The sequence below is a fragment of the Strigops habroptila genome, chromosome 1 (genome assembly GCF_004027225.2).
Source record: "Strigops habroptila isolate Jane chromosome 1, bStrHab1.2.pri, whole genome shotgun sequence".
NCBI lineage: Eukaryota > Metazoa > Chordata > Aves > Psittaciformes > Psittacidae > Strigops > Strigops habroptila.
The window spans coordinates 129,416,136-129,488,224 of record NC_044277.2 but is presented as its reverse complement, the minus strand read 5'-3'; the positions used below and the strand labels follow the sequence as shown (position 1 = coordinate 129,488,224).

The window sequence follows — 72,089 nt, the reverse complement described above, 5'->3', positions numbered from 1 at the left end:
AGGTACCCATTAATGCCTTGTAGACACAAAGCACGTCCCATTGGCTAAAATGGGTTGCAGTGCAAGACCAATATGTATTTTCTAAGGAATTGAGACTAAGTCTCCACAAGAACAATTAGAAGCTGCCATAATTAGCAGCATTAGCTCTTTTAGACCATAAATAGTCATTCATGCCTCGAGGTCCCACTGAGTCAGTGTAGCTAAGGCAGAGCAGACTGTGTAATGAGCAGATCAGCCACCTCTTATTCCTGGGCTCAAAAGGATCAGGTGGAGAGATGGCAGGTAGCCTTTTGGTATGGGTTCAGACGAGTGTGTGTCATTGACAGGCACCTTTGCTGTTCTGCCTAAAAGGTTAGTGCAGAAAAAATTAAGAAGAAGCTCCTTGGAAAATAAACTTCAGAGTAGCTAAATTTAGGGAAAAGAACTGTCGTGGTTTGAGCCCAGCCGGTAACTCAGAACCACACAGCCGCTCGCTCACTCCCCCCCCCCCCCTTCTTCCTCCCCCCGCTCCCGGAGGGATGGGGAGGAGAATGGGAAGAATGTAACTCCCACGGGTTGAGATAAGAGCAGTCCCGCAACTAAGGTATAATACAAAACCACTACTGCTACCACCAATGATAATAACGATTAGTGAAATAACAAGGGGAGAGGATACAATTGCTCACCACCCGCCGACCGATACCCAGCCCGACCTGAGCAGTGATCTGGGCCTTCCGGGTAACTCCCCCCGGTTTATATACTGGGCATGACGTGCTGTGGTATGGAATACCCCTTTGGCTAGTTTGGGTCAGGTGTCCTGTCTCTGCTTCCTCCCGGCTTCCCCTCCTCCCTGGCAAAGCATGAGACTGAGAAAGTCCTTGGTTGGAATAAACATTACTTAGCAACAACTAAAAACATCGGTGTTATCAGCGTTGTTCCCAGGCTGAAAGTTAAAAAACACAGCACTGCACCAGCTACTAAGCAGGAGAAAAATGACTGCTATAGCTGAACCCAGGACACACGGAAGTGATGAGAAGGAAGCAACTTGCTTTTTTAAATTATTACTATTTTATAACTTGGGGTTCTTTCTCAAGTCCCAGCCATTCAAATTGTTGGAGGAGATGAGGTCTCACTCTAACAACTAGTGTATGGAGCAGCAAAGTGCCCAGACTCAGAGGCTTCAATGAGACTAGAGCAACCTGTCTGCATTGCTATGATGGAGCGCAGAACCAGCCTCTGTCCTTCCTTTCCTTTTCCAAAAGATGTATCATAAGAGATAAAAACAAAACTGCAGCCATCAAGACATCTCCTGGTATCAAGTAGTCTTGTGGTGGCACCAAAAAAAAAAAGTGAAAAGTGGAATTAAAGGAACATTGTTTGTGAAAGAATCTTCCTTCCAAAGGCTTATTAAAAATAATGATTGAAAGGTAAAATTCCATCAAAATTCATAATTTTAAGTAGCTGTTACTGGATCTGTGTTTAGGAACTTTATTGCCTTTCTGTGAAGCTTTAGATCAAGGGATTCTCCACCTAAAACTTCCCCCTTGAAATAAATAAGAAGTCTCCTGTACTTTGCAGAATCAACATAAAACATTTTAAAAAAAGGAGGTGGCATGTTGGTAAATGTATGAGTCAAATGCTGCATATATTTAACTGAAGTTTTTCTTAATAAACACTTTTCTATAGAACTAAAACCTTTAGACAAAGATTAACCAGGAAGACCATGGAATAAAAATTAATCATGTAATAAATCATTTATTACAGTGAGGGAAAACCTGGCTTAAGATTTAGCAGGTCAAATCTTTACCTTGCCATTGAAAAGAATAAACAGAAAACAAGAATAACAATGCTATGTAACAGAAAGCAGAAAAAGCAGAATTTGGTCCACAGCTTCCCTGCCTGTTAACTTGTTTTCTCCATGACACATATTCTGGAGTTAAGATGACTTTATTCCAATTTTGTGACATTTTAGAATCACTTCATACTTTCTCTGAGCATGAGCTTGGTGGGTGCAAAACAGAAAAGAATGAGCTCAAAGACCTATTCTCTGCTGCCAGGCATGAGACTTTACAAGCGACACTAGACTTAAGAATGTCAGATGCCTGCCTAAATAACTGACAACTACAACGAAGTGAGGGCAAAAGTCATTCCCAACAAGACTATATTTAAAACTGCTAACCTGCACAGCCTTCATATTCTAGGAAACATGTCTGAGATTCATCTTAAAAATCCTGCTGTGTGTTTCCAAGTTCAGTTATCAGCACCAGAACATTTTTAAATGTGGTATTTGCTGAGCCAGTTACTGCGTAAAGCTAGCTATAGGGAAAGTTACATTGTACCAATGAAAACAAAATACCCTATCATAGCAAAGCTAACTTAGAAAGCATCTGCAGTCACAAATTTTCTAGCTGGACTTATGCATGGGAAAGATTTAATTTCATTTATGATCTAAGGTTGTGCTTTGCTCACAGACCTATCAATCAAGAGCTAGATTAGCTGCCGATATAATGCTAAATTCCAGTCAACACATAGGCAGAAGGAACAAGACCACTACCCAAAGGGTCTGGTGGTTATGGGCCAAACCCCTGAGCGGGTATCAAACTCAGGGGCCAAATTCTTCACTGCATGAATATGCCCTGCTCCTGCCAAAGTCAGTGGGAGCAGCATGTCAACATTGCAAGGCAGAGTGGTTGACAAAGAAACAAAGATATATTTCCACAGAGAAATCTTTTTTGTGTTCTTTACAAGTATTGTTTCAGGGTTTTTTTATAACCCTGCAAAGCTGTGGGATATTGAGAAAATAGACATTGGATGAAATCCTGGTTCCACTGGTCATTGGGAAAATTTTTATTTACTTCCCCAGGGTCAGCTTCCATCTACAGCACAGTCCCTTGTGTATTCTTTCTTGGTGACACCCAAATAAAATGTGCTCTGCTTACAAATCAAAATGTGGGGTTTTTTTAAGCTGATAGCTCTTTCAGCTCAGCATGCAAGCTGAAATACAAGCTGTGCTCTTCTCTGCATCTCCTATTGTTACCTGTCCACAATTAGGCTTTAGCTGGCAATTTCATGGCTGATACAGAAGGCAGATGAAAATCCAGATTGTTCTTCCAAATTTGTTTTAGCTGTATGCTGCCAATACAATAGCCTTTTGTGGTGGTGGTAGAATAGTAAGCAGATATGTATCTTCATCCACATTGCCAAATAGGAAGAAAAATGAAATCAGTGGGATGAACTCCCACCTAGTAGAAAATTAATATAACTCCACAATGTTACTGTCATTTAATTCTTACAGTCCTGGAGTTGGGTTTGCTGTAGCAGCTATTCCAGTGGACCTGATCTCTGTGGGAGTTTTTTCAATGACTTCAGTGACAGCAGGACCAAGCCTTTAATAGTTAACACCAGTCCCTGCAGACACATACAAGAAGAAGCTGATAGTTTAAAATATTTTTTCAAGCAAATGTTACTTTAAAGAACTCAAAGTAGAAGAGTAATATTCATATGTATGAGCATTTTTACAATAACACAGAAATCTGTTGAGAGACTTCTGTTTTACCTGCCGAGGAGAGAGAAACAGATGAGAGAGGATGGGTAGGGAAAAACATAGAGTATTCAGAGCATGAAGAGGAACTATTTTTGTTTTGTAGATTGACCAGTGAGCTGGAAATGTCTTGTACCTGACTTAGGAGTATGTCAGGCAATTTCCTTATACATGGAAAACATTAGTCTTCAAGCTATATGCAGGGCAAACTAGTTGGCCTACACCTCAATCTCTACAGCTGTTGAAGACCATCAGTATGATAACCTGTGAAGGGTGTCAGAAACCTTACATTTCCTTCTGTGAGAAATGTTTCTAACTTGATTTCTGTCCTGTTGGAACAAAGTCAAGTTAAAATGTTTTCTTTTCCCACAGAATGTCAACATCAAGTTGATAGTTATATATAGAATAATTTCACATCAATTCACAAAAAATGGAAAACAGAATAAGAGGAAATAAAGCAAATCTTTCACATTTTTTAATTAAAAATATTGTTGAAATTGAGTAATTCCTATATAATTTATATTTTCTTGAAAGAACAGTTCTCTTCAAATTGTTTGACCCTTTCTATTTAAATATATTAATTGTTCTGCTTTTCTTACTTGTTTCTTTTTGCATTACTACTCAAATATTTTCAAATTGTGATTTATGCTTATTTAGCAACACAAAGGACCGAAGCCAGCAACATCTATTAAAAGAGCCTGTTTCAGAAATTATGTTGTATTTACCTCATCCTGAGGCATTTTCCTGTGATCTCTTTGAATTAATTTAATTTGAAAAATGTTGTTCTGGAGTTAAAGTACACTGAATAATAGTCAGTTGTTTTGGAAACTGAATAACAAGAAATAACTTCAGTCCTTTTTGTCAAGATACTAATTGTTTTGTTTATTTAAATTAAGAAAACTCTATGCCTACAGACGTGTTATGAATTCTCAAGACTATACAGCATTCTTTCTGCCCAGCAGCAAAGATAAAAAAAAAATAAGATCTGTAATTACTGTTTCTTTTCACACACTTTTGTAAATGGAGAGGAAAAAAAAAAAAACCAAAACAAAATTAAACCAAAAAGCAATCATTTATTTCCAAAAATAAAAACAAAACGGAAAGGCTGGTTTAATGGCTCTTCAGTTAATTGGAGGCCTTTATCCTGCTTGAAACAAGAGTGGAAATCAGCGACATGGCCTGTCCTCAACAGCCAGGGTGGTTATCATGAACCATCTCACTAGGAAAACTTAAACAGTTGGAGACCTTCCTTTTAATAAGGATACTCGCTTGTTCACAGGCTTTCTATGAAGCATCATCGTGTCTGTCCAAAACCACAGATGTGCCTTGAGGTGGCATCACTGCAAAACCCTACTGATTCAGATCTGGAATAACAACACTTACTGCTTTCTTCTACGTGAACAAGCAGCACTGGAGTAGGCATAGTGCTGACATGTAACCAGAACCAACATCTGAGAAGGGCATGCTCTAAATCAAATCAGACAAAAAGGAAAGCACAAGGATTATTTCTATCTGCAGAAGGAAAATAAGAGCCTTGTGAGAGGACTTACATGGTCTCAATGTGCTTAAATACCTGAAGGGAGGGTGCAAAGCCAACACAGCAAGACTCTGTGGTGTATTTCCTTTTATTCTATCACTATAAATCAGGAATATGTGACTGAAACTAGTGTGCCATCAGCAGACGTGAAAAACAGCTGGTGGTGCCCAGTGGCAAGATGAGAGGCAATGGGCACAAACTGAAACACAGGACACTGCCTGAACATCAGGAAACACTTTTTTACATTGAGGGTCACTGAGCACTGGCACAAGTTGCCCAGGGAGATTGTGGACTCTCCATCCTTGGAGATATTCAAAAGCTGTTTGGACATGATCCTGGACAACTGGTTCTAGGTGTCCCTACCTGAGCAGGGAGTTTGGTCCAGATGACCCTCAGAGGTACCTTCCATCCTCAAACATCCTGTCATTTTGTGATTCTGTCTCATCAGCAAATCTAGAAACCAACCCTGCCACTGTTCACCCTCAATCCAATGGTTCAGGAAGCCACTTACTCTGCACTTCTGAGTTTCAGTTATTTGTGGAATAATTTATTCACTCATTTTTATGTTATTTTCAGGGAACAATGGGTTCTTATTTAATAGAATCCATGACTTAATGAGAAGCAAATATTCTGATTCTTATATATACTTAGATCTCTTTATGCTGCTCTGGAAATGCAGAGGTTATATATGAGCATGTGCTATAGAAATAACTGACCTTGTTGCAGAAGTGTTCCCTCTCATTTTTACATCTGCTGATGACACACTAGTTTCAGTCACATATTCTTGATTTATAGTGATATAAGGGCATACAAAGTACATCTGGATAGTTTGGGCTTTTTTTTTTAATTTAGCTTTAAATGTGACTAAGAATTTGGTTCAGTAAATTTGTGTTGTATTTCACTAGCCTTGCAGATTTTGCTCTCATGAATGTTTTCTGGTTTGGGTTTTTTTCAAGTTGTGATGCCCTGTTTTCTTCTTTATCAGTGTTATATAGATACGGCCATATACAAATAGCCTATATGTCTTTGCATGCTAGCAAGATTTCAGAATGGCTTTGTTTAGATCCTAAACAAGTAAGAATATCTTATAGTTGACATACTTAAATTATTTGAATGCTTAACAGAGGCAATCACATTTTTCCCTGTAAGTGCAAATATTCCTTCTAAATCAGTAACCAAAAGGAGGAACATTAAAAAATTTGAAGCAATGCTAAACCAGATATAATATTAAAATATGCCCTCCTGTAAACAACATGGTGGGTTGTTTTTCTTTCCTATATTCTTCAAATTCCATGTCTTGGTTTGTAACCTATACTTACAGTGAGAGGAGCCGTAAATTATGGAATGAAGAATGACAAGGAAACCTTCCAGGAGTAATATGTTTCCCTGAGGTCTGCAGCTCTGAGAAATAGCTGACTAATAAAATGGTGGAAGCAATGTGGTAGGAGCAGGCAAAGTTAAAACCCATGATTATTCTGTAGTTAAATATGGGTGCAGGAGGGTTTTATTAATATCCATTCCCACAGGGCAGATTCTGGGATGATAATTCATTGGTTCAGGTCCACCATATTTAAAATAGATTAAAACACTCAATGCTTAATTTTAAGTCTATTTAAGTCTGCAAATGACAGAAAATTGTTTGATCTATGTTAGGTTGCATTTGGCCACAGTAGCTAGGAATCAATTAAAATATGCTTTTCTCAATGGTATTTTATCTTTTCCTTCCAATTCCCAAATGTCGTGGAAGAGTAAGCAGAAATCTACACTGTTATTTCCAGAGTGCTATTACAGGAGATGAGGTACCTTGGCCAGAGGGAAAATATATTTTCTGTTTATTATATTTGTGACCCTTCTTTTTTTTCTCCAAAAAATTTTTTTCATAACAGCACTTATTTCTGAACTGTAACCATCTTTCATCTAGGCATCTTGCAGGCATGATAGAATTTACTTATATTTTTATGTCATTTTAAAAATAATTTTCAAATATTTTTTAAAAAAATATATGTACATTTAAAATTTCATTTTCAAAAGGAAAATACTGGTTTAGCGACATTTAATTTAGATTTAAAATTAATCTTTGAGAAAAAAATGCTGTGCAGCTGCATAAAAAATGATTCCTAATACACTTTGGAGAAAAGGCTTGTACCAAGTGTACTAAAAGGGAAACATCCTGAAATGGCTGTCAGGTCATAAAAACAGTTTCCTCCTTTTTGTTTTTTGTCATGGTAGTGTTAAAGCAGTCAAAAGATGTAAAATGTAATCAGTGACTTCTATGAGTATGGTTTAAACTGAGAGAGTTTGGAACAACAGTAAGGGAAATCATGTTTTCAGGAGGGACAGTCTGTTCAGGCCCAGTGAAAGAAGAAATGTAAAATGCAAATGTGCATGAAGTCTCCTAGAGATGGTTGAGATGACCTGAGGCAGTGCTCTTCCTCCCCTACCAAAGTTCTGCTGGAGGCTTTCTCTCAGAGTAGCACAGTCCCAGCTCTGAAAGAAAATGTCAGTCCCATGAAGATAACCTGCTTCATTCCATCAGAGGCTACAGTGCTTGTAGATGTTAAGGAAGGCAAGAGAGAGTAAGCGAAGGTTTTTTAAAATACATATTTCTTAGACTACTACTGTTTTATTTTAACATACTGTACGTGCACACGCAACCCCACCCCCCCCCCCACCCCCCAAAAAAAAGAATTATGCAGTAATAAGCAGCTCTAAAAGAACTTTGGTGTAATTATCATATGGAGATATAACACACAACGTCAAAAGAGCTATCAGGAACACATGTTGGGGAATGAGCTTTGAATCAGAAACCAAAACAGAGCCCCATGATCACCATTTCAACATGGAAGGTGCTAATCAGAAATGAAAATACTATTGTAATATGAGTATTGGAAATTATTACCAAATCACTCTTTCCTATTATCTAGTACGCACTGTTCTGCTAGTTGGAAAGCTATGGGGTTTTTTGGATTGCTCAACTACAGTAATTGCTGCCAGATGGATGCAATTCTAAGATCATTATTTGTAATCCTTCCTGTGCCCTCAGTATTTTATCTTGAAACAATTGTAATTAAGAAGTTCCTCAGCAGATTTTTGCTGAGATACATTCTTTTCTTGCTCACCCAGGTTAAAAAGCAACTAAATTAATCATTATACAATTTAGCTAAGGAATATAGCTTTGTTGATGTGCTGTTATTTTTAACGTTTAATTAGGAAGAATCAGAGAGCTGATTAGTAGTACAGTATGACTGCACAGATCATTAAGACCCAGATGCGTACCTAAGTACACTATCTTGTCTCACTATTTGCAGGTGGCAATTACCTGAGTAAGCAGAGCTCTCCCGACACGAAGCATGTCAGTAGCCAAGTGAGGGGAGATTTTGACAATGGGACCTGGTTCCTTTGTCAGATAAACAAAGAAGGACTCAAGGTGTGTCACTAGGGATGGCTGTTTTGGATATGCTTGCTTTTCAGAGCTGTAGGGCCAGAATTCTAATTTATTGCATCTATAGCATATATTCATATAAAGTCCAGATGTGATTTTATTAGGTGAAAGAAAGAGCCAGGGGCCTCTGGCTTCCTCCAGGTGTTAACACTGGCCATTTCTACATTAACTTCCTAATCCCATGACAGTGATATAACTGGACAACCTTCCCAGCCAGATCGCAGGTCTAGCTGCTGCTGCTAAACCATCATCAGAAAATATATACACATTATTGACCAAAAATGTCCAGGGCTTTATAGATGGATGTAGTAGGATTTTAGTCTAGCAATACACCCTCCCTGTGCTGTATTTGTAAATGCTGAGCAATGAATAGCCATTATACAAAATAGCTGTTATACAGAATAGCTATTATACAGATACCAAATTCAACTTACATTTCATTCAGCAGTCAGATTTCTATCAACTAGACAAGGAATTGGATCAGACCACAGATCTTTAACAAAATCATGTGTTACAGAAACTAACAATTTGCTGGTTATAGTCCAAGAAAAACTATGATTTCCAGGCATGTTGACAAATCACTGTTTCAACTCTGTGCCCTCTAAGCTTACCATTTTGGACTCCTTTTTCATTGTCTCCACACAGTGTGTTTCTTATAAAAATGATTATCAAAGTTTGGCAGAGAAAAGGGGTTGACAGAGGCACATATGGTTGAAGGAAAACCTCTTTGTTAACCCCTAATGTCTATTTTTACCTAACATTGAAAGAATGTGAATAATTAAAATTAAGTCCCTAAATACTTTAATTTTTATTTTGGATTTTTCTTTTTTTTCGATTTTTTTAAAAATTGTTTTGCAAAAGTATAACGCAACAAGAGAAAACCTAGTTCCAAATCTTCTCCAGTAACAGCCCAGGTACCCCAAGCTCAAGGACTTTGTTTGACACAATGCATCTTATTGGTGGAAAAATTACTCAGTGGGAGATAGATTCTGATCTAATTAAATGAGCTGGCAAAGAGGAAATGACCACGGTCCTTATTTAACTGCAAAACTATCCTAACAGGCTTCAGATTAGGGCTTTTAACAGGGTTCATCCCAGCTGTTATCTCCTTCACGACTCATCCAAAGAACACGATCAGGCAACAGCTGGAGCCTGGACTCTGCCTTTTTCTACAGTGTATTGGATGCCAAAATCGGGAGCAGATACCGATCCTGACTTTCTCTAGTGATACTTTCTGGGTTGGCACTATTCCTAGTTACTGCAGCAGCATAAATCCTTGTCATGCCTGAGTTATACAGACTGTCAGGCCACTTAACATGTGCAGGGTTTTTTTAGCCCTTGTTCAGGCCATGCTCCCATTTAGGCAAATATGAGCTTTGTGAATCTACATGGTAGATGCTGGAATGACTCTGATTCAGCAATACGCTTCAGAGCATATTTAGCTGGACATTAGGTTCATCCTCATTCAGGAGAGCATCATTCGTAAGGTGAATTTTGAACACACACTTGAGTGCTGTACTGCATGAGGGCTGATGTTACTAAGAAACCTTCTAACCTTTATTATTTGAGCTGCAGGATTCTAAAAAATTATGGTAGATCTATAATGTACTGAGGTTCTAGTTAGAAAGTCATTTCATGGCATTTTAGGTTTCAGAATGCTTTACTACAGCCTACACTGTAAGAAAATATTTTGACTGGATTCAGATTGGAAGGGTTTAATTAAATCTCAGTTTAATGTACTTGTGTGGAATATGAAACTTGCTCCACAAAGTGAAGGCCAGAGAATGAAAGATGGCAGAATGTCAGATGGTTATGTAAGTCATGAAATCCAAAGAGCACATTAATTTACTATCCTGCAGAAACTGTTTATACATTCTGTTTATATAGCAAGACAGTAATGATGTTATCTCACTTTGCTTTGTTTTGAACATCCAAGGTTAATGTATTAAAACAAAAAAAGGTGACTAAATCAGGATTTTTCCTGGGCATTGCATTGAATGAATTATTTGGAATAAAGATTTATGTTGCTTTTTTATTTTGGATCAGCATGCTTAGTGTTCGTCCCAACCAGCAGAGTAAATTGGTGGAGATTTCTTTCAAGCAACGACAACATGAATGTCACTTGAAAACTGTCCTCCTATCACAGAGGACAAGATGAAGATGAGATGTGTTCAGAAGATGTCAGTGAGATCCCTGTGCCATAGCTGGTGCTAGGAACTGTACCTGGTAATTTTTCTATGCTCATACCTAGTATGGTATTGCATTACTTAAAAGTGCAATAACTTCAAGATAGTAAGCAAGTTTCAGAAAGAGTCTGAATAAAATACTGTCTCAGTAGATTTCATTACTGAGTAGAGTAGAAGAAGGCAGTAACTTCTCCAGTGGTTCAACAGTGAGAAATTCAAAGTGCCTCTAGTTACTGTCTTACTGCAGATCATCTTCAAGGCAATCAGCTAGGCAAAGGTCTAGATAGATCTTTTCTTTCCAACTTATATCCAGAGGTGATGTAAAAATCCTCCTCTCCTGTCCCATTTTGATCAGAGCATCCTCTCCTACTAAGAAACCTTAAGAGATGCTAAGATGTGGATTGTAATATACATCAGACAGAGAGAAGCTGAAGAGTTCAACAAGGACTCCCTTCTTCAGTATAAGATCCTGTTCCTGCCTTAGGATCAGGATAACATACTTACTAGATAAAGTCATCAGGTTGCTAGGGGGAGCAGATTATTTAAACATGCCTATGTCAGATGAAATAGGGACTTAATAGATCAGCATGGATCTCTGTTCCTGCTGGTGCACAGGTTAGAACGTGCAAGGCAGTCATTGCCTTAACACTTTTTATCTCACAACCCTTTGGCATCAAAGTGGAAAGTCCTTAGCAAGGTTTTCCTGAGTTTTCTATCCTGTGCTATTTCTTCTTTTCCCTTTTTGTGGAATGAATGGCATTATGCAGCCCTTCTCTTCTCCTCACATACTCAAAATATTCATGTGTAAAGGCTTGGGTTTGTAGCAAGCCCAAGGATAAGCAAGAGACAAGAAGACCCTGCATTACTTTTCATTTACTTTCTGTTTCCTTCATGTCCCTACTGAACTGTCTTGTCTTCTCTCTCACAACCCCAGCCCACCAAAATAACCACTGATTCCTTCTAAATTCCTTTTTCCCCCATGATCACTGCTGAAAGTTTCCAGGCCTATCAGTCCTCATCAATCACTCTCTGATCTCCTCCTCACCCTTTTCCAACAAGCTATGCTGTCATCATCACAAAACTGCGTTTGCTATCCCCAAAAGCAGGTAGAAATATGTAACACTTGCCTACATTGTTAAGAAGACCAATATTGGTTTTGTTTACCTTCCTCATGGAAACAAACACAACAGGATCCGTTAAATTTTTCTCTCCCTCTGGTTATTAGCACAAAGAATGGCTTAGCTCAGAATGATAAGTTGCAGACCTCCAGTCTTCTTAGTCCCCAGCCCTCTTTGCTCCAGCCCATCAAAAGCAGATAGATGCAAGACTTCCCTCTCTATGGCAGGGAGAACTTTTTCCTTGATCTGTTTTAATCTGAGTCCAATGGAAATCCCATGTCAAGATCATTTTTCCTTACATCTAGATCTTACTCAGCTGGAAACAAGCCTAGATAGATACTACCTCCAGAAAACTTTCCCTTAACAGCTTAAATTACTTCCTCCTCCTAAACAGAGAGTTCCTTCTCAAAGGAAGGTGCTGACAGGCCACCACTGGCACAAAGCACTTTGGAAAGTGGGTATGATTGAATTTTCCTATGTGCCTAGTAAAGATCCTGTCCATCTTGTTCCATTAAATAACTTTAATATTTTAATGATTGTCTGGTAAATATAAAATTACTTTGTATACACAGCGTTTGACCATGCAGTTCAAAACAGTTCCTAGAGCAACCAGTTTTCCATTCTGCTCTAGATGGGTCTATAAAACTTATCCCTTTGGGTTACCAAATGTCAGATCTCTATGAGAGGCTATTTAGCATGGCACTACTGCACCAAGAAATGGACAGGAACTATTTTACAAGTATTGAACTCATGTCAGTAACAGAGGAGTACTTGCTTTAATTAGGCATTTCAGTGCTGTATATAACGCTCATGAACAGAGCTGCTGGTCAAACATGAGTCTGCAGATGCGTCCAAGGGTCTTCACTGGCAGGGAATTTTCTGCTGTGGAGCCAGGGAATCACAGTTCCTTGGAAAACTTAGTCTTTTCTGATGATCATCCTTTCTTACAGTTTCCACAAAAAACATATTAATGTAGAAAGAGTCTTTATTTAACAGGACACTGATGCTGGATGAAAGAGAACTTCTTGGTTCAGCTGCAGACTTTACGTACAATGTTAGGCAAGTCACTTTAAAGTTCCTGTGATTCCTATCCTTGTAAGTAACATAGGGAGAAGTTATTTCACACACACTCTCAACTGATGTTTTGATGTAGCAGGACACTTTTAGAATTTGTGAACAGATTTCTGATCTCTTCTACTGAAGGAGGATCCTTCTCCCATCTAGTCAAGCCAGTAAAAGGTATCTTGAAGGGAACAGACATTCTTACAGCTGTAGAAAAAAAGTGGGCAGTTAAGAATAAATCCAAGGAAAAGTTACTTATACCCACTTTTATCTTGGGCTATATAGAGTCCATACAATTTTCACTACCCAACCCAAAGCTGAAAACATATGAAATTTTCCATCCAGCATCAATGACTGTCACAAATCCTCCAGCTTCTCTTGAATGAAAATATGTGCCAAGTAGTTTTAGAATGTCATCAGATTTTTTGGTTAGTTATAAGCCAATACCTTAATGACTTGGTCCAAGAAAAACAATTGTGACCTAACAACCTCAACAGCCGCATAAGTGCCACAGATCCTAGCTTTGTCGGGGCTGAGCTACTCATTCAGCAGAAAGTTTGTCTGAGTATTGAATTTTAAACAGACAAAATCAATGTCAGTACCTTATCTTCTCCAATACAAGATTCCAGTGGGGTTTGCTTCCCATTTTAGAACATCAGTGCATGCTAATTTAGAGTATGGACAAACTAAGGAGTAAAATGTACTAAGACTTTGCACAAAAAAGAGGGAATGTTCCAAAGTCTGTTTTGTACACATTTCTATAGATAGGATGCAATTGATATAGCTAGTTTTAGAATTAAATCAATAGGCATCTCTTTCTAGAATCCAAGGCACTGTATCACCCCAAAAACTTGAAAGGCATTTGTTAGAGTGCTCCTCTCCATTGGTTTTGCTTCAGTCAACCTTAATTGAAAGGATTCAGGTGACAAAACAGTGTAAAGAGGTGGAATCTGCCAAATAAGGTGAAAGCAGAAGGTGCCTGCGGAAAAAGAAAAGAATTCACAAGCTGCCCTTGAGGCTGAATTTTTCTGGTTCCTAAGAAATGCCTCAGTAGAAGTCATTCAGTCTATGTAATCTATTCCAAGATAGCTCAACTGATATTCCTTGGGACTGGCTAGAGAATAAATCCATAAGGTAAAAGAGTAATCCAGCTTCCAAGATCACTCAAATTTCTGTTTATTTGCCCAAGACATTATACCTGCATATTATTAACACCAACATTTAAGTTTCTTACATCCCCTCTTGCAACTGCACTATTTCTCGTCTTCTAAGCAGCTGTAGGATGGCTGTACAGTTTCAATTTTATTCACAATTTACCTAGGCTGAATCGGATTCCGTGGCCTGAATTCTGATTTAATGCTATAGGCCCAGTTCTTATTCACAATAAAGACCTTTACAGTATTATTTAAGAGACACATGGAATTAGGGAGTAAATAAATTCAACCACTTTAACAGGATGTGTTCAGCCATGAATACATGCTTGAAAGTGTTACATAAAACTGGTCATTTCCACTGGAGAGGCTATAACTTTCTTTTTGTCTCTCCTTTTGGTCATCAGAGCCATATAAAAGGGACTTAGTATAAACAAATCTTTGCGCTCTATTTCTTCATTGCCAGTACTATGTCATCCAATTACCCTTCATCCTGCTGTGTGACTAGAATTTTTTTGTCATGAACCATTTTTAAAGTCTCCAATGATAAAAAAAAGAAAAAAAAGTTTTCCTTCAAAGAAGTCAAGAAGAATAAGATTGATGTCATTTTTTCGTGAATACAAGAGTTTAAATTTAAAAATCCACATCCCTCATGACTCTAGTTAATTGTACTTTGGAGATGGAATTTCAGTATTTAACTTTCTGCAGTCATAATGAGAACTTGCCTGCACATCATTAAATGATTTTTAGATTTTTTTTCCCTAGTATTTCATCATAATTTTTTTGTTATGGGAATCATAAATACAGGAAACATTTCAAAACCAGCCAGTTGAGACAGCAAGCAGTTAAATAACTCTGGAAAAGAGTGCCTTAATGGTGCAAAGATGTAAGCATGTGCTGAAATGTATGCATGAATAGTCCCATGTGTAAAGTTAATTGCCTAGATCAGCACATAATGATGATGCAGCACCACAGTACAAATAAATTAAAGTGATTACACGGACAAAGACTGTATCTTTTCATTTTAAAAAGATAATGATTAGAATATTACATTTCCTTCCTGCCTTTATTTGAAAGGGTGCAAAGCAGAGATAACTCATGCAGCTCCTCCTGGGCAGCCTTATTAACTCTGTCTGAGGTCTTGCTTAGCTCCTCACCTCCCTGCAGCCTGCAGATTAGAAAGCAGGCACCCAGAGCATTTCTTCTCCTACCATTGCACTCCAGTTTTATATCCCTGGTTTAATAACCACCGCATGAAGTGATCTCCATCTAGGACACCCTTTTCACAAGGTCTCTTCCCTCCCTCCCCATCTTTCTGACAGCTTATTATGACTGAAGAGGAAATGTTACATAAAACAAGCTGTTTATGGAAATCTTATTTCTGTCACATGAACTCTATCCTGATATGACAGGCACTCTATCTGGCTGCAAGTATTAAATATATTAATTATATCTGTCATTATACAATTCTCCTCTTATCACCACTGGCTTTTATAGTCCTGGTAAAATATACTCAGAGCAGTAAAATCATTGCACCTTAGCACACTTTAAAGTCTATAACAATCTGACATAATAAGGATACTGTCATCGAAGAAACACCTTCCTACACCCATGTGGGTACTTGAAAATCTGTGCTTTCTCCATCATCTTACATAAATATAGTAGCTTAGGAACTTTTATGCTGTGCCTTGATTTTTAGTGATAAGAGATGTCAGGTACCGTTTAAAACATGAGTTGAAAAGGGGACAATTCAGCTTCAACTGTAATGCAGCTTTTCCTTTCATGTAGTCACCTGTTCTGCTTCTCTGAACTGGGAAAAGTGTGAGAAAATAGGAAACAGCTAAAGTTTTAAAGTAGAAACCATTAAGATCCTATCTTGGTACCCCTTTCTCTCACTCTCGGGTACCTAAAGACCACAAAAAACTTAAGGTTTGGGTATCAGACTTTGGTGTCAGTCTCACTCCACTCACAGCAATTAGGTATGCAAGATTTCTATAAATGGGAACTAAACTCTGGCCTGTAATGGTGGGTCTAATCTTCTAAAGTGTGTATAAAACCTAAGTATAGCTTGTTCTCTTGCACTTTAGCAAGTGCTGGTGACAGTGGTTCAGTGGCTGTCTTCTCAAAACAAAAGGCACAGGTTTTGGAACCGAAAGAAAGGGGCTCAATCAGGACCTAGCTAATCTTATGCTCTTGCCTCCAGATTGTACCATTAAAATAATGGATAAGTCTAGTCTGCCCTTCTGGATTCCGACACCTGAGTGTAGGATGTACAGGTTAAGAATTCTAGATTTTCACATACAAGGAAAAATTACATGTATGTTTTGTTTAGAATTTTAAAAATACAGAAAATTAGCTAAATTCTACAGGATGCTGATGCTTTTGAATCATGATCTAGAATTTGGGGATAAAATTGTTAAAGTAGCACAATTGTGCTGTTTAGGTAAATGTCCAAAAGTCGGGGATCCATATTTAGGAGAACCAAGGTGCCAGATTGAGTGTTTACATATTACCATGTTGTGTAGCATATCTGGATTGTAAAACTGTAGTTAGAGGGGTGAAGCATTCCCTGTATCTGAGCCACAAGAGTAAAGATTGGTACCGAGCAATCCAGCATGGCTCAAGTAGCAGCTCTAGATCTTTTGTGATGTTTTGCTTTGTTGCTCATTTGCTTTAGGACTGACACAGTCCTGGCCGTTGTCAGAGTGACGAGAATGGCTACAGCAGTTATTTATTTTGGTGACAGCATTTTGGAACAGACCAGCGAGTTTTGCAGTGGCAAGGCATAACAGACTCCAGTCCCTTTACTAATCAAGGGGAAGACAGACTTCTTCCTGAATTCTGGCAGCAGGACCTAGGAGGAGGGAGGCCTGTGCACACCCCATCGACAGGCTCTCCTTTTAGGGAAGCGCTGCCTGAAGCTGTCTTTGCCACGGCTCCCCGCTTCCTGCCACGCGCCCAATGATGGGGCACAGGACAGAGGAGGTGTGCGAGCTGGGGCGCCGGGGGGAGGACCGGAGGAAGATGCCGTGCCTTGTGGCCCTGGGGCGGGGCTGCCGTACCGCCTCGCCTGTGCATTGGGTCTCGATTCATACATAAATATAGCCGGGCTGGGCTCGCCACGCTCCTCTCCCCACCAACCCCCAACCCACGAAGAGAGGGGGGGAAGAGCAATAAGACAGTGGGGGGGGGGTGTAAAAAAATCCGAATGAGGTCATTTCAATGAGAGCGCAGGAGGCGATCAGACAAGGTCGACTTTTCCGGCGGAGGCACAGCCCCTGAGAAGCGCGGTGCCACACACCGCCCGCCGCGCTGCCTGCCCGCAGCGGCTCCCTTTCCCGCCGCCCGGTCGGCACCTTGGACAGCTCCGCGGCGCCGGGGCCGCGCTCGCTGCCGGCGCGGCGCTGCGCGGAGCTGCGCGGAGCCCGGCGGCGCGGGGGCCGCCCCTCGGCCCCTCGGCAGCACCCGCCGGCCGCGGATGCGACGCTCCGCCCCGGCTGCCGGCGAAGGAAGAAAAGTTTGCGGGCGACTTAGGGCCGCAGGAGCGTCGGAGGAGGAGGATGCGCGGTTTCCCCGGCTGATCGGGAAGGAAGGATGACCAAGGGAGGATGTGCACCAGCAGCCAGATCATCGGGAGCCTCCTGGTGCTCTCCGTGCTGGAGATAGGGTTAGGGGTGTCCAGCGTGGCCGTGGGGGCGGTCAGTTTCAGCCTGGTCCTCACAGAGCATAAACCTCAGCTGGGAGACTCTTCTCCGGTATGGAGCGGGGTGTGTGTACGTTAGCCATTTCACTCTCTCTTTAACTCTTTATGGTGGTGATCAGACCGTGCGAAGGCATCCCCCTTCCTTCCCTTCCCTTTCCTCCCCTTCCCTCCCGCGTGTGCATGCTGCGCCGGGAGCCTCGCCGGGTCCATTTCCGATGTGCATGGGGTACAGTCCGCATAGTCCTGGGACGAGGGGGAAGCGCGGGGGGAGAGATGTATGTGTGTGTTGGGGGAGTGGGGAGAGAGCTCTTCTTTCTTGCTTCTTTTCATTTTTCAATTTTGCTGTGAACAGTTGAACTTTCCATGAACCCATTCTCACACCTGGGAAAGCGTGATGCCTTGAGTGAAATGTGGGCCATAGCTTACAATCTTTAAATTGACTGTGAGTTTGGCTTTCAAAAAAAAAGAACAGCCCTGTCCCTTATGATGAGACCATTGAAAGGTGTTTTAAAATAATGTCAAGAGTACATCAGCTGAATTCTGAGCTTTTGGAGGAAAAAGAGAAAGAGGAAATGGGAAGGAAAAGGCAAGACATGTTCTCATGATCTGGGCATTCTGAGCTTTTTGTAAAACGAACAAAAAAATGGAACACCAATAATGGGTTAATAGAAGCAGCATGTTCGTATCACAGAGCATTTCTCACTTCTCGAAAATGTTTCTTATTTTTTCTGTTTTAGAGATGCATATTTCTAGGAACAATGTTCCTCCAAATGGTTATTTATATTTATGAAACAGAGAGTAGGAAATATTGAATATTCAGCCTAAACATGAGTGGGCATTTTTTTAACTCCAAAGCTGGTTTTGGCCAGCTTGGATTGTACAGCAGTATTTCTAAAAGGATTGTTTGCTTTCCTTGAGATAAGATGATAAATGCAAAACACCCTTGGTTATTCATCAGCATAACCTCCTGTAATTTATAGATTCATTCTGACAAAGTGTTTCATGTAATATTCTGATTGTAAATAATTATTATTGACAACAGTCATAAATATTTTTGGCAGTATATAAACATACACATAATTCTTCACTGCAGAACAGGTAGGTGAAAAATGAGAATGAAGACCAGATAAGATAAGACAGTGGTCAACAGGTAATGGTATTATCAAAATCACTTCAAAGACGGAGGTTTCTGATTACTGCTAATGAAGAAAAAAGATTACTCAAAAACATGTGTAAATCTGAAGATTTAATGACCGAGGGCAATATCCTGGGTTTCACTGAAGTCAAAGAGTTTTGACCAATCAGTGAGATCATTATTTTAGGCAGTGATTGCATTTTGTGGCAACGCTATCACAGCTGATACCATTTCATGACGATGCACATTTCCTGCACAACTGCCTCATTCATTTTTATGAATCCTGTTACTCCAGAGCTTGTACTAGCCATAGATTAAGATCCTATCACATTAGATGTTGGCTCTGAGGACCTTAGTATCAAAGCAAGAGACAGATGTAGGGTAAAGGATGTAAGGGAGTATAAAGAAATGACAAACCAAAATTGATTGGTATAACAGGTGGTTGCATCAACACACCAGCAGCCTGGCTGATTTCAAGCTGTTTGTAGGCAGAGTTTTAGAGAGGAATATGACAGAGGAAAATGAATTGATTTTGCATATGTTCCTAGGAAATTCTTCACATATGTGAGGGCAGAGTCATGAAAGGGAACCCAAAGGGACTTGTTTGAAAATATAACAAGTGAGTGAAGGATGCTGACAACCAGAGCCAGAAAAGGCAGGCATCAGCTGCTATGAACTGAGCAAACAACTGCAGGTTGGGTAGGCAGAGAGAGGCCACAAAGAAACTATAAAGTGGAAGAAAACAGTTTATACCTCATGTAGCAGAGGACATGGGAAATTACAATAGTACGCAGAATGGGGTGACATGGTTATTGAGGCCTACTTACTTTGGCTTGAACTAAAGATCTATGGTCTAAATTCACACCATTATGGCACCTTCTTTGTACTACTCCAGCAGTTCAAATTTCCTGTTAGGTTGTGTTCTTATGACTAGGGGACTAGCAGGTGAGACAGGACAAGAAAGGGGATAGAGATCAACCATTCCAGGGATGCTTAGGGCCATGGATAACCAGGTCCAAATTAAAGGCTTGCTTGCGCAATCCTCAGAATTGTCCTGCTGCAGAAATGGCATAAGCTGCCTTTCTGTTCACTGGATCTTGCACTGAGCTCATATTGCCTTCATTAAAGAACATGTCTTGTATGAAATATGGTGGGGTTTTTTTTCCAGTTCACACTCTCGAATCAAGGTTTTCCTTTGAGAAGTGAACATTAAGGAAAAGAAAGGGACTTTAAAGGAATAAATCATACTTTGACATGTTAGGATGCAAACCACAGGATTTAAGTTGAACAGTGTTGTATCTCCTGTTGTAATTTACCTGGAAATATGCTGCAAACTTTTGACCCTGTTCTACCCTTTTATGTGGGTGTAACTCATCAGAGACCCAAGTTCATAAGGAAGTAGATGAAGACAGCATCTCCATGGAAACCTTAACCTGAATTCCTAAAATTTGGGCATCTTAAAATCATGCACATTCTATCTCCTGTATTTGCCTCCCCATGATGCTTTACATTTGATGCACATTAGGTCTCTTCTTAAAAGAGTTGTTCTTATTGTTCACCGTCTCCATTCAGCCAGATAATTTACTAATGTACCTAACTTTAAGCATGTGAATCCCACTCATAGGATTAGAGATACAAGTCAAGTTAAGCATGGGCTGAACTGCTCTGATCATTGCATGCCCTCTATTATGTATAAGCAAGCCAGGGAAAGTGGAATAGACAAGAATGAAGAAATGGAAAGCCTAGACAATGTCTACATCAAAAATGCATGGAAATGAGAAAGCAGTTTCTAAATTTGTTGTTCTCATTGGAGTTGAGATGGATCAAGACAGCAAGACTTGTTTAAAAGTAGCCAAAAGAAAACAACCGGAGATATGACTGACTTCTCAAATCACCTGGAGTCAACTATCCAATTCATTTTACACCATATCCAAGCTGTTCTTTTTAAAATAGGCCATAACTGCTAAATTAAAAACAAAAAACAAAACCCAACAAAACAACAACAACAAAAAAAAAAAAAAAAAACAAAAAAACAAATAAACCAAAAATCCAATCCCATGTAATGTAAGGTAAATGTGGCTTTGATTTCTGATTTTTCTTTCTGTTTGTTATGATTGTATTGCTGTACTCCACTCCACAGGCTGTACTCAGTGTCTCCCAGATTTCTTTTTCCCAAAAATGTAGGCATAATTCTGCAAGCCACCATTCCAATTCAGTTATATGACATAGCAAACATACATAATGGTTGCATCACTATCACTATTAGTGACTATATATTCACACATATGCATATGGCTTTAATTCTTATTTATGCTGCAGTGGTGAACAAATTATTGCTATAAATGAGATTTTCTTATAGAGAGAGAGAGAGAGAGACAAAAGCCATGTCTTTAGTCAAATATGCCATCTATCTTCATATGCAAGAGAGATACCTGATGATTCACTTATGGCTATATCCCTCAAGAATAATAGTTTCTTCCCCTATAAAGACAAATATCTATTTGAGATATTTGAGGTATTTGAGAGATCTGTGTTCTCTGGATGTTGGTCAGTCTGGCTGGCTGGCTGTAGTGGCAGAGATATTGTTTCCATGATTTGTGATTTTAGCACAGTGGAAGTCTGCCTGCCTACTAAAAATCTGCATTTATAGTTTGGCTACAGAAATTTGCTCCAAGTTGGCACTTGAAATATTTGATTTCGATGACTTTTTTTTTTTTTTACCCAGGATTTGAAGGAAAAGAAAAAGTGTCAGTCAGTACGAAACTCTCCCAGAGCAGGAACATCATTTTAGATTGTTAACTCAATGTTGGTGGCCTAAAATTTTAAAACATTAAATTTTGCATTTAGTTTTACTGCTGCCAAGTTTCCTTTGGAAAGAACAATCAAATTATTTCTTTTTCTTTTCTTTTCTTTTTTTTTTTTTCCAAAAGAACACTAAAAAATTCACTTTATTGTTTAGGATGCAGACAAATGCAGATGTGATCCTACTTTAATTTGACATATGCATTGCATTTTCATCAAACTGACCATATTTCTGGCTGGGTCCTGCTCCTGATGAAATGAATTGCAGCACTGCCAGTGAGCTCAGTGGAAGATAAGAGAGATTTCTGTACCTATAGGTGAGGGAGGATGTAACAAGCATGGAATCTTCTCGCTTTGCATGGAACCGGGACAATTCACTTCAGCTGAGTAGTCTTTCAGTAGGTTTTCTTTATCATTCAGACACTCCAGAAACATAAACCAATCTGGAAGACAGTCTGTCCAAGTGTACTTGTAATTCCTGGGTTGTATTTAGGAGGATCTGTTGAATGTAGACTGACCTAAGCATATACTTAAATGTTTTTCTCAGGTAAAACTTTAGTTCACCTGCAAGGAATAATCTTTATTACTTTTTGAGACAAAAAATGTCATACTCTAAATATTTTATAAAAAAAAAAATGAAACACCCAACCAAAAAGCATTATTTACTGGTTGTTATTCTGACAGGTCCTAAACAAGTAAATAAATATCATTATTTTGTGCTGAGAATTTTGAGTATTTTCCAGATGACCAGAGAGTTTTTGAATCACTGATTCAAAGATTTGCAGGTTCAGAGACCCACTTTAAAATTTCCTTGAGCGTTTCTAAAAATCATTTTCCATTTTTAAAGCATCTCTGCAGGCCTAGAACCAGACGAATGGAAACACTAATCACAGGGACTCGGATGGAATTTAAACTGCTTGAATATGGCTTGAATCAGTAGGAACTGTAGCACCACCTGAGCTAGTACGACCAAACAGCACACCGCCAGGTCAAGGTATTAGCTCAGATTAGACAAGTTTTAACACTATGTCTCACTTCAAATAGCAAGAGTCGCCTTCTAAGCATGACAGATTTGGTGGGACACAGGGTCGAGTTGTGGCAATGCTATTGCTTCTGATTCTGGGCCTGGATGAATTGCAGCCAGCTGGACATTCCTGTTCCCACAAGCCCTTGCAGGGAACAACAGTATTTTTAGAAATTTTCACCCCTCTTTTGCAAAGATTGTGTTTCTCTGTGGAAGTAACAGGCAAACCTACTACCTAGGCTCACATTTTTTACCTGTTGTCGTTTTTATCTAGTTTGATGCCTTTGTTTTCATGAATGGATTCTGTGCCCTTTATGCCTACACTAAGAAAACTTAATCTTTGTTCTGAACTACTGCCTTGAAAAAGAGTTACAATTAGAGATACCTCCTCTGCTCTGTTCACCCATTAGGGATTTCAGCTTTCTTCTCATCTGGATGGAGTTAAAGTAGCAAGATTATTAAACTGAATGGTTCTTTCTAGACATTACTAATTTCAAAATCCTGGGTATTCTCATAGCAGTCACATGTTTATACAATTTTAGTGTAAAACTAAACCTGACAAGAGTAGATAAGAAGTGAAACTGTTGATTCTGTCCTGATGGTTTGTTCTTCTAAGTAAAGGATTATTTGAATAGACATGATACGCTTGTATTTTCACTGTGTTATTATTCAAATTTGGAATAATTTCCCTTCCTCTATTTCATCAGATACATATGGATGACCCAGAACACTGGAGGGCTTTCTACAGAGCGTATGTAGTTTGGGCTTCTTTATCATGAACAATGACTAGGGATCAAGAATATTCAATTGGTTTTCTCTACTATTTTCTTCAGCCTCTCTCCAGAAAGATCTTCTATAGGCTGTTTTCATTTTTTCCAGGGAATTACACACACTATTGCTTTTGCCTTTTCAAAACAGAAGAAATAAAGGTTTCTTAGCATCAATATACAAAATAGAAATAGTTCCTTTTCTTCTGCATGATGGAAACCAAAAAATCTTTGGCTTTTGTAAATATAACTAAAACTGAATCTTTTTTTCAGACTACCAGTAAGAAAGCCCACTTTTTCCAGGAGAAAGTGAAAGAGGCCAAGTCTTCTGTTCCAGAAAATATGAAGTAGGGATGGATCCAAACCACAAAACTTTAATCTAAATTGAGATTTCATCCTCCCTACTGAAATTTCTGGGTATTTTGATCTGAGGTTTTGTTTCAAGCCCATATTTAATATAAAGTAAATTAAAGCAGGCTCAAAATAAACCTTCTCCTTTTCTGGGAGGTCTTTGGATTTTATTCCAAAGTTCAACAGACCAAAAGAGAGATTTTCAAATATGCATATTGAACATAAACAGGCACAGCTGCAGCATGAATGGCAAAGACTCCAGAGAAAAACAGACACTACTGCATCACTTTAAAATCACACCAGTGCCATCAGAGGGACTCTGACTCTGCTAGATCACCAGCAAATCTTTACTGAATGGGGAACTGAGGCACACACAGCCCACTGAGTCTTTAAGTAGCTTTTGTGCTTTGTATTTTTTGCCAATCACTTAAGACTGGTTCTGCCTATATCTATTATTGGATGATACATCAAGTCCCTGCCTCCTTTGCTAGTCTTTACATGAAACATCATGTATCACAGGAGGTATGAATAAGTCTGAAAGCAAAAAGTAACCCCAGATGCAATGGGAATTGGTTACAAATAGTGAACTACGAGATTTTGGACCTTTTAGCTTTTCACAATTTTTCTAGTAAAAAATAATTAAAACAAAAGCCCAGCAGTGAAACATTTATTTCTAGAAAAGAATAATTTCAGTTAGTTCTCTCTTGAATTCTTTAACTACAGGACACCTTATTCCTCGTATATATGTATAAATATTGCAGATGTACAGAGAGAGAAAATACATCCAGGGTATACATACAGGCCCTGACACAGTAAAATATTATCATAGAATCACAGAATCATAGATTATCTCCAGTTGAAAGAGACCCATAAGTCCCCATTGAGTCCAACACCCTGCTCCTTGCAGGACCACCTAACACTAAATCATATAACCGAAAGCATCATCCAGACACTCCTTGAACCCTGACAGGCTTGGTGCTACGATCACTTTCCTGGAAAGCCTGTTCCAGTGACCAACCACCCTCCCAGTTGAAGAACCTTTTCCTAATGTTCAACCTGAATTTTCCCTGATGCAGCTTCATTCCATTTCCATGTGTCCTATCACTGGTCACCAGAGAGAGGAGATCAGCACTTCCTCCTCCGCTGCCTACCTTGAGGAAGGTGTAGACTGCAATGAGAGCACCCCTCAGCCTTCTCTTCTCTAAGCTGAACAAACCAAGCAACCTCAGCCTTTCCTCATAAGTTTTCCCTTGAGGCCTTTCACCATCTTGCTCACTGTTCTCTGGACACACTCTAATAATTTCATGCCCTTCTTATATTAAGGCATCCAAAACTGCACACAGTACTTGAGGTGGGGCAGCACCAATGCAATATATTGTAGGATAATTCCTCAGTCAGCTAGCTATGCTGTGCTTGATGCACAGGATACTGTTTGCCTTTTTGGCTGACAGAGCGCACCGTCTTTTCAGCTTGTCATTAAGTCAGACCCTCAGATCTCTTTCCGTGGGGCTGTTTCCAGCCTCTTGTCCCACAGTACTTATGTATAACCAGGATTGCCTCATCCTAGGTGCAGAATCTGGTACTTACTCTTGTTAAATTTCATATTGTTGATGATTGCCCAGCTCTGTAGTCTATCCAGATCTCTCTGTAAGGCCTCTCTACTTCTGAGGGAGTCCACAGCTCCTCCTAGTTTACTATCATTGGCAAACTTAATGCACATTCAACTCCTGCGTCCAGATCTTTACTCCAGGTAGTCCTTCAGATACTTTGACAACTATGAAATACAGTAGTCACCCCTCGTTTTTGAGAAGCCAGTACCTTACAGCCTGCAGATTAGCTCATTCACTATTTGGATTTCAATTGGGAAATACCTTAGGTAATATATAAGTATATGGCACTACATAAAGGTGGTTTGGGAGGATGCATTTCCTGTCCTTGAAAAACAGTAAAGAACAGCAAAACTGCCAAAACTGGTGGGTTCTAATGCTGAGTGAATCTGTAATTTGCATGTTGCTCCTTTGGTCATATGCAAAGCTAATATAACTTGTCAACTGCATTCCCTTCTGTCTAGCAAAACTGTATGATGGAAATAGAAAGTCTTCTTCAATTGAAAATGGTGGTAAAAAATTCATTGACTCTAATAGGAGCAAAATTAGAGCATTCTTGAAAAGATGGGTGACCTATTATTTCCGCTTTGAAGATAAATCATCAACCCCACAGCTTTTTAAACTAGTTAACATATACTTATTGCAAGCTGAAACTATCTATGATAGTATCTTCCAGATCCTTTCTGTAAGCTTTGCAGAACTCATTAATTTTTCTTTATACAAAATTCTCCTTTCAATGCTATTCAATCACTATAAAGAGAAATTATATTATTAATCTGCTTTATCAAGTCTGACTGAACTTAATTATAGTGATACCTTCAACATGAGGTTTTTTTTGAGGTTTCTGCATTAATGCTGAGAAAAACAAAACACTACATGTGAAAATCTGAAGCATGTCTTCGGTTGAAATCAACCTGCAACGACAGCACTGGGAGTGAAACTCCAAAACTTCACAGAAAGCTTGAGTGAAAACTTACAATTCAGGTGTGATATTTCTCAGCTGAAATCTCCCCTTCCTGTCAGAAAGGGGCAGAGGAAGCCCTACCCATTGGCTTTTTGATTGTTATTTCAACAGGTGAGCTGTAGTAGCAACTGTATATTCTGGTATGTCTGGAGCCATTCAGCACCATGGTCTACATGACCCAGTCCTCTCCATAATCAGACTGGTATGAAGTCCACATCCCATGCTTACTGTAGAAGTAAATAATATACAAAATTTAACCATATTCATTGTGTGCAACTGATTCAATGGGCCTAAGAGTAAAACTATATGTTACTGTTTATTCTTAGCTATATGCATGAACTACTTTAGTTGGAGGGAGATAAACTATGTAAAAAAGCACCTCTTCAACTGAGATATTGAAGTTGCAAAATTCTGGAGGGTAAATGAGAGGTACACGCACTATATTACGTGGATCCTGAATGCTGTATAGAAACTGCTTAATTTTTACTTCTTTTTTCTTATGTAACAGTCAGGTCTGTTCTGTGATTTAATCATAAATCAAGGTCAAGCAGAGCCTTTTGCTAGAAACACCATCTCCATGCAGAATGGGTGTGGAAAAATCCATTTTTAAAACTATAAAATCACATTCTAGTGGGGGTGTAGGGTTAGCTTTACTGAAAATAAGTAGCACAGATTTCTTAATAAAGAAGTTTATGAGGTATCGAAGACATTTTCTGACAGTATTACAAACACCTGGAGAAGGCTTTAATGCTTTCATACAACTACTTTAATTCCTACCACAACTGCTCCCTCAGGGACTACTTTCTGACTCCCTCATTAAACTTTTTTTGTTGGGAGATAAAGAGATGTCAGAGAATGTCATTGGTCTTCAACGCAGGTCACTAAAAAGCATAAACATCTATTCGTATCAGCTGGTAGGGGATGTTTCTGGTTTTGTAATTAGTTTTTGCCTAATGCTTGATGCAACAATTAGCATGTCAGCTTGTGAAAGGGAACTACATGAAAAAGTACAGATATCTTCATGCAAAGTGGGCTACCTAAAATCTGAAACAGGTTTTCCTGCATGCTCAGTGTAGCTGCACTTATACTTTACACCTGCACCTACAGAGGTGACTGAATTGCATTCTTGCCCAGAGTTCCACTGCCTTGAGGACAACAATCCCTGTATGATCCCTTGGTGATTCAGATGGTAGGATCAGGACATTAAGTACGTCAGCTATGCTTGAAAGTAGGTGATTTGGATCACCGACTACTACCTTGCTAAACTTATCTAAAATACCCAAAAGAGTAAAAAGTCATCTTTCACTTGCAACATTGGTTTTGTTTTGCTTTGGGGTTTTTTTTCATATTTTGTTTACTCAAGCCGTTTAAAAGTAGGTTTTGGTTTTTTTCTTTTTGTATGAGTAATAATTGTTAGTCTGACTTCTCATTCCAGTTTCTTCTTCTCAGATATGTGTGTTTATAGCTTTTGAGTTATAGCTTCCTGAAATATAAGGTTTGTGATAAAAATGCTGACAACTGTAACCATTGCCTAACCTACTGTTGTGGTCACCACTAAAGAAATGCAGCAGGATTTAAACTTGAGACCTTAAATGATTAAATAATTGTTGGTTTGTTTTTTGCTTTTTTTCTTTGCAGTTTCTGCTTTGTGGCATATGTGGAATATTGTGCGCCAAAAAAAAGTCTGGACTTGTTGTAAGTTTTTCCGCTGCATATACAACACCTAAGTACTTGAAAGGCATACTTATCTAACTTGAACTCCTTAGTGGGGACTTTCTGTGTCCAAGTGTTTCTGATAAAAAGTCTGTAAAATTGCAACTCGGCAGTCCAAAATGGCAATCAGCACTTTGGGTTAATCGAACAGAACAAGGCAGTTCTGAAATGGCCTATTTAGGTCATACCTATTTAAGCCATGCATCCCTATTTATCCCTGTCTGGATAAACTTGAATGGAAAACCGCTTGACAGAAATTTATGCCAAGTCAATAAAAAGTTCCCCAGTAATGTCACTGGATTATATGTTCTCTCCTTCAGAAACCAACAGTGGGCTGCCACACCAGTGAGGCTGCTGTCCAAGTTTGATTCTAGATATCATAGCTGTTCACTGAATAAGTTCTTTTTGCAATCAGAATCACATATAAGCCAGTTTCAAAGTGATGGTGGATGTTTTCTGTCTGTTCTAAGAATCAGAAGTACAGTAATTTTTCTGACCACAGCAAAATGGTCTTATTACTTCACAAGTCACAGTAGAATTTCATGTTAAAGACATGATCCTATTGTAAGTGGTAATATCTGGTGTAATTTTCTGCCAGCTTGATTATTCTGCCACATATAGACGGAAGTCACATAAAACCAGCACAAGTGTGAAGGGAATCATGATCTCTCTCAGATAATTTTTGAATATCAATGAGTTATCCTAAACCTGTTACAATGAGTCTCATTTCTTAAAGCATGTGGACCATAAACAGTTTCTAAAAGCTGACTGTTCTCATGGTCTCATAAAATAGTCACTTCCCAGTGGACTGCAGCATACAGCCTGAATGCCATACGCCTGACAAAATTCTCATCCCAGTTATGTATAGAAGTGGTCTGTAAGGCTCCATAAATATTTCCTACCACAGTAGATAAGTACATATACAAAGCCATATTAAGTAACATCAAAAGCCCATCTAGATCAACATCTGACAGGCCAGCAGTATCAAAAGAAGCAAGTAAGACAGTAATTTAGCAGTGTCTCCACAATAAAGCCTTTTGCTCTCAAGTCACTTATGGCTCAAGGACATCCTGAACCAGGGTGGCACCTTCGTGATTAAAGTGTTAGGAGGTCTTTAAACATATCTCATTAATTGCAGCCTGTTTCACATCCTTCTAAAGTTTCCAGAAACATTTTAACCAAGTTAAAAACAATCAAACTAACACATAGTCACCACACTGACCTTCTGTAATATTTCTTTGTTGTTTCTCTTGCTTCTTTGTCCAGCACATTCACCTTGAACACTTTTGAAGTCCCCACAAAAGCTGTAGAAAGCCTCCAAACTTCTGTCTGACTGAACAAATTAGAATTGAACAGGAGGCAGAGTCAGATGGCACACAAAGCAAGAGAGATTCACTGCAAATGCATGAGGCATTCACTCCTGAGGAGTGGTGAGAAACTGCACAATAGAAAACTATGACACATTCTGTCATGTTACAGCTTTGGATGAATTGCCAGAAATCAGAAGATTTGTGTCCTACTAGTCCTTCCATTGACTAGCTTTTAACATGACCAACTCATTCTACCCAACTTTATCTTACATGCAACATCAATCTTAACTCTAGTACACCAGAAGGTATCGTATTCCCTTGGAGCTCTGTGGGAGTTGAGAAAGTTAAAAATGAGCATCTGTGCAGTGTTTTGCAGACCATGATGCTATTGAAACATTGAATTATGGTTAGTCTCATTTTTCATATGAATGAATCTGTCTCTGAAAAATGTTACTATGACATAACCTCTCTTGTCTTTCCTGACAGATGATACTTTTTTCTGCCTGTTGCATCTGTGGACTAATCGGAGGAATCTTAAATTTTCAATTTCTTCGTGCTCTGACAAAGAAGTCGTCTGCTCTCTATTCTTTGCATCTTGCCTCCATGTCTCTTGCATGCATTGGAATTGGCGGTTGCACCCTTTCTTCATGGCTCACTTGTCGGCTAGCCAGCTATGAACAAAGGCGAATGTTCTCAGAAAGAGAACATTCATTGCATCACTCCCATGAAATGGCAGAAAAAGTGAGTTGTGAGTCCTCCCTTACTTATTCCGCTTCTCCTAAAATGCTACTGTATGTGTTAACGTTTACAATGGGCAAGAGATGTACTCAGTTTTCAGTTTTATATGAGAAAGAGCTTCTGGGAAATGAAATGCTGCCATTCTGTGTAAGCTTTATTATGTTGCATTATACAGAGCTATTTTTAGGTACTGTATATTTGCAGTACATCCATTTCAATGAAGTACATCCATTTTCAACACAATTCCATTGTATAGCTATTCAAGGGCTTAGCTGCTAAATATAGCACTTCATAAATAATTTGAAGCTTTATTAATATGGATTATCATGTATTGCACTGTGAAAAAGCACAGAATGCTTTCTGTAACCACATCATTGCATGCTTCCAGAATTTAATCAATTTCTTCCTCTCCCAACTACTCAGCTTATAAAGTAGGTTATTTAAACACAAAAGCCACAGTTCACAAACTGATGACTAAACCTGAGCACCTTAGGGCATATTTAGATACCTGAATGAAACTGGTCTGATTTGCAGCAGCACTAAGCATTTACTGCCTTTCTCTGTTAAAAAGAAGCTTACCAAGTTGTCTAAGTCTATGTTTAGGTGCTGAAACTTAGCTCCTGAAACTGAGCAAGTAGGGTCAGAAAATTAATTTAACAGAATTCTTGAAATCAGCTGATTGGATTTACAGATCTGTCTAATATTTGAGGAGTAAAATGTTCATTGACATCTTGTGCTTTACATTTGGACTTTGTATCCAATGCCATTCATTTGAGAAATGAGTAGAGAAGGGAACAAAAGTCAAGTGGACTGCCCAACTAAACCTCCAAGTGCAAGTTTGCATTACAGTTAAATTCAACAGCCTGTATCACATATACTGAGAGCTTTGAATAGCAGTTCGAGGATTAATTCACCCAGAATGTAGAATGTTCTCAGATTTCCTGACAAAACATGATATAGCAGTTAATAGTCCATGAAGTAAAAAATTACTTGTCACTATTCTTTGCTTCTTAACTGACATGAGACTCCAAATAGAAATACAGACTGAATTCAACTTAGATGTTTGAAACATGTTTTTAAAAGTTAAATAGTACAGGCTATATATATACACTATATATATAGTATATATATAACATAAAGCAGGGTGATAAAATCAAGAGAAGAGATACATTTCTCCGTCTCATTTTAAAAAGAAGCAGAATTCTGATCAGCTATGTAGGCAAGTATGACTATTGTCTTACAGATGGTAGGTTAGATCTTGCCTTTCAAAGAGGCTCTTTCCTCGACAAAGATGAAGCCCATTTGAAATAAAAAGAGAAAGGGAAAATAAAAAATAAATGGCCTGGGAAGAAAAACACCTGCCAACCCTAACAATTTGGGCTGAAGATGACCAAGTATAGCAGCAGTTCACTGCCTCCTTTCCTGGACTGTTAACCTACTGAGCTTTTAGACTCATGGCAGAGACAACTGCCAGATGCCTACTTATCTTGAGTGAAGAGCCATGACGCACATGCAGAGCGACCCTATGGCACACACTCAGTGAATGTGGGATGTGCTCCACCAATGGAGGACTTACTGCAAGTGTGTTATAGATTCAAGTATGCATGTGTAGATGGTCTGATCTGGGACTTAGACCTACATACAGCCTGTGGACAGCCTGCTGCTGGCAGGTTTGAGTACATTAGCTCAAGTCATGCCCCGAAAAAATAATGAAGGCTACTTAAAAACTTACATTAAATTAGGCCCCGATGTAGAAAATAGCTTTAAAATGTTTTATATAGAAGACTATTTTATATATTTATACTGATATACAGTAATATAGACATGTACTGCATGTGCATTTATTTGTACTATATTTATTGTATAATTGTTATATTTATATTAGAGATTGAGGGGTATTGAAATAACCGACCTGCCCAGCTGCCCGGTGGTTCCCCCGACACCAGAGTTACCTCCAAGGTACGCTGAACACTAGGGAGCTACCATGTTGTTATGTCACTTCAGGAAGGGCCACCTCTAAGAGGAAGTCACAGTTTCAGCTAATCAAAGTTGGCTGATGCTGTGATGTCACTCTGAGTCAGGAATGGTGCTTCCAGGTAGTGACATAATTCCACGTGGTGAACGCTGCAGTCTGGAAGTAAGTTGAGTATTTAAAATATTCACCCTAGTAATAGACATCCAAATGCTCCTATTTGGATGTTGCAACCATTGACTCACTCTGCTTCTAACCTGTGTGCTCCTCCATTTCTTGAATTCAGCAACATTTTTTAATTTATTAATACATTTATTTCTGAAAATAGAAATATTGGGGAATATAAATGGTTTTCAATATTTTCTGAAATTATGATGATATTCTAATAGCTGATGTTTGCAGAGGATTCAAGTGATAAAGCCGACAAAAGGAAACTTACACGCACTTATAAGTAGTCTTCTGACAGATCAATACTATTAACCTGTATCTGAATGATAGTTAATGTTAAATGGCTTTGGTATTCCTGGTCCCTTTCCTAGCTGACTGATATCTTCAGTGTAGATACAACAACGGCAACTAAGGCTTAGGCAGCTACAAATAAGCAAAACATAGTGCTTTGTTTCAAAGCAGATAACCCCCAAACTAAGATCCAGATTTCAGTGTTAGGCATGCTTGTTCCTCTTCAGTATATGAGAATGCTGCAAGGCACCATACAAAAAAATCCACCACCATCACCTGGCAAAAGGAGAGCTAGGTGGTAGAAAATGCTCAAAATTCAGTAACTTTATGCACCTCATTTTGTTTGAAACTTATGCTTGGCACAGGAGTATTAACTGGCAAGGCTACTTGGTTTGATGGCCCTAAGTTTACTTTGTAGAGAGGAATATGACATCTTTTCTTTCAAAAACTGCAGGGAACAATTAAGTCTTGTGATCTACTTTAAAATGTAGCAGGTAGCACCTGAGGGAGAAAGTACCAGTGCTTCCACTGTATGTTAAACTCTAAGTTCTGGTCTCTGCCTCCCAAACTATTTATAAATCAAATATTATGTATTAAAAGAAGAGAGAGAAAGAGTCAGACTAGGAACAGCGACCTGGTCCCAGAATTTTCTTCTCTTTACCAAAAATCGCAGCTACTATTCTATAGAGTCAGGCTCTGTCTTTCTCTCTGTTTAGCCCAATGAATCTTGCTTTAGCCCAACGAATCTTGCTTTACTTTCTTCATAGTAACTTCCACAAGAAGGAGGACAAACAAATCCTTCTTCTTTGACATTTTCTCCAACTGTACCTAGCAGGTAGAAGAGGTAAAATTAATCTTTCTATGCAGAGAAGAGCTTCCAGTTCTCATGCAAATATTTCAGAACTAGTCCAACAGTGGCACCGCCACTTCATCACCTGAACTTTTAGAAGAATAGGCAAACTGCATTTTTATGTATGCCCATTCCTCTTGGCATAGCTGGATGTTCTCTGTGATCTGTCACTGGACATAGGTAACAGATCATTTCTGCATCCAAATTCAATTTGATATGAAATAAGCCTAAGACTGCTCAGAATAAGTCACTTCTGAGCATAAACACCATGTGGCTTAGCAGCCTTCAAGGTCAGGGAACTGCTTAATTAATGTAGCCATCTCCCAGCAAACAAATATTTGTTTAGGTGCTTTAGGATTCTGACTCATGATCAGGTCAGCTTACTCTGGGATGACTCATCTGCCACTTGGGCAGCAATTGCTGAACTGCTAAAAATTTGTAGTCTGGCATGTTAAGGGAAAATCAAAAGCAGTCCCAACCCAAAACCCTTAGATCCTGTTTAGATCTAGGCCTACTTCCTAAATGTCTATTCCAGCTAGCATCAAATGGCATCTGTTTGTAGCATGCCAGCACAGAAAAAGGTTTGAATGGAAACAAATACTTAATTACCATCTTCTTCCTTTGTAGATTAGTGCACAAGCTTGAGTTGATGAATTCTCAAAGGACACCACCACAAAGCTTGCACGGATGCCATCAATGCTATATATGTGGTCTGAGAGTAATGTCCAACTCAGTTTCAATGAGTTTATCAGCTTTCAAATGTACTTAATTTATGTAGGAAGAAATGTGATTTCTTTTTTTTACAGTGAGATTTATGAAGCCAAATAAAAGATGTAAAGTTTTTCTGAATGTCTGAAATTTGGAGTTTGTTAAATTTTTATTACAACTTCAGCTAATTGAATTTCAAACACCATAACATAATTGTAATGTTGATCAGTCTTTTCTGTTCTTGTTCCAGGAAATGACAGACAACCTAAGCAATGGTGGCCCACATCTGATTTATAATGGAAGTGTATATTGAGAGATTTTTAAAAGTTCCATGGAAAGAAGTGGTTTTAGAACTTTCTTCAGGAAAAAAATAGACTCCAAGGAATTGAAAAAATTGAACTATCTTAGCTTTTATGGCTCCAATGTCACAACTGCAGAACAGCACAGTTGCATTTCCCTTTTAGAAACGTGTTCAAAATTTGTCTCCTAAACATTTGGAGGATATACAATATTTATTCACTTCCTGGCTACTCTCTTTTTTTTTTTTTTTTTGTCTGAATAACTTTTCAGAATTATGGTAGTATTTGAAACAGACTTCTCAAGACTCTTCTTCTCAAAAAGACTCAAAATCAAGAAAAAAAAAAATCAAAGTGGGCTACATTTAGCCTGGTCCAGGATCTTTAAAGAGAAGAGAAGAGGGCAGAGGAAGGATGGTTCAGGGGAATCTTTTTCTCCTCTCCACTTAGCAGCATCTGGTGTAATATGACGGCTTCAGATCATCTGGCATGGTACCAGCAACACATCTGCACAGTCCTTCTCCCCAAATGCATCCAGCCTCAGTTTTCCCAGTAGATCATATCAAAAGAGAGTGCAAATTACTCTTCCAAAAGGCTCCCATTTCACATTCAGAGTGTAAATGAAGTGTGCTGAAAACACCACCAATGTCTTTGTTTTGAAAGACAGAATGCTCTAAGAATGCCATAAATCAAAACCTCAACAATGCCTTGTTGTAAAGAAATTGTAAATATTTCCAATTTGTGAATGAAGTATATTTCGTAATTTGTTCATAAAAGATAACAAATAAAATGAAATCTAAACCACAGATTTTAGAGAGATCTTCTGGGTTTTTTTCTCATTAGAAAAATCTTGCCAAGATGAACATGCTTGCAGTTTTGCACAACAAGTTGAAATGTTCTTAAAGGGGTGAAACAAACTCAGCAAGGAGAAAAGTGAAGGCTGAACAGAAGCGTAGTCAAGGTCAGAACACACTGGCAATTCTGCACACCCACAATAGTTTGGGGTCTGTTAGAGTAGTGTGTATGTTAAGGCAGCAGCTTTAATTGACCCCAAACTTTATTGTAAGACCTACAGGCTCATATAGCCAAGAAAAATAGAACATGTAATCTGTAACAGAACACGTATAGAATAATATTCATATAAAACTTTAAAATAAAATCACTCATATCTCACATAGTGAGTCTATGATTGTGCTGTAAAGCCGAGCACTTCAACATGAGCTTGAAATGTAAGCATTATTGATGAGTAGCAGCATTTGGTGATTTATACCCACATTCCCAGACAAGTGTGAATAGAATCTTACTATTTAATAGAATTATTATTATACAATCAATGCCATAAAATCCTCTAGAAATTACATTAAATTGTTTTGTAAATCTGTATGGTATAAAATGATCTTTAATTCAATTATTTTAGGATTTTCTGAGTCTGTAAGGGAGTTTCCCATCTAATTACAACATAGGAAACATCATTATGATTTAAGTCTTTCAAGCTTCATGCAAATTAGCTGGCTGGTTAAGCTTGTAAGTCAAAAACTGGTCCACCTTCTAAGGCTTCTCTTCACTTACCTACTGTCTCAAAAGGCTTTTGAATCTTCTCAAAGTCTCTGATATACTAATATGTATTATGTACGTTAGAAATTGCTAATGAGACTGTTCAAGTTCATAAAGAATACAGATGCTGTCACAGCAAAAGAATTAGATGTTAAGGCACCTCTGCTCAAGGAAGGCGCTTCCCTTCCCAGGTCCTACCAGCCTTTAGACTGTCTCCCTACTACATTCCAGCTTTGGGCTCTTTATAGGTGCCATTGCTCAGCTAGATGCTCCTCTTTCTCAGCAGCAGGAAACATGGGATATACCTGTCCCCAGTATGTGCCCCTTCTGGGAGCACTTTTGTTGCATCCCTGGACACAACCTCTCCAAGGCAGGACTACTGTCTAAATGGGCTGCAGAGTTTCACACAGGTTGAAGAAATCCACACTGGACACAGAACCAGGCGAGGTGGTTCTGTAAGATTCCCTTCCTAACTGCATCAGTACAAACCCTTACTGTAAGCAATGAAATACAACCACATCAATCCTGATGCTTTTCAAGAGGTGCTGGAAGGAGAACGAAGAGATCTGGGCCCCAGAGAACAAAAGATTCAATTGTTTAGGAGTTTTTTTATTCTTCTTTTGCTGCCAAGCCTGTGGAAAAACTAGCTGGTCCCTGCGTTAATAAAGTCTTTGAAAATGCAAAGCTGGAATTTGAAAGACTTAGGAACAAATGTGATGAAGACTGCTCCTACATGAGACAAAGAGGATCAGAACTTTTAAATTCAAACTAAATTACCATAATACATGGATGTGGTAGGGAAATTCTAGGAAATGTTTCACTTCGATTAATGAAGTTTTGTTCTGTAAGTGCATACAGAGTTCAACTGCAATGGAAATATTTTCTGTATGTTTTCATTACTGGTACAGTTGAAAGAACTCTCATTCCACTTATCCAACTGTATAAAAAACAAAGCTTTCAGTTTTCAAAATGTGACCAGCCAACATATCTACACCAATAGCTTGAAGGCTGGGCACCAAAGTCCATTTTAATTTAAATAAGATGAAGCATGTATTGTCCTTGACGCAGTTATTTCTGATTCATGCTGCCGTAAAAGGAGATGCTGGCTCAGATTGTCTCAGAGATATTCAGCTGTTATTTACTAGGTCAAGCAATGCTCTTCCTGAAGGGGCTTACTTATTGAACTTTGTGCATAGGACTTATCTGGTAAGTCCTTAATGTATGTTTTAATATTTTAGGCTGTATTTTAGGCTATGCTTGGCATTTCATAGAACCTCAGCCTATTAGAAACACACACATGTTTTGAATTTACAACAATCAACAGTTCTTATTTCAAATTGTACAGAAAAGTGCACATAATACGTTTTAAATCTTTGTCTTGCACAATCTTTCATATGTATATTTGTTGCATTCAGACAGATGAGTTTCCCTTCAGATGGTCTAGGGAGGTATGAAGAAGCAGGTCAGATTCAATAAGAAATTTATATGCAGTAAGCCATAATCACAAATAGTCATACCAAAATTTTCCTTGAGAGTGTGATTTTTGAAGATACAGGGGAAAGAGAGTGTAATGGCTTAAGCCACTTTTAATCCTTTCAGATCCCAGTCCTAGGCAGGTTAAGGCATTAAAAGCAGCCTTTTATAATTAAAAGCTCAGTATCTAAAAGCAGACTGATATTAGACTACCATGTAATTGTAGATGTTACTGCATAATCTTTCTGCCTGAAATGATTCTACCTAGCTTTCCCTTCCTGTATCAAAGTGACATCTTTAGTTCGACTACAAATCTCCAACAAGTTCCACAAAGCTGTTGTAAGTGCATCTGAACACAGATTTTGAAGACTACTTTTAGAACTTGTACAAGGGGTAGCCAGACGGGGGAGGGGGCAAACAAAAAAGTTTAAAAAAAAGGCAAAAAAAAAGCTGAATTTTTTCTGTAAAAGATATATTTATTAGAGTGAAGATGTTAAACCCACCCTAGATTAACATCCTCAGCCTGAGGAACTCTGAGTGAATTTAGGAAGGTCTTTTTCCTGCTAATGATAAAATTATGAAAATGCAATTCAGTGTTCTGAAGGAAAAGAAGGAACTAGGTGAGATGAATCAGTAGCTGGAATTTTATCAGAAAGTTGTGTGCCTGGAGAGGCTTGTTTGGCTATGAAAGTGTATTCTGTTTCAGAATGAAGCTCCTTTGGAGCAAAAATTCCAGAGGGCTGCACCAAGGTCGCTGTCATCATCTCTATACAAAGTAGTCAAAGAAACATTGAAGACACAGGATAGACACATCTACTTCTGCCAGGGAACTAACAATAAGCTGGGCAGAGCAGCCTAACAATTGCTCTCTGGTTCCCTCAAATGAGCCCTGAGCACATCTAGAAGTGGCAGTTTTCTTGTTTTTCTCCCCTTGCATTGCATCTGATTTGCTGTAAGGTATCTTTTATGTCCTTTAACTACCAAGTCACAGCAGGCTGCCTTCATGATTTCCACATCAGTGTAATTTTGCTTTATAATCAGTAGAAGTTGTTTTTTTCCCCAGAGATCCTTTCTGAAATCCAGTTTTAATCCTGCCATAGAGTGCAAAATGCATCTTTCTAAAAATATTTGCAGGTATGGCATGTTGAACAGGTTGACCACATACACTAATTAAAAATAACTGCATCCATGAAAATAGCTGTTTTGATGAACTGGCATAATGTGCAATGGGAACAGGCTAGGAAGGCAGTCAGGAAGAGGCACCACAAGCACAACTGAAGAAGCTTTGAACTGCAAAGTGCCACTACAGTGCTGCATATAATTCCACTGATAGAAACCAGGTATATGAGTCAACAAAACTTCTCTCCGTACCCTTTAGAAAGCAGACATAAATTTAAAAGGAGCTAAGAGCTGTTAGGATTTCCTGCCCTCTTTCTCACATCCCATTACTAGTGGTGAGTAATGGGATGTGAGTAAGTAGTAGCTAGTGTAAGACAAATCAAATAATGTAACTGGGACTACAAACTTGTGCAGCTCCTCTCCCACATCATTAGGTGAACCCTTTTTTTCACTCCCTCCCACTTCATGCTGGTTCAAGCTAGGAGGTAATTTCTTATATCTTCCCTTATCTCTTCTCTTCTGTTAAAATACAGCTGTATCCTTTAAATTGTTCAGTACTGAATAAATTCTACCTTCCCTATCCAGAGAAAGCAAATATAGATCATTGCTTTCATTTTACAGTAAGATTGCAAATCTAAATCTAAACCATGAAGTCCAAACACCCAGACTGACAGTATTAAATTCCTGTGGTTTGCTACACTTATTGATATCATTGCTATCTTCCCCCTAAATCCAGGCATAAACTCCAGGAATGCTGACAGCTAACATTTTTCTGAGGACTATTTATTAACTGTGTAGTACCCTGGAAAAATATATGTGTCAGACCTCCTTTGGTAACCATTAAACATAAAGGACAGTAGGTTAATATCGATGCCCACACTGTGATGGCAGCAACAGAGACCTTGAAATGGCCCAGGAGTTCTGGATCTAAATGCTACAAAAGGCATGGGATTCTCTACGATCGTAGGGATTGTTTTGTTTCTATTTTATACTTGCTAAAAATATTGTACAAAACCACAAATAACACTGTTAAATTTGTAAATTAAGACATTGAAACCTGAAGAAATACCTGAATGGATTTTAAGACTAGAAAGCACCTTATGACCAACTAGTTTTTCCTTCTGTATAGCACAGGACATGATACTTCATCTAACAATTCTTGTATCACATAACATCTGGGTAAGCAATATATAGGAAATCTGATTTTTATTTAAAGACTTCAAAAGTCGTAATCTATCACCTCCTTTATTCCAGTGAGCAGAAACTTTCCCACTTTAAAGTGATGTGTTTCTATGCAGAGCTTTTTTCTTTATTTCCCAGGCACTGGCTTTCACTACGCTATTGTCTGATAATGTAAGGAGCCTGGGAGAAACTGGGATCAAGTCATGTCTTAACCTTCTCTTGGGTGAGCTTCTTAAATTCCCTCACTACAGAGAAGATTTCCAGGCATTAAATATATATTTAATATTTATATTAGCAAAGACAGGGATGAAAAAACATTGGACTGGCAGTGAGGAGGCTAAGAGCCCTCATCTCATCTCTTTCCCTGATTGCTTCAATCTAATCTTTATACTATAAGGATTTTAAAACAGAATAAAATTTCATACTCTTTTGGCTTGCTTTCCCCAGTTTCTTCTCAAATGGCCTATTTTACCCCTAGGAGTAATGAGGAAAATAAGGAATTCTTTATGTTTTAGAATCTGTCTCCTTCCCTGATTTCCATCAACGAATAGACAGATTTTTTGTGTGTATTTCCTTCAGGCTGGCAAATTTAGTTTAACACTGATGCCTGTACACCTAGGATCTTAAGAGGTTTACACTGCATGGTAAGGAATCCTTCAGCAACCCTATAATCCTCAGATGCAGAACTTACTACCATGTAGTTGTATTAATGAGGCACTCCTGACGTGAGCTAATTAGCCGTGCTGAGAGGCAAGGCTGACAAACCTGAACACAGAACTACATACATACGAATATATTGCTTCTGCACAATACAGATCATGTACAATAATGCAGTGTGGCACAGGCACACCTATAGTGCTTCAAAGCCATGCCTAGCTCGGCAAAGAGAGAGCTCTGCTCTTGCTGGCTTTCAAAGCCACCTGTCAAACAAAGCTGAAGGACTACACAGAGATTACATTTCTATCTGTCAAAAGGAAGACGTTTGTTTTATATTAAATGGTGTGCTCAATAGGGAATGACCTTTCTTCCCCCTTCTTACAATACATGTTAGCTTTTTCAGAGTCTATGTTATGGACTTGGGTCACAACAGCCTCCTGGCAAGTAATGCAGCCAGAATGAGCACCCAACAAAACAGACTCAACGTTATATAAATAGTAATTTGTTGCAATTTGCCATTCAAGAAAGTGTTGCAATATTCTTAACTCTGTGGTAACTCCATAGCTGCAGTGATGAGCTTGTATAAAGGAACCAATTGCATCCCTGTTACAAGACTGGAAAACCTGGGGAAAAACCCTAATTCTGAGAAAAAGAGTTTAATGATGTATTGGCACATCATACATCTAATGACATTAAAAAAATATTAAAAAAAACCAAAAACAAGGTGAATTTGTGTTCAATTTATTCTTTTGTGTCATATGTTTGGGACTCCCCTATGCTATACAGTATCATATTCAATATTTGATTTGAAAATCACACACACATAAAAAATAATGAAAAATATTCAAAATTAATTGCTCATGCTTTATGAACGAAGGGTAGTTTGCATGTGCACCTTGGGTCCAACTTCTTAAGTACTAAATTAACGTCCCTTTTGAGGACTACATATAAATAATGTGCTTAAGGAAGTGCTTCCACTGAGAGCAATGGGGCTACAACTCATGTTTAAAGTTAATCTTGGACAACTGTCTCAAGCAGGGATTCTTCTGTGAATGACAGCCTAACACTGAGATGAGTCCAGTGACTAGTAACTACTCTTGGTTTGCAGTGGTGAGAATGACGCCCTTAATCTGCATCGCCCTGAACCCTGCAAAAATAGCAACTGGATGTGCAAACCAAAAGCACAGAAGTTATCAGTCAGAATAAATGAATTCTAACAGTACAGATTTCCTGAAGGGGAAAAAAAAAAAGGAAAGAGACAAAAAAAAAAGGATTTCTACTATTAGCACCCAATAGTGGAAAATGCCCAATTCTATCAGTCAGTGCAATCAGACCTGCCTTGCTGCACAGTTGTGAGGTAGACTGCACCATTCTTCACGCCCCACTGCACCTATATTTATAGTCTGCAATACTTGCAAGTCTTTAAGATGACTCTTTTTAATAGTTCCCCCAAATACATTGCTCTTAACCCTGAAAAAGGTTCATGCTTGAACTTTGAAGGTTTGTTTGGCAGGATTTACTTTTGATTTCAAATAAATGTACATTCTGGGGACTTCCAGGATATTCATTGTGTCTGTCGAGGAATGGAAACATAACAGATGCCCACCAGCTTACTGGCAAAGAGAAGAGGTTCTGTCAAAACAGCATATTTATTTGGAATTAAGAATTTAATTTTAAATCTCGTTCTTTGACGACACTCATATCTTTGGCATTTACATTTCCAATGTTTATACTACTGTCTTAAGAACACTTAAGTAGAACCTTTATTTCCAAATTTTCATAACTTGGCAGGCTCATGCTCAACCTTTATAAGAACTTTAAATCCATTTCCATATAAACATATGTAATATTTCCTACCAAAAGTCTGCAACAGCCAAGAAGTTCAGTTATTCTCAATCTATAAATCTGTGAAAGACAGCTCATTCAAAATAATGTATCAGCCCAGGCATAATTACAGATATACATGTCCAGTAAAGGTAAATAAATAAATACTCTCTAAGTATGAAATAGCAGCAACTTGCCAGGAAAATTATACTGTATGTTAAAATATCCCATAGGTTGATTGGAACACAGCTGTGGTGGAAAATGACAGGAGACCTTTCCCTCCCAAGAGTGTCTACAGTTCTGAGTTGGAAGTCAGCAAAAAGTGAGGAAGAGACAGACAGCCCAAGTTGCCCTCTTCGCTGGTATGAACACAACAGCAGGGAGGAGGTTGCCAGGGAGGGTTCCTCTTGTCAGCAAGCATCTGTGGAGATGGTCCAAGGATGTGCAACACTGATGTAGGCACCTTGCCTTCTGCTCTGAAACACAGAGTGGAAACAGAGTGAAAAAAGAAAGTGTATTTTTCCAACAGATGCCCTCACTACACAGTGCCACATGAACAGCCCACTGACTGCATGGTGGTGATTGCAGACGCAGATGCTATTCGTCGAGAATGAGCATGGTGCTGGTTTAGCCCAGATTTCTTTACTGTGAGGGTCCTGAGGCACTGGCACAGGTTGCCCAGAGAAGCTGTGGCTGCCTCATCCCTGGCAGTGTTCAAGGCCAGGTTGGACAGGGCTCGGAGCAACCTGGTCTAGTGGAAGGTGTCCCTGCCCGTGGAGAGGGGTTGGAACTGGATGATCTTTAAGGTGCCTTCTGTGACTCTGTGATTCTATTACTTCACATTTTGGATCAGTCAGCAGCAAAAGATTAGGAGCAGGCCTGAGCATTGGTTTAAGTATGCTGTTCATAGCTCCCACTAGCTGTCAGCGTGGCTGCCGCAGGGACACTGCTTTGGAAGAACTGACCCTTGGCTGCCTGTGAGCTAACCAGGCTCGCACCACACCTGACTCATCTGGCCATGACAAAGCTGGGAGCAAGCTAAAGCACAAAATATCCTCACAACACTCTTCTCTGGATTCTGGCTTGAGCCTGGCTGTGCTGGTGAACCAGAGTTTCACAACAGGGCTGGATTTTCTTAGAAAGCCTCCAATGAAAATAATGTAACACGGACTCAAGCTGAGGCTAAGCATAATTTAAGACCATGTAATTTTAAATTCTACTGATGAGTCCACTACAGCGTTAAAAGACATTAGATTCTAACAAATGCCTTAGCTGGCCTGATGTCTTATGTGCCTTGCTCCCAAAGTGGAATATCCAAAGTTTCTTTAGGTGTTTGGCTAGTCAGTGAGAAAGGGGTGAGCTTTGCCCCTCCAGAGGAAACACTCCCTGCTCTCAGCATCCAGAGTTCTGAACCTTTACCTTAAATCAGTAACCTGTGAAGGAACCATTTAAAAACTCCTTGAGAGTTTTAAAAAACTTGAAAACTGCTTCAAGAGGACTTCACTGTTTTACATCTTAAATCACACCTCGACAGCAAGAGCCTGCTTTGCTCAGCCTGAATGCATTCAAGCTCCTACCCTCATTTCTCAGGAGTCTTCACCAGATGTCTCGCTAAGGTTAAGCTGGGAGGCCCTCTTCTGTCGAAATGAAGCACATGTGATTTACTGCACAGAAGGGCACACAAAGCAGCACGGCTCTGGGAATTGCTGATTAGGGCAGTCGGCTACAAGTCCTGAATTCTGCTCTCACCTTGTCACACCGTTACTTCCAGGTTTGAGCGTCGGGGGTTCTTTCCTCCACGACTGCCTAAGCAAACCTGAAAGCAGAAGCAGACTGCTGAAAAATACCAGCACTACCAAGTGCCACCTCCCTCTCCGGCTGAGATAGGATCCTGATACTGCAGGTTTGCACCTCCTCCAGCTGGGAAGGGAATCAAAGTCACTTCCCAGTTCACTCTTCTGGCCATTACACAAAGGGCGGACTTGTCATTCACCGCCATTTAAAAAAAGGCTACAACTGTGTTGAGGGGATCAGACAGCTGAAACATGTATTTTTACAGGTACTCTCATCACATCACACAGATTAGGACCCTCAAGACCTGTTCTGCTTAGAGGATGGCTCCTGGCAATGTTTAGGATGGAGCTGGAGAAGGAGCCTTTTGAAATGGGGCAGGTCAGCCCAGTGCACCACACTAGGGAATGGGGAAACCTCTCCACATTAGTTGAAAATTCCATTTCAGATTTAATTAGCAAACTTCCCCCCCCCCCCCCCCCACAAGTAACAATTTAACCCAAAACACTCAGATTTGTTATCTTCTCTTTCTTGCCCTGGCTGAAAATCAATATTACCTCCATTTAAGGGAGTTGCATCTTTACTAACCTAAAGCTTTTGTACAAAACTGTTCATGGAAAGCAACTCAGTGTTCAAAGGTTTCATTTATTAATTTTTTTTTTATATTTCCTATCTAAAAAGGGACTGGATAGCTTTTTTTCCTCATTGTTGTAGTGATAAGCTATTTTTCTCCAAAATTTTTTGTCCTATGGCTACTGTGGCACTATCTGATGCTCTGCATACTGACAACAGTACGAATCCTCACGCTGACTTTAGCAGACAGTTTTTCAAGTCTGAATTCTCCTTACCTACATGTAATTGTGTGCCACATTTTGGACTACTGAAAAGAAAAGACCTTATTGTGTAGACTTTCAAGCAGTACAACTACCGTGACGCGGCAAAGTATGACTATTTTGGTTACTCATATGGTCTTTTCATAGTGAGATAAACTACCTTTCTTTAATATCAACAATGCAGCTGTAGTTCAGTCTCTCCTATTGATGAGTACATATGTAATCACCTGCAAATTCTGCAAAGAAGGGAGCCATGACTACACAAAATCATTGCTTTTGTATGAGGAACACTGAAAGATGGGGTTCATATTTTATTCAATAAAAGACAATCAAATATACATGCCACGTTACTGGCTCAGTAGCTAAAATAACACCATGCAAAAAATAATATAATAATTTAAAAAGTGTATTTCATCCAGTAATCAAAGTACTTAATGAGTAGGAATTAAGGCTTACAACATCTGCATGAGATTGATATTACTGTACCAATCTGATATGTAACCTGAAGTCAAGATAAATACAGTCAACCTGATGGGCTCAAAGTCTCAAACTCAATCACCCTCAGGGTCCTGAGCACACTCCCTCCCTCCTGGGGGTTTGGCTGCTTGGGCTAAGACCCAACCTCAACAAGCAGCTGTGAAATAGCTATGAAGAAAGAGCTCTCTGAGAAAAAGCTGGAAAAAGCCTCAGCAGAAACTCTCCCCTTTTCTTGAAAGATGCATGTTAAGTGGAGGCTCAACCTTGGTCCTGCTGCAGGGCCACAAGTTTGGTCTTGAATCTCTCTGATTCCGAACCTGACCCTGACCCAGCAACTTCTAGGCTTGACCTCAGACTTGCCTCAACCCAACAGACCTGTTGGTCCTGTAGTGGATCTCAGCTGACTCTGGTTACCATCATGGACATGCTCTGCTCTTCTAGCTGAGGTCCCATCAGACAGTGCCCTTGCTATACCCTGGCAGTGACTAGGAGGGCCAACTGAATGAACCAAACATCTTAATTTTAACTATTAGGCAACATGCCTTACAGACACATTGGCACACATTTCAACATAAACACAAAAATAGACTTACAAAAATGGTACAGGAAACCAACAAATAGACAATCATAATTTTAAAAGAAAAAGTTGTTGCATTTCCAGAATGTTAGGTGTCTGAGAAACTTTTTTTTTTTTTATGGCAACAGCAGAAGTGTTTTAACTGCAGATAATATAAGGCTTCTTATCACTATAGTAAGAACTTCCAGCATGCTTTGCCTCACCGGTTCAACAGGGCTATTACACCCTTTAGCTACTTATTAACCAAAAAAAAAAAAAAAAAAAAGGAAATCACACACACTAAGCCTCTCACTAATCTCAAATAATGCCATAATAATAGTAGCCATCCCTAAAAGGAATGTTTTTTAGTTGACTTTGCAGATAGAATACTCAAATAGCTAAGCTGCATGTTTAACTAACTAACTGATGCATTTCAGGAAATCAGATCATTTTCTTTCAGCATATTTGAGTTCCTTTATTGGCGGGAGCACTCACAATATCACAAATAGCTGGAGATATTTGCAAGAAACTAATTTAATTAAAGAAAACAAAACCAAATATTTTTAAAATCATGCGAAACACATTAACATAGGTGTTTGCAAAGCATAAATCATGGATAATGTCTGTGTGGTAAGTGCAAATTATCCTAATTGCACAATTCAATCAAGTTGTCTCGATTCAAATTCATCCTTAAAACATATATGTACTCTGCAAATTCTTTCACTATTAGCTTATTAAGCTCCAAATATAAACTTAAGATAAACAAATACACTTTGCATTTCAGCTCCTCACTCACATCTCTCATCTTTCAAATATATCTAATATGCACAGTCCTTATCCTTGCAAAAATGCATGCAATTAAGAAATAACCTGTGGGAAGTTACGCTGATTTCAGTACAAGTTCTCATTTATACGTCTTACAAGACTTGTAAGAATATATAAGGGTAATACAGGGTCTGTGTGTAGACTATATGCAAGACCAGCATTCAGCACAAGTAGTTACAATGACTGCTCTGTGTCCTGCTGTCCTGGTCTCAACTCCTCTCCTCCCCACATGCTCCACAGTAAGTGTGCTGTGGGGAGATTGCAAAGCGCTGGATAAGCCCAGGTGGCTTGTTCACTGGTGAGAGAATAATTTAAACTCCTAATTCAAAATCTTGCTGGATTGGCCTCTTTGGTGAAGGCCAGCCTAGCCTGGGCACATACACTGACTGTGGAAATACCTACGAATCCAGCCCTTGCCAATCCTTTGACATGCACTTATCTAATAGCATGAGTAGTTTCACTGAAGTCTGTCTTCAGAGCAAAGTGATCTGTGTGCCCAAGTGTTGAAGAGCTGAGATTTAAAATGCTGTGCAACTGCAGACTGGCAATGTGACATTTCTGAATTTTCTTCAGCACCTGATCATTAGCAAATATCACAATGCAGTGATATTTGCTGAGAGTTGCAATTGGAGGGTCACGTTATTTTTGGAGCACAGAGTCGTTTGAAAAAGCCTACTTCAATTTGCAAAGTACTCTAATGCTGTTGGTGCTGAGTAAACATGTTAGTTACACTTTGCCTCATCCACCATAAACTATGCAATCTGAAATATCTGCTGAGCAGCAGTGCAACAAACGTGATTAACTAAATGTCAGTGAACCAACAGTAACCACATAGTGGCATCTAGGACATTTATTTACTGATTCATGTTGAGATGAATTCTGCAGAACTCAGCAACCACAGTGTCGCAATTTTTGATGAAAGGTGGTTGCTATTTTATGAGTAACAACCACAGTGACATTACTGTTTAACTGTTTAACTGAACAGCAGCATCCTGTTTAACGTCTTCATTAATGATCTGGATCACAGGGCAAAGCGCAACCTCAGCGAGTCTTCAGATAACAGAAGAGGAAAAAGAGTTGGGTTGAGCTGCCATCCAGAGGGAGCTTGACAGTCTGGAGAAATGGGCTGATAGGAGCCCCACGAATTTCAAAACGGAGAAATTCAAAGTCCTGCACCTGTGGAGAAACAATCCCATGCACTAGTACATGCTGGGGGCCACACAAATTCAAAGCAGTTTGGCAGAAAATGACCTGGTGGTCCTGGTGGACACCAAGTTGAATGTGAGGCAACAACGTGCCCTTGCTGCAAAGGCGGCAAATGGTAGGTATCCTCAGCTACATTAGACAACGTACTGCCAGCAGGTTGAGGGATGTGATCTCTCTTTTCTACTCACCACCGGTGAGGCCACACCTGGAGTACAGCTAACAACCACCAGAGTCTCTGGAGAAGTCTCTGTCCATGACAAATTGACACACTGGAGCCATAGTCTCTATTTGTCCCTGAAGCAAGAGGAGCGTAGTGATGTGTATTCTGTACTATCTCACCCTGCACCAGGAGAGTACCTTCTAAGCAGTCCTTGAGGCACCTAGAATACTTCTGCTGATGGCTGCCTTGTAGATGTATAAATAGTTTATCAGACCATAGGACAGATTGAGGGCTGCTGCAGGGCACAGACATATCTGTTCTGCTTTCCTCAGCTTTTACTAGTATGAACTCTGATTTAAAGACTGCCATGGCCCTGTTTGTGTCACTGCCAAATATTTATTCTTCTGTAATGAATTTGTCATTTAACCTAGAACCACAGAATAATTTAAGTCAGATGGGACCTTTGGAGGCCATCTGGTCCACACCATTATTCTAGTATTTCAAGGAACAGGCATCCCATAGCTTCTCCAGGCAATCTGTTCTAATGTTTGATCACCCTAACTGTAAAGAAACCTTTCCTTGTATCCAGTAAAAATTTCCCATTAAAATTTGCACCCATTGCCTCTTTCTTCTACTGTACACTGCTAGGAAGACTATGGGTCCATCTTCTCCATTGCTAATCATTAGCTTGTTGAATACAGCCAAATAATTCCAACGTTGGCTTCTCTTCTCCAAGACCAAACAAGCCCAACTCTCACAGTCTCTTCATTATATAGTCATTGTGTTATTGTTTCCCTGTGTCAAATATGGCACAGCAATGTATGTCCTTTGCTCACTGAAGATACTGAAGTAATATTTCTTTAACCATATTTACTGATGATGCAAACCTGGCTAAGTGGAACTCAACTATATTGACTAGCCCAACTGCTCAAGTATTACTACCATGTTAACCCTGTGTAGCAGAGGTAGAAACCATTTCTAAAGGCCCAATCCAGAATGTACTGAAATCAATCTAAAAACTCTTGGCTTTTAGTTAAGACACTCCTGTTTTCAGACCCTTTACACCTCTTTTCACAATGGCACAGAAAAAGAAGAGTTCTCCCCACTCAGAGTCAACTTGATATTTTTTAATAGGTCCAAGAAACACTTGAAAAGAGTACCACTGCATTATGCACAAATGAGAATTAGAGACAAAGTACATTATTCCTCATATACAACTTTCATTACACATTGTCTTCATATCCCTTTGCAGATTTCTAACAGAAGGGGATTCACTGCACCATAATGCTTTTTTACTCTATGGGATGCGAATAACTACACCCATTTTCCTGGTTGCAACTGTTTCGTGAAGATGCCACTCATATTTGCCGTCTTCTGTGCATTTCAAAATGACAGAAATACTTGCTGACTACATTTAGTAATATAGGTCAACTCATGGAGTCCACCTCTAGAGCAAACAGGACGACAGCAGGCATTACACCCTCCCTCCTTCACACACAAGGGACTTCCTCTACAGCTACTTGGTGCGTAAGTAAGTGCCCATCCTGTGTACAAGCCAGCAGTGGCAGAGCTGGCATCATACTATCTGTTGGACCATAGTGGGAATGTAGAGCACTGCACCGTACAAATGGCAACCAAGGGCTACACTTCTATCAGACACCTTTGCCTTAGAGAATGGGTGTGATGTTGAAGGACAGACCGGAGTACCTCTCTGATGGAGCAAGCATGCCGCACTGGTCTTTACTCAGATGAATTCCTTTGGCTTTACCTGAAATTTGCTTAAGTAAAGACTAAAAAATATCTTGCCATTTGACTATTGCATCTCATTGGCTTTCAAGAAGATGGTGATGGTAAAAATAATGATGAAAACCTTGTGATTAATATCACAGTAAAAGTTACATATACAAAAATGCTGCACTTCAGAAATTTCTCATGTTCTTAAGGGATTTGGGTAAGTGAAAAGAGAATCTGAAATGAGAGCAGGCTTTTGCCCACACTGCATTTATTTTTTTACCACTTTCACCAATCTAGGGAACATTAAAATTGTACTTTTGTCATGACTCTCACAGAAGAGTCCCTCCTTCTCATGTTGTGTTTTGCTTTGGCTGTTGTGTGAATAGTTGTTTCGGGTTTTTTTGATTTTTTTTTTTTTTTTTACTATAACCATGACTTCTGTTATCTTGGGATTTTAGCATGTGGGTGGGTGGATGGATGTGACAGTAAGCAGTTGAATCAGTTCAATGAGAACTCTGTGAGCTGCCAAACTAAACCATGAACCCAGCAGGAAGTTAAGTGAGAACAGAAAATTTCCTCTTTATACTAGGACAACCTGGCAATTGCCTAAAAATAATGCTACATCTGTTCTTAAGCCCTATCGCTCAGAGATATCATTCAGGCACCAAGTGATACATCATAGCACCGCAACACTCAGAGATGAGAGACACTAAAATAGTTTCATGATAACAGCTACTATAGGCATAGCACATTGGAGATCACCCTAACTACTGCAGGTGTATCTGCTTCAGCACCTAGAGCTGCTGTACTCAAATGCAAAAGTGACATCGAAGCTCTGCAGTACCCACTCAGAATAATGAACACTACTCTTCATTTGCCTGAAGGTAGATGACGCTGTAACTGATAGGCAAAGGCTCAGCTCTTCTAAGAAACTCAATCACATTAAAGATTTTTGAAGTAGTATATGCTGCCTGAGAACGGGAACAGAAAAATAATAAATCTAGAACTGTTTTACACTGATGTCATCATTTCTATGCTCATCTTCAAGCAGAGATTGAGGAAGAATTTCTTCACCATTTAGGCAGATTTTTATATCCCATATACTGATTAAAAATAATTAAAAGCTTATCTTTGAGCTAACAAAGGATATTCTGGAAAAGGAATCCCAGGATTTCTGGAGAATAAACAGAATAAACAGCCAAATGCTATGATGCTTACTCAGCCTCTTTTGTTTACAATATGAGAACAGAATTCCCATCAGATTTGAAGTTTGGGGTTTTTTTCATTCTTGTATGCTGGAAATACGATGAGAACAACTTTTTTAATTATATCCAAACAAGCCCATATTTGATCCAAACAAAACCATATAATCACAAGAAAAAAAATCATCACATTTTTGAACCTCAAAAACAATTTGCGTCTCATTTCCATTACATTTGGTGTAAATGCTTCACTTTTTCTGCTCTGCAAATAGAAAAGGATATACCTTTAACTGCAGAAGAAAATACAGAAAAAAGAAAACAGAATAATATGTTACCAAAAATACAGGTGATAATCTACCTGTTAAAGTCTGTAGATCAAAAGAAAAAAAAAAACCAAACACTTCACTGAATTCCTCATCCTTGTTTTGAGTACTTCTGAAGTGCCAGCCCTCCTGAAACTCGCTTGCAAAAATCAGATTGCAGGACTGGGGCTTCAGTTTGAAAGCAGCCTAGCAGATATAGTCAAATATCTTTAATTCAAATAGGTGATTATTTTGGATCTCTTTCAAATGGCAAACTCCTCAGATTAGGGACCAGGTGTCCAGGCCAGAAGGATTAAGTTTTCCATTTAAAAATAAATAAATAAACAAGTAATTGTAAGAGATGCAAAACTGGGAATAACACTGCAGGTTAAAAATTTCTGTGCCTCAGCAAAACATGTGTAATTTCTAGTGTTTTGTCTGAGCAAGGATTTAGGTATAGATGTCTGAATGTTTATTTCATTATAAATGCTTTCATAGTTCTTCACATGATCCAGCAGTATATGAACACTGAAAGGAGAAAGACCTAGTAGAACCAGATTATTTTGTCTTCTGTAGTATCTTGAAGAAGTACAGGAGTCATAAAGCAGGATGGCAAAAGGACATTTTCTACTCTTAAAATTAATAGCAGATGACTTTTCTGGATGCAATCTCCTGTGCATCCTTAATTCCTATCTTTCCTGACAATTTAAAAAAAGCTGGAATAAAGGGTTGCTTGGAGTTTCTGAGTACGAATTGCAGAATAACACAGCTGGATTGTTAAGAGACACCTCATTTACCCTATTTACAACCTGCATATCCATCTATCTCACTTGTTGCACAATTCATCAGAAGCATTTAAAATGCTGCAGAAAAGCCTCACTGTTCTTCACATTGGCATAGGCTGCTTCCCTCCCTCGTTTCTATGGTAACATCACCTCTTGTATACATGGGAAAAGTCACGTTCTCACGTTATTAGCTGTACTTTCAGCCAGCATCCAAACACACTTCACTCACTGGCCGGAAACATGGAGGAGAAACTCAGCATCAGCGCAACAGCCAGATCTCCACAGGTCGTGATGTTTCTAGCACTGAAACTATGCCTTCAAAAAACAGCAAAGCTACAGAGGGGCACCACAGCCACTACCTGGCATCCTATGGCAGGTGCTTTCATTTCCACAGATGTAAGGTCAGGGAGCTACGTGGATACAGCTCTTTCAGTAATATATTTATAGAAGAGATGTTTTATCTCCAGAAGAGTGATTCATGGTGTAAGCAATACTGATCGCCAGCCGCATCAGCCATTTCCTGACAGGCAACAACCTACTTGGAGAATCAAGGGCCAGAGGCAAATTGCGCCCGTCCCCAGCTGTTAGGAGGTGTCCATCCCAGACATCATAAATGTCCCTACAAATCAAGACAAATTATTAGCTTAAAAAAAATTAACATAATTGCTGTCTTATCCCATTTCTTTCCCTTAATGTTTCTCTAAGCGATTTCCTAGCTATTAAAGACTGACCTAGTAATTGCTGACAAAACAAAGCAGAGTCTGCATATCATAACGCGCATTAAATTTTCAGCCTGTCCTGCAGTTACTATGGCTCTCTTGGATGACAGCACTTTCTAGTATTAAGGCTTTAGTGTGCCATCTGGTGGATTTTCAGCATCTGGTACATTTTGTTTCTCTACAAACCCAGTGGTACAGAGATGCCTGATATCCTGACAGGAGCATCCACCTTCTTTGGCCACTGACAGTATCCATCATCTCATCCTATATTTGCTCAAACCAGATTTTTGCCTGAGATTAATAACATAACTCCTCTCGAATTTCCAGTCAAATGAGTTTTGACTACTGTAACTATTGTAACTTTAGCTAATCCTTTATTAACTAATCCCTTAATCGATTTTATATGTAATTGAATGGTGGGTCTCTCAAAAAAAACTTCCACAAAACTAACCTAAAAGAATTCCATATTTAGGGCCACAACTTGAGACCCTCAATTACATTTATATGCTTAATTCTCAATGACCAAACATGCTAGGATTAGTCTCTATTTGGGATGAGAGTCAAAGGTACTGAAGCAAGCCTATTACCACACAACTTCAAATAAAACTGAGAGTTTGAGTACTGATTCTTTGTTCTAAGTACCAAAGCAACAAGCACCATTAAAAATACTGTAGGTTTTTATAATACCACATGAAAAATGTGAAGCCAGCTAAAATATTTGGGGAGGGAAGGGGAAAGTTGAGCATTAGTTTTCTATCCTATTCACCCTTTCTTTGTAAATGTGAGGCATTTCTTCATTTCTCTTTTTTATAGAGCACAAGTTGTGTGATGAGGAACCTGGGCTGGATGCAATTTCAAACCACACTGAGTCCCCTGAGCACAGCCCTAAGAAGGAGTGTATCTTATACTCCAGCATAGTGCCACAGGCACTTTTACAGTCTGCATAAGATGCTTTATATTCCATCACAGCTAAGACTTCCAAGGTTTTAATGCTGGATGGAGGCTGCCCTCTGAATGAATGAGCTGCAGCTGACACAAAAGAGCATGAATGGGCAGTTGGACGAGCCTTCTACCCAACATACGATGTCAATTCAGAGACCTGGATTAAAGATGGCAATGACTGTATGGGAATAAAAGAAAAGACCAGCTCAGAGGTGCTGGATATGTGGCTGATTCTCCTTACTCAAGTCTGGCCTTCTTTCCATAAAAAGAAAACACAACAAACACAGATAAAACAGAAAGGAAAAGAACAGCCGTGATTGAAAATGCAGCTTTTTGGTTCTGGTCCCGATTGTTACTGGCAACCTGACTGCAAGAGAGAAACAGCTCAGCACAATTTTATCAGCCACTGTGAGACCTGGCAAATGTACCAATGCTGTGCTGTTTTAGACACTGATTTTAGCTGCCTTTTTGGACACCGGTTGTCTGTCTCATCAGCTGAGACAGACTGTTTTTAAACTGAAAGCTAACATCAAGAAGTGAAAAGAAGATAAGCAAGTAGGGAAGAAAAAGAAGACAAGAAATAAATGTAGGGATATCAGGATTTAAGTGTTAAAGTTGGGGTGGTTTTAAGAACTGAATCGTTACTTTGCGAGGTGGCAGTTAGATTGAGATTGCTCTCTTTCATCAGGACATCTTTTACAATCAGGTACCGAAAACCCAAGTCATATGATGGTTCTGAAGTCTCCAGGAGACTGCAAGACAATGCTGCTTTCGGTCCAGATAGGCTTTGCTGCACCAGCAAGTAGTGTGGCCCAACAAGTGTGTGCTGACAGAGAAAAACAGCTGGTGCTGGGACCAGGTATCTACACTGAAAGAGTTTCAAGGAGCCTACTGTGCATTAGGTCTGGCCTGACTCCACAGACTTAATGACCATTAGGATTTAAAGCTCATTCTCCAGATTATTTTAGCCTGAATGGAAATCTGGAACTCCCAAGAACACTTTGCAATGAAAACCAAAGCACAGTAGCAGGGATAAACGGAGATTCAATTATAAATTGCAGACCTGATCTCTGTAGAGAGTTTTCTGGGGACAGAAGTCCACGAGGACAACCCCGGATTGGTGCAGTAGCAGAAAGAGGGAGCCCTTCTGGCACCATCTTGCCCAACCTTCCTAGAGGGAGAAAGACAGAAATCCACATTTTTGTTCATGTTGCCTTTCCCTCTTATTCTGGGTATTTATTGAAGGAGCACAGTCAAGTTTTCATTATCCTGGATAAATATGAGTGTAGCCCTTAGTGTATTATATGTTCTCACTGCAAACTAAATCCACTCATAAATAAGAGTTATGAAACGTATATTTCATTTAAGAATAGAAGTGCAGGCGGTTATTGTATAAGGTCTTTAACTGAGATTGAAAGCACATTGCAAGGTTTAAGTATGATCTGAATAGATGAAATAAAACATAGATACTTCTGGCAGAAAACTGAAAGCGTATAACATACAATTAATTTCAACCAACATTAAATACCTTGGAGGATTAAAGCCACAAGAGTATACAGATTACAGTAGTTTAAGATATTTTTCCTTTAATTTTGCAAGTTCAGTATGACATCTGAAAGCCATTTTTATCTCAGTTCTTTCACACTAATCCAACTTTACTTGCAGTAAAGTACTGCAAATTATAAAAAAAAAACATTTGTTTTACCTGTGAAAACTAATAACATCCTGTCTTCACAGTACATCCAAAGTAAACTTTCTCGTTATGTAGTATTTGAGTAGTTTCAAAGGCTTTTGCATCACTTAACATTCTATAGGAAGTTCAACGACTTCTGACGTAAGGCTTGTTTTTACAGAGCAACAGTGTTTCTGAAGCCTCTACAACCTAAAAGAAATTTTAACACCTTTAATGAATATATATAAATTATTTTTATAACTCCGCACGTGGATTCAGTCAGTTTGAAAGTGCACATTTACTAAAACAAGTTAAGCTGATGTAAATTTGATTTAAATCAAAGAAACAATACCTTTTCAAGGTTTTGCATCAGTTCAGTTAAACGAGTTTAAAATAAAACCTTAAGGCAATAGTGTGCAGTTCTGTGCTCATATAAAGTCTGTCTGATACCTCTAGATAAAATCTTAACTAACTAGCCACGAGTTCAATTGGTTACAAGAAGTCAACAAGCGTTTTTTTCCTATTACTGTGCCTCGCTTTTTAAGTCATTGCAGCGTGCAGTGCACCAGCATTCCTTTTTGTAACTTTTGTAAGTTTTATCTTTCCTCTCCTTCTATCTTCTAGTATGTGGTTAATGAAAGTGTCATAAACTTCTCATTATATGCACAAATTAGACCCAGGCCCTAGCAACAGAACATGAGTCCTGTATTCTTAAAATTGCCATATACAAAGAACACCATTTAAGGTAATTTGACTTCTTATCTTTTGTCTAAATTACCAAATATTTGATTTAAATTTAAGATGACAGTGTAATACAGTCTTTTGTCTAAAACACCAAATGTTTGATTTAGGTTCATGGGGCAAATGGATGTGTGACTATGCAAAAATCGTAGGATCGTATGATCATAGAATGGTTTGGGTTGGAAAGGACCTTAAAGATTATCCAGTTCCAACCCCCTGCCACGAGCAGGGACACCTTCCACTAAGACCAGGTTGCTCAAACCCCCATCCAACCTGGTTGAACACTGCCAGGGATGGGGCAGCCACAGCTTCTCTGGGCAACCTGTGCCATCGCCTCACCACCCTCACAGTAAAGAGCTTCTTCCTAATGTCTAATCTAAATCAGTTGAACAGAGAAAATTAAGGACGCTCATCGTGCAGGTATAAGCTGAAGAGGCACGGACTGGCGTGTCTGAGCCACTGTACAGATGACGGGGACAGACCCCCGCTTCTCGGCGCTCCCACAGCTGCCCGGGACCGCGGCCGAGCCGGCAGGGCCGCGGCCCCGGGGTGCTCTGATATCAACAACCAACAGCCGCGCCACCTCCTCCGCCACGACGGGCCGCGCCGCCGGCGCTCGGACACGCGTCACTCCGCGCCGCCGCCGTTCCGCGCCGCCGGATGGTTAGTGACGCCATCGCGGCGCGCCGTGGCGTGTGTCGCCGTTGCCGCTGCCCGCAGCATGGCCGTGGCGGGGCCGCCGCCGCCGCTGCCCGCCGCCCCCTCCTTCGCCGTGGCTTGCGGCCTGGTGTGGCGGCGCTACTCGTGCCTCGTGGTGGCGCCGCACCGCAGGCACGTCGCGCTGGCGCCGCGCTACCTGGGCCGCAAGCGCACCGGCATCCGCGCCCAGCTGGACGCCGAGCTCCTGCGGTACTCGGAGAGGTGCGGCCGCGGGTGGGGCTCGGCGCCGGGGAGGCCTTAGCCCGCCTGACCTCCCCCGGCCCGGTGGTGCTGGCTGCGGCCTAACAGCTAACGGTGCCGTCTCTTCCTTTTCCAGGCTTCAGGGTGTGCCGGTGGCTTACGACAACATCAAAGTGGTGGGCGAGCTCGGGGACATTTACGACGACCAAGGATTCATCCACCTGAACATTGAGGCTGACTTCGTGATCTTCAGCCCCAAGAAAGGGAGGAAACTGGTGGTATGTAAACGTGTTGAAGTCTCTTGGGGCTGTTTTGCTATTTAGTAATCAAAGCTTATCTCCATCATCAGCAGAGGTCTGAGACTTAGGTGGAGATATGTTTTAGTTTATACTAGTAGTTTATTGTATAGTTTATTAGCAGTTTGTAGCAGTAGTGTGTATTTTAATCTCTGTACTGTCTGTCCCTATATTTGTTAATTTTATGTAAAATACATACAAGTTATCAAAATACTGCATCATAAGGATTTAATATCATACCAGATCATAATTCTGTCTATCATTGATACCGATGCTTCTTTCTGAAGAGCAGTTAATTATCTGAGAGGTTTGCTTGTTCTTAGTGGCAGGAATGTTTAGGATGTTCTCACGAGTTTAGTTCCTTAAGTACGAGAGCAGTACACCAAACTGAAGCTTGCCTTCCCGTTAAAGGAAATATATGGCTCTCTAAACAGCTGTAAGCTTGTTAATGTCCTTGCATCAGTACTTGTTGGAAAAATAAGTTGGCAGTTGGCTTACATTCCTTGTTGTGTCATACCTTTTGCAGCATAGCTTGTGCGTTTCTATCTTTCTAAATGTGATTAAGAAATGAATATGTGCTCTTGCTTGAAAGAGAATGGAAAAACCCTCAGTGTCTTTCATTCATCCTTGGGGAAAACAAAAGTGAATGACATTTGACATGCAAATGTGGAAGAAACCCCACGAACGAAGAACTTAAAAGCTTTTTATGTGTTATCTGTATCTTTAGCTGCTAAGTAGTTCTTAGTTCTTACTTAGAACTATTTAGTTCTAAGTAGTGCCAGCATGAAAACTGTTAGAGGCGAGTAAATCAGAGTTAAAATGGCTTTAAAGCAAAGTTGATGGCTGTAGGGTGAGTAAAGAGTTATCCGTTCTATTCAGGTACTCACTATGGCTAAATCCCACCTTTTGACTTTCTTTGTCTTAGAGATAGAGGTTCAGTTCTATTTTCCGAGGAATTGTATAAAAAGTATGTAGGAATAGCTTTGATTTTAGTGAAGAAAAGTTAACTTATTTGTTAGATAAACTGACTGTGTAACTTGTGCATAAACTTTTGTTGAGAAGTGTCCATATAGGAAACTAAATATATACCATATGTGATCTTTACTGTAGCTTCATATGCTGTTCTTTTTCTTTCTTAGGGTGTAATAAATAAAGTGGCCCCTAGTCATATCGGCTGCCTGATACATGGATGCTTCAATGCTTCTATCCCTAAACCTGAACAAATGTCAGTTGCACAGTGGCAAGAGCTGGGGTTAAAGATAGGGGATGAACTGAAATTTCAAGTATTGCACTTAGATTCGGATGCAGCTGGGCTGTTCTTCATTCGAGGAGGACTCACTGAAAGCAGGTATTCTGCCCTACTAGAGAATATTTTTAGCTGTTTTAGTGAGTTTGTTATAACCTAAATGATTTGACTTAATGTCATAATCTTTAAGCTTTCTTAAAGTAGATATTTTTTTGTAGCTTTAAAAATCTGAGTGTGCTGACCTATGAACTGTTGATTGCATAAATAAAAATACATGCCCAAAATAGCACCCCCAAATGTGTAGAGCAGCTGTGTTTATGAAAAGCATAGGTTGTTCAAGGGAAGCAGTCCAGTTTCTCAACACAGTGTTTACATACATGTTTAGACACACATGCGCACACACACATTAGATATCCACAAACAGCTATGCTTGTGTGACTTAAATGCTTGGTGAAACATTAGAATATCAAAGATGATACAAGAGAATGCATCAGCTTCCTCTTTTCACCTATGCCTCTGCAAATTTTTAGAGCAGTTTGCTAAAAATCTTAATAGTGCTATCTTTAAAAGAGAACAGATTTTTTGTTTGTTGAAGTGGTCATTTGCTGAGCAATTTTTTTTCTACCAATCATAGAATCACAGAATGGTTTGGGTTGGAAGGGACCTTAACAGCATCTGGTTCCAACCCCCCTGCCACGGGCAGAGATGCCTCACATTAGACCGTGTCACCCAAGGCTCTGTCCAACCTGGCCTTGAACACTGCCAGGGATGGAGCATTTACCACTTCTCTGGGCAACCCATTCCAGTGCCTCACCGCCCTCACAGTAAAGAACTTCTTCCTTATATCTAACCTAAACTTCCCCTGTTTAAGTTTAAACCTGTTACTCTTTGTCCTATCACTACAGTCCTTGATGAAGCATCCCAATGTGGTTATGTTTTTAATTACATATGTCTAGTACTGAAATATGTCTAGTACTGAAATATGTCTAGTACTGAAAAAAGTCATAACATTTTTAATTTGGTTTTTCTTTTTTTAATCTCAAAGGATGCTCTAAACTATTTCAGTGAATTTACAATGAAACTTAGTGATTTTGTCCTCAGTGCCTCTGGGGACATCTCCATGATTTTTAACTTTTTTCTCCAGTGCTCTCAGTTGCAAGGTACCTGCTGGTTTTTTTTATTTTGTTTGGGTTTTTTTCTTTCTTCGTTTTTTGACTTTTCTGGCATCACTTTTGTTTTAACTATAAACTTCAGCAAGGCAATTGCTTGGTAAAACCAGCAGTCTGGGTCATGTATGATTGAACAGGCTGTTGGTTGTGCGTGTTTGTGAATAACTTAAAAAGCTTTACTGCACAATGTGTAATTATGAATTAGTGGATGAAGGAGTACAAGAAAAGAGGAAACATCAAAATGGTTTGTACAGCATATATTAGAGGAGAAAATTAGGGTAAGATTTGAAAGAAAATATTGATTCTGTGATAAGAAGGAAGCTATTCAGGTAGTAGAAATTACTCTGAAAGTAGTAGATCAGCTTTATGATTTTCTATAATTAGAGTATCATGTTCTCTGTCGTTGTTTTTAGCAAATGCTTATGTTTCATCTACTTGGTATATATATTGTGCTTTAGCAAATTTTGACATTGCACTGTGTGTATGTATATTTCTTTACAGCCTGAAGCCCAAGCAATCTGAGACCATCACTGACAGTACAAGTGGAGGTGAAACTCAAAAGCTTGACCACCAGGAAAATAGCTTGAATGACTCTTGGGGAGATCATGTTACAGAGGAGCCACTTGATGGGACTAATAACACTGCGAAGGAAAATGCAGAAGAGCAAAGTGTCAATGCTGTGAATGAATTATGTGATAATAAAAACAAGAAGAAGAAGAAAAAGAAAAAGCATAAGCAAGAAGAACAGGAACATGTATTGCCTACCAGTGACTCCAGTGGTTACCAAAGCGACCATAAAAAGTCAAAGAAAAAGAAAAGAAAGCATTGCAGTGAAGTTGAAGAAAGTGAATTATCTCAGCTGTCACAAGAACCCAAAGCTAAAAAAGCTAAAAAGAAAAGGGACTAAAGTCTCAAGTGCCTTTCCTGAATAAGATTTCAGATGTTTTTGATAAGCTTCCAATAAAATCCTGTTTTCAAAATGCATATGTATATTTCTTTACTAAATAATCTGCTCTGCTAGGCGGGGTGATGTTTCTGTCCTTATGTGCACCAACAGCTTTAAAGGTAGGAGCTTTTAGAGAAGTGATGGAAGAAATGGGATAGAAGTAAAATCTTCCTGTTTTATTTACTGGGAAGTAAGGCATGGAAGAACAGCAGAACGTCATTACAGGAACACATGCATCACCTCTGTCTGCTTCTTAGTTCCCCACATTAACCAGTAGCTAGTTATGATCTTTGCTACTCTGATTCCATCTTTGCTGATCAGTGTCTTGATTTTGTAAGAGTAGATTAGGCTTACTTTTGGAGTTCTTGGAAATACACCTGAATTCGCAGGGGCTGAGAAGAGATTCGTTTTGGTTTATTGTAGTAAGGGGCCATGAATGCCTGTGAATGAAACTGCAGCCTGTCTTAAAGGTCAAGCAAACTCTGAGTGTCTTGGATCTTTCAAATTATGTTTCACGGTACTCTAGGAAAAACAGTATGATGAGTTGATTCAGAGCAAGAGGGAAGACAAGGGAAGATTGACGTAGTGTAACAAAATATCTCTTATGGATTAGAATACCTCTGAGATAATAGGCTGATAAAGCCTAAACTTCATTTATGCATCAAGCTTGTTGACTTCACAGTTTTCTAAAAAAACAAAAAAAACAGCTACAAAAGTGCAACTTTTTGTGCTACTTGTAACTTTCAAACACTGTTCTCTAGAATAGCAGATAACTACTGTATTTTCCAAACTGTTGGAATTAATATTAGTGGAAAGTTCGTCATAGGAAAATGACAGTCAAACATTAACAAATGTACCTTTATAAAGAACTAATTTTCCTGGTGTACATGTATGATAATCTTTGGAATTTTGGTGCTTTTGCTCGCAGCACTTTTCTATTGTGAGGAGTTCTGGGGAGAACTGTAGTGTGACATGGTCTAGGCTTAAGTCTTTAACCAAGGTAGGAGGCAATGATTACTTTGGTACTGATTTTCCTGTTATAGGAAGACATAACCAGCTCTTTGGAAGCCTCATAAGTAAACAGGAGGTATATGCAAACTTGCGGTGCATCTGTCCTTAGGCAACAAAACATTTTGCTCTAGTGATTATGCTGATGCTACTAGCTCACTTCACTATATTTATATACAATGCCTAATAATGGATCCGTTCACGTTGAACATGTTCTGAATTTCAAGTGTGACAATATTTGTTTTAGAGGTTACTTTGAGCTATATTAATGTCTTTTATGTATCTTTAAAGCTTCAAACTTACCAAGACAAATCAAAGTTTCTGTCTTCTAGGCTTGATGACATGGCAATACATCATAGGCATTTTAAAGTTACTATAACGCCATAAAGATGCAAGTTAAGGTATTTTGAAGACCTGTAAGGTGAGCTTAAATAGCTGCTTAAGGACAGGAGAAAATTCAGTATACCCTCTTTTGCTTGCTTTTTCTTCAGTGTACTTGATCTTGAAACTAGTTTCTGGACAGTCCTGAGATGAATATGAAGTGTCTCTGTTATGTTTCTACATGTCACAATGCTGACACCTGAACTACATGCAATTTCATGGGTTCTGTTTCATCTGTCCATTCTTCCTGTACTGGGAAAAAACACCCTAGGAAGTCAGATAATGGCTTTGTTACAGCACACTGCAAGGTCAACTGAGGGCAGTGTTCTGGTGTGTTGAGTAGTAATGCAAAAAGTCCCACCCTGATGTGCTTGAAATTTAAATACACAGGACAGGCTGAAGGTTGGGACATAATTTACAGTCAGAAATTATCTGTTAGGTTCCTCCCCTCCTCCTGCCCCTTTTTTTTTAATGGATTGGTGTAGAGGGAAGAAGTTAGATGGGGAGGTATGGAGGACTTACCAGAGAGAAGGAAAGCAAGTGCAGATATTTTTTGTTGATACCTATGGGAAGAGAAGTATGGAGGCAGTTGCTGTTGCAGATGAGCTAAAGACAAAGTCATATGATTTCATCTGTTAGTCCTTCATAATCATTATAACTCACTTTCCCTTTTAGGAAAGGGAAACACATCTCCAGCAGACCCACTGCTGATGACTGCAGCATGAACCAAGCCCTACCAGTTCATAGAATCAGCTTGGAGCACCAAGAGCTTGTCTTGCTTTGTTCCATGCTTGTTATCAGCATGAAGAAAAAGGAGACATTCAGAGAGGAGGAACTGAAGTTGCAACTAATGAGTCAAGTAACACAGTATAAATGTTTTAGCACTTTGAATGCTCTTTATCCACTTTTGCTGCTTTAGCATTCTCTTGCTGAAAGAGAATTGCCTACTGTAATTCAACAAACTGCAAACTGCTGGGTTTTTTGGGGTTTTTTTGAGGGTGTTAAACAACTTTTCTGAAAGTCTAAAGTAATATGTCTCAGTTTCGGGCCTTACTTATAGCCTTTGTTTTTTTGTGGGGAGGAGAGGTGGGAATGGAACACACGAGTGTGGCTGGCACCCTCATGTATCATTGTTTTGTTTTCTTTCTTGCCTTACAAGACAAGAGAGTAATTAAATTAAACCCAGGAGCTGGCAGTTCATGATTGCAGAACAAGTTGTTGTTCCAATGTTACAAATACTATAATGTGTTATGTTAAATTCTTGCTAGGTTAGTATGCAAATAGCAACTGTGCTACAAAACAAAATTGTAGATTCCTTTGCCTGACAATTTTGCAAAGACATTGACTGTTTTGTGCTGCTTTATGTCTCTGGAAGGGGAAAAGTAGAAAAAAAAAAAAAAAAACCCAAAAAAAACCCCAAAACTTAGAAAATAAGAAAAAAAGTGCTTTTCACAGTTGGAAGCCATATTGGCAGCCTCACTGTTGATGTTGCTGTAGGCACTGTTTTGGCTTTAGCTAAATATGACAAAAAGCCTTGGATTTTCAAAAGTGAAATGTCAGTCTATTCATGACTTTAAATCACTTCTCTTTGTTTGGTTTTTTTTTCTTTCTTCCCCCTTAAAAAAAAGTAAGATTTTCCAATGTTTGAAATTAACAAAGGAAAGAAGCCAAACTTGACACTTTCCATGAAAGTTTCTCTGAAGTTTTATCGTTACGAAAGTTTAGCTTTCTGTGTTCCTCTGGACTACAGATGAAGAGTTGTATTGAGTTTTGAGTTGAGCTGGGATTTTTGAGAAGAGATAACAAACATTTGTGAAGCTTCCAGTGAGGCCAGGTGACTTTATTTGCATGGCCTTTCTGTTCCTTTTTTTCACAGAGCGCCTTCTAGCACACCTCACTTCTGTCGCATAGCAAGGAGAAGGTTAGAAAGTAAAATGATATTTTGTCCTATAACTATATTGATAGTTACACCAACGTAACTAGCAGGTGATCTAGAGAAAACGTATGCTGGTATTTTTCCTGTTTTAACAGTAGATTGGCAACAAAGTCAATATTCACGTCTGTCTGTGGTTGATAATCTTTTGTCTGTATTATGAAAAATGTAGTTCCAACTTAACCAGCTATTATAAGTTTCTAAAGCAAGAACTACTTCTTCATTGTGTTATAAATATTTTGATTCTGCAAACATGTTTTTAGTGTATTGAATGCCTTTGGCAGGAGAGCAAGTGCTCTTAGAAGAAAGTATTTTTAGCTCTTATTAAAACAATTGTTCTGCACTCTGTGAAGCCTGCAATGATCTGCAGTATTATCTTTTGCTCTTTGTCTTTTCCTTGCTTCTCTTAAAAACAAGTTCTTTGCTTTTGGTTTGGCAGTTTTGTGCTGCTCAAAATATGCAGCCCAAACAGACCAGTGGATGAGCTCTAGGGAAAAGGTTTTTTTTAAAGGGCCTAAGTAAGCTAGCTGCCTTTTGGAAAACATGAGCCTCGATCAAATCTGCCTCTGAATAAATAGTTTGCCTTTGGAAGCATCCTAACCTTTGACAGCCCTCAGACAGTACAGACCTTTGCTGTAAAAAGCATGCGAGTAGTTACATACCCAAACTGTTGGAGTTGTATTTTTTTCCATATACCTATGAAGAGGTTATGTGATCTGATGTTCTCAGGATTGTTAGGGTTGGCTATGAAAGGACTGAAATAGTTTCATTCTAATAAGGCATATATTTTTCTTAACATAATGTTGTTTCTATTCTGCTATTTAGCTTTCAGAAATTCTGTAATTTCAATAAAGCCTGAAGGAATTCAGTAGACTTAGTCAGTTTATAGAGAGATGATGTTTTGTCTTCTGGATTCATGTGAACACAAATAAGACTCTGAAATTCAAGCTTCGCACTTTTCCAACATTGTCAATAAATACATTTTTTACAGACACAAATCATGATTTTTGTGTCCTTCATCATGACTTTATGCATAACTAAGTTAAAGCTGGGTTCAATTCAGCTCTAAACCTTGTAACAAGCCACTCGGTGGACTTGATGTTAAGCAATTAGGAGCAATTACAGTCTGGCCATGGCTTCATGAAGGAAGAATAAAAAGATTGCCGATTTTTAGCCAAACAGTAGATATGGGTGTAAAGTGAGAGGAAAAAAAATAGGCTACATACCTCTGCAATGCCTTGCTATGAGAGTTCTCACTGGGCTTGAGGTAGGTTGCAGTCTAAAACATTTTCAGGTTATAAAGCAGCAAGGCCTTTAAACATCACCAGCGAGGGACCCTAAATAAAAGCAGTGCTCCTTCATATTATAAAAATTATATGAAAACTTAATGAAGGATTCTTTCTTCCAGCATTTTTCTATTTAACACTTCTAATTTTATATTGACAAATGTAACAAAGGAAAAAATCCGTATTTCCATTTTCTGTAGCATTTTTTGTCTGGTGATGTTGCAGTTTTTTCTTACCTCTGAGCAAAAACTGTTCTGTAAATTATATTTCTAGTGGTTAGGAAAACTTGAGTGCAGAGAGTTTTGACACTTCAGGTTTTCTTTTTGTTTTTTAAAGTATTATTATGATTACAATTATTTATGGTTAGACTTTCTTTGTTTCTTTACTGGAGCACACTTTGAAAGATGGTCTAAGAAACTTCAATGAATTTATGGACAACTGATTAGGAGAGAAGGATTTTAAAAAAGAGAAAAATTGGGGATTTCCTCAGAAACCCAGAGTACAAAAGGTAAAATTTCAATTCAAGAAAGTTTTTGAAATTTCAGAATCTTTCCTGAAAATAGAAGGAAACTTGAAAACATCTTTTTAAAGACATTTCTTGCTTCTCTCCACAGAGCTTTTTCAGTCCATTCAAAACACTTCTATAGTTTTTGGAAGTGTGACATAACATATTTAAAATGTGCAAATAGTAATTTCAAATAGAAAAGTATCCCATTCTAGGTATCTGAATTATATTGTTAAGTAGGGAACCAAAAGATTCTTTTTTCTCCTGAATTCATATTATGGTGAAATTGACTGATTTTCTTTTTTTTCTTTTTGTTTTTGTTTTGGTTTGTTTTGTTTAAAATGCGTCAAAATACAATTCCAAAAAAACCACTCTGATCCACTATGAATTTACACTTTATATGTCAAATCAGTTTAGGACTTGGAAAAATCTAGTTTGCAGAAAGGTTCTGCCTGTTCTCATGCAATGCCACATGGTGGAGTATTGCCTTTTCTGTCGGGCTTTTTCCGCACATCTGTCATCTAAAGAACTCAAAACTTCTGTGAACTGAGGAGCGGAAGTTTCTGGTAAGCATAAGACGTTTTAGCTTCAGACCATTACTTTCTATTAGCACTGTGCTACCAGAGCAATTGCAAAGTCCCTTGTCAAAACCACCGAAGGTTCTGAATGGCAAAGGACACTTCTGCAGTTTGTTGTACTTTTTGATTGCTGCTGTTCCACTCTTGGATTACATAATTATATTGACTGTTTTAAATTAATAAGAGTGAGAGCCTGCAGGCTTCCTTAATTCCTCCTGTTGCAATATAGCAAGGTACTTCTGTATTACAGTTGACTGTAAAGAAAACTTGTTTTATCAGGTGGAAAAATGAACTAATATGCAAAGCTGCATTTTTTCTTTTTTTTTTTTAAATCTAAATAATATTTTAACAGGGTGAAGTAGAATGCAGCCATAAATGGGAGGGCTAGAACGCTAACTAAAATGAGGCTGGAAGAGAAACAGAATTTGTATGTGGAGTGTATTTCAGCATCAAAACCTTTGTATCTACCCTAGCTGCTATGACTGTGTCAGTTTAGTTTATTTTCTAGTTTACACATATCTCAAAGTGCAGTTAATATGTGAATTCATCCAGTATTTCATTGCTCATATTCCAGATTCTTTCCTTAATTTGGTTGTATAGGAAAAGAGGCTTATGTGGCTCATGCAAATGCTGTGATGTGTAGGTGCATTAGGGTGTCCTTCCTTCAGAAATTTTTAGTTATTGGCCAGTTTTCAGACTACTTCTACTTAACTGAAATACTGAATTCCTATAAGTTTCATGGAAATGAGTCACTGGGCAGAGGAGAGAAATTACATCAGTTACCCTTTTTCAAGAAAAAGTGACCCAAGTTAAACTGTGGTGAGCCATAACCCCTCTGTGAATTCCATGGCAATGGCAAAAACTTCAGGCAGAGCTTTGTGCCTTACTAGGCATGAGGAGATGGGAAGGAATGTTTACTGCCAACCTGCATAGGCTGCTGCGCTGTAACAATGCCACCTGTAGACACATTTGAATTATACTCTGTAAAAAGGCTGACATCAGATTACACTTTTAGCTCTCTGCACTTTATCAATCACAAAGTAAAATACAGAAACTGTCCTGGCAGTTGAGACCATAACCCACTTGACTGCACTGAATGACACTAATGTGCTCCATTATGCTTGCCCTTGTTCCGGATAAGGGTGTCTTAAATACTTGCCTGTAGAGCTTCCCTGGGAAGGTTAAAAAGTGTCTTAATCCTGCTTAGCATGTTGAGTGATGTTCCCACCTGAACATAAATCCATATGTTTCACATATCAGCAATGTAACCATTACAGTCTTGCAGAAAAGGTGGATAACAAAATCTTTACCTTTAGTAATAAATTACATTTTGAGAGCAAACTAATCTCTGCTTATGGAATGGTTGTGGGGATTTCAGGTTTATGTGTGTGAGGACTCAAAAACATCAGTAGGACTCTGACATGTTTGTGAACATTGGTGATAGAATATGCAACTATGCTTGTGGTATGTCTGTGCTCTGGAGCGGATGTTGATCTCGCTCAGATTGGTTCAGGCTTAGTCGTGCAAGTACCCATTGACGTAGCTTAGGAGTTGCATGATTTTTTAAGGTTGACTAGAGAGTGGAATTAAGAGGATTCACTAAAAATCTCAAATACAAAAAGACTGATTCATAACTTTAGAAGCAGCATTGAATAAACCTGCTACGAAAGACAGCTAATGAGATGTAATGGAACTGTGCACTAAACTGTAGAAGATGTTCACACTGCTTTGGAGTGGAATGGGATATTAAAATTAATGTAACGAGCTAAAATTAGGACCCTATCAAGAAAACCAGTCTATGTGGGACCAGTGTTCATGAAACTCTGCTTATTAAAACTCTAGAAAAACAGAAGCTTCTCTTTGACAGATACCATCTGTGCTAAAGGACTTTCATTCTGTTAGTCTTACTAAAAAATGCCTCTCATGACTGAGCTGTCTCGTCTGCTCTTAGTTTCCAACACCAATAATAAATTCTGTAAAAAGCCTTTAGTGCTAGCAAATTGGCAGTGTTTATTTGTTTTTAGGTACAATATTTAATCCTAACCACTTTTTTCCCTTTGAGCTGCAGATTTTGTAATTGGAAAAGCTTGGCACTCAAATTCTTAGGAGACTAGTATTCTCACTAGTTCAATATAAAATTAACAGACCGCTTGTGAGATCAGTACTAAGATATTGTTTAAGTGACAAATAAAGTAAATTCTTAGTTCTGTGTGTCTGTGCAGTTTATATAGTATGATTCATAGTACTATGCAGCAAGGCCAAGATGGGGAGTAGCAGGACTTTTGCTGAAGGCCTGAAGCTAAGAGTTAGGAGGGTATGGTTAGTAGGTTACAGGAGAGTAAAGCTTTGATCTCAGTCTGCTATTCATAACATAACATATCAATCTGATCAGTATCAGACGAAAAAGAAATGGTGTTATCTTAATTTTTTTACGCTAATTTAGACTGAACGTCCTACAGTATTATTTTGGCACTGTGCTAGTGGTGTGTCAGCTGTCTCCAGGGCCCTCGTCAAAAGCAGAGGAAAGTCGTCTCCTCTGCCAATACTGTAAAATAAATAAAATTCTCAGAAGATTAATACAGCACTGGAGCACAGAGTGTTACTAGTTGTCATAAAACAGACAGAAAAAGGATTGCATTCTAAAAGGCAAGACTTAGGATATGACTGATCCCAGTGAAGGGTAAGTTTGTTGATCTGGAAACGTCATTTGAGAAAGAGATGATGAGCGAGTGTCCAACACTTTGGATGTTACAAAGGGACACATGTCCAAAATGCAGTTCTGTAGCCGAACTTCTTCCAAGCACGTTTAACCTTGTCTGGTCTGGAAATCTCATGAATCTGAATTGTGTTTTGAACTTACTTTTATCAGTATTGGTTTTGCTTATAAATAAATAAATGCTAAATAAATAGTAAATAAATAAATGCTACCTGGAGAGCCCTTTTTCCTTACATTGATACCCTAGCTGAAACTAGTAAGAAAAGTGGTGCATTAATCACTTAAAAAAAAAAAAAAAAAAGCAAGCCCCCAAAGATATGTATTGTGAGGTGACAACTTAGTTCCTGTCTAGTTACACTGTAGGTTTTGTTCCGTATTTCCATACTGCAGTGAGAGTAACAAGACTCACATCTCTCTTCATCCCCTCTCCAACATCCCTTGTAAATCAGAGTGCAATCAGCAATTCCAAACTGCTTACTGTGTGCCTACAGATATTGTAAGTGTTGCTTAACAAGAAGTCAAACAGCTAATCATAGTTACACACACTGTAAGTGATTTATGGCCATGCCAAGGGCTCTGCCACGTGCTCCACCAGCTGGATCCTGCTGTGGAGGATCAGGGGACTGTCAGGGTGTGCTGCTACCCCCATCCAGCCTGAAACCCAGCTTTCCTCTCCCTGGGCTAGAGATGTGCATGTAAGCCCCATCTCAATTCAAAGCATGATTGTAGCTGGAGAAACACACACTACCCAAGAACTGAGTATATTCTTGATTAATTAAAATTCCGCAATAATAATAAAAAAATTCAAAATAAATAAATTGGAAAAAAAAAGGAAAGAAAAACTTAGAACTGTAATGAGCTGGGAGGAGAGCTGGCCCTTTGATGTGGTGTCCTTCTTCTTATCACCCTGAACACGTATGTCTCAGTAACATACATGATATTTCATCATCTTCCAGTCACTAGTAGCTACTGCTGAGACAGGAGTGGGCTGTTGGGTGGGGCAAAACTAATTTTTAAGAATTCTGAGAATTTTAAGGAAGGTTCTTGCCTAGACCAGGCCAAGGGCAGGCTTTCAGGACAAGGCAGAGGGTAGCACACATACAAGCATCCTGGGAGCAAGGAGACCACACCTTGGACCCTGCCCCACCTTTTTGAGTCTCATACAGGTTTTGGTCAATGAAAGTTAGAGGGACCAGAGAGTGACAGCATGTTGTACGTTTTTGCTACTCTTTCAGTTTTAAAATCGCTGCTTAGAGCACAGTAAGTTGTGATTGATTTATTGTATTAGTATAATAGCTTCTTCCTAGAACTTTTTCTCAGCTTTCTGTTTGTGGGTTTGTCTGCTCCAGAAGTTAGCACCATCCCCAAATCTCTTATTTGTTCCCATTCACTAGGGACTCTTTCTGTCACACTGTTTTTCACAATGTGACCCCAACAAATTAATCCTATTCCTTTCAGTCTTCAAAGAATCACAGATTTCCTTTACTTTTCTAATCATGAATGTCTTGTTTCTGCAGCTGAAGCAGAAGTTAAATGGGAATCCCCATCTGTATTTAATGTGCACTTGGCACAATGCCTCTGTTATTCCTTTAAAATTATTTCTCCCTTTTAAAAGCCAAGGTTGACAGTCTAGCCTTAATCGAGTCAATAGGATTTTTGCCATAGAGAAGTGGGGCTACTGAAATCAACCCAAGAATCCCAGCAGGTACATTTTTATGGTTTGTTTTTGTCTGTGAACATCAGGTTGCCTTTTCTCCTTGATTCCTTCATTATTGCCTCCTTAACATTACTAAATTTTAATCTTAGAAAATAGGCTGAAGTTGTTCAGTCAATTACCAGTGGTGGAAAAAAAGCTCAATGAATCCAGCTTGTTTTATTTTTTTCCTTCTTAGGCTTAAAGAGTTTTTTATCTCTATGCATAACTGAGAAAATGCCTCTTCTAAATCATCTATTTTTTTCCTCTGCTTCTAAGTACCAACTTTTTCACAGCAGAAGCCTTTCCATGGCACATTACTTGTCTTTTGCTGAAGTGCTGACCCTTGGAGAAAGTTGGACATTGGTAAAGGGAACTTTCTTCCCACAAAATGATGTAATTTTTTAAAATGTAATTATTTAAAATTATTTCAACTACACATCAGAAAAAAGAAGCATGTTTTTCCTGCCTGTGTCACCAAGTGGTACTCTTTGGCAGGCATTTCTGATGCTCGGCTTTCTCTCAGAATAACTTTGTGATTATTTGCATGTACTGAATGCAAAAGAAGTTATGGTTTAATCTCTGGCTGACTTCTCAACATCATGTCTTGTACAGCTTTACCATCCCCAGGGATCTGTCCTGAACCAGATCATCATTGTTCCAATTAAAACAGAGCTTCCAAGACCCCCCCTCCCTATTTTGGTCTTGATTTTTCATTCATAGCTCAGTTGGGTATTACTTTGACCCTTCAGGGTAAAGCCAGTTTTTTGTGCACCATGCAATAAAACCCACTGATCTCTGCATCTTTGTTGAACACTGGCTGCTACAAAGGAAGAACTAGGCAAGGGAAATAATCCATATTTGATGTCAGCATAGTTCAAATAGGGCAAGTGCCAGTAGTGGTGACTGTGAACATGAGAGCCCATAGCAGGCTGCTGTGCAGCTCATGGCCTTGTCTCTCAGGCAGTTTGAGCATCTTGGCGAGCTTGCTGAGAAACCTGCCAGTCCTGCTGTGAGGATAGCAAGCACATCAAAGTGAAGACACCAGTTCTGGTTTTTAAAATGAGGCAAATGCTCAAGAGCTAAGTTGCATGAATTATCTCAGAGGAGCGTGGGATAAGAAAAGATAAACAGATGAATACAAAGAGCTCAACCTAGAAAAAAACCTGACACTAAACTCTTTCACCTTCAGTATTTTTACCTTACAGCTTGATTAGTTTTATCTATCTTATACCAGTTTTAATTCCGTTTCCGCTTAAATAT

At 39.0% G+C, this 72,089-nt stretch overlaps 2 protein-coding genes and 1 long non-coding RNA gene across 14 annotated transcripts; 2 read left to right on the top strand and 1 right to left on the bottom strand.

Moving 5' to 3' along the window:
* The first annotated feature begins 16,871 nt into the window (after window positions 1-16,871).
* Window positions 16,872-35,221, top strand: TMEM196 (transmembrane protein 196). 11 transcript variants are annotated; one of them, XM_030483068.1, is made up of 6 exons: window positions 26,174-26,389; window positions 26,481-26,571; window positions 28,008-28,064; window positions 29,879-30,133; window positions 32,016-32,089; window positions 34,370-35,221. In XM_030483068.1, exons 2-6 carry the CDS (start codon window positions 26,512-26,514, stop codon window positions 34,374-34,376), a joined length of 453 nt encoding a protein of 150 aa, XP_030338928.1. In that variant the 5' UTR covers window positions 26,174-26,389; window positions 26,481-26,511; the 3' UTR covers window positions 34,377-35,221. The 11 variants fall into 11 exon arrangements, with proteins under 11 accessions (XP_030338877.1, XP_030338920.1, XP_030338885.1 ...); XM_030483017.1 differs by lacking the exons at window positions 26,174-26,389; window positions 26,481-26,571 and adding an exon at window positions 16,872-17,771; XM_030482994.1 differs by lacking the exons at window positions 26,174-26,389; window positions 26,481-26,571 and adding an exon at window positions 17,417-17,789.
* A 14,990-nt stretch (window positions 35,222-50,211) lies between these two features.
* On the bottom strand, window positions 50,212-55,702 carry LOC115606660. Its single transcript, XR_003990960.2, has 3 exons — window positions 55,462-55,702; window positions 54,820-54,927; window positions 50,212-52,714 (listed from the first exon to the last, which is right to left on the bottom strand). It is a non-coding gene; the product is annotated as an uncharacterized LOC115606660 (long non-coding RNA).
* Window positions 55,703-56,841: 1,139 nt separating this feature from the next.
* TWISTNB (TWIST neighbor) lies at window positions 56,842-65,014 on the top strand. Of its 2 annotated transcripts, XM_030482973.1 has the most exons (5): window positions 56,842-57,090; window positions 57,206-57,347; window positions 58,505-58,713; window positions 60,282-60,735; window positions 64,014-65,014. In XM_030482973.1, exons 1-4 carry the CDS (start codon window positions 56,891-56,893, stop codon window positions 60,685-60,687), a joined length of 957 nt encoding a protein of 318 aa, XP_030338833.1. In that variant the 5' UTR covers window positions 56,842-56,890; the 3' UTR covers window positions 60,688-60,735; window positions 64,014-65,014. The 2 variants fall into 2 exon arrangements, with proteins under 2 accessions (XP_030338833.1, XP_030338825.1); XM_030482965.1 differs by lacking the exon at window positions 64,014-65,014 and having other exon boundaries at window positions 60,282-60,762.
* Window positions 65,015-72,089: the final 7,075 nt, after the last annotated feature.

Bases quoted from the DNA above. Each gene is read 5' to 3' on its own strand.
- TMEM196 (XM_030482994.1), top strand. From the start codon at position 17,625: ATGTGCACCAGCAGCCAGATCATCGGGAGCCTCCTGGTGCTCTCCGTG. The intron at 28,065-29,878 runs GTAAGTTTTTCC...CTTTCCTGACAG, and splicing joins AAAAAAAGTCTGGACTTGTT to ATGATACTTTTTTCTGCCTG. The intron at 30,134-32,015 runs GTGAGTTGTGAG...TATTTATATTAG, and splicing joins CCCATGAAATGGCAGAAAAA to AGATTGAGGGGTATTGAAAT.
- TWISTNB (XM_030482973.1), top strand. From the start codon at position 56,891: ATGGCCGTGGCGGGGCCGCCGCCGCCGCTGCCCGCCGCCCCCTCCTTC. The intron at 57,091-57,205 runs GTGCGGCCGCGG...TTCCTTTTCCAG, and splicing joins CTCCTGCGGTACTCGGAGAG to GCTTCAGGGTGTGCCGGTGG. The intron at 57,348-58,504 runs GTATGTAAACGT...TTTCTTTCTTAG, and splicing joins AGAAAGGGAGGAAACTGGTG to GGTGTAATAAATAAAGTGGC.